This window comes from Heloderma suspectum, chromosome 3, assembly GCF_057233095.1.
Source record: "Heloderma suspectum isolate Gila_16-S chromosome 3, 16-S_ref, whole genome shotgun sequence".
NCBI classification, from domain to species: domain Eukaryota; kingdom Metazoa; phylum Chordata; class Lepidosauria; order Squamata; family Helodermatidae; genus Heloderma; species Heloderma suspectum.
Window position 1 is genome coordinate 96868617 of NC_139460.1, and position 72089 is coordinate 96940705.

General features: G+C 44.3%; 1 protein-coding gene and 1 long non-coding RNA gene across 5 annotated transcripts; one reads left to right on the plus strand and one right to left on the minus strand.

The window, feature by feature from the left end:
- The first annotated feature begins 3554 nt into the window (after window positions 1-3554).
- On the plus strand, window positions 3555-30527 carry LOC146349983 (uncharacterized). Its single transcript, XR_014789145.1, has 3 exons — window positions 3555-6127; window positions 10543-10638; window positions 20045-30527. It is a non-coding gene; the product is annotated as an uncharacterized LOC146349983 (long non-coding RNA).
- MID1IP1 (MID1 interacting protein 1) lies at window positions 28247-33203 on the minus strand. 4 transcript variants are annotated; one of them, XM_084843942.1, is made up of 2 exons: window positions 32550-32583; window positions 28247-32062 (listed from the first exon to the last, which is right to left on the minus strand). In XM_084843942.1, exon 2 carries the CDS (start codon window positions 31750-31752, stop codon window positions 31237-31239), a length of 516 nt encoding a protein of 171 aa, XP_084700068.1. In that variant the 5' UTR covers window positions 31753-32062; window positions 32550-32583; the 3' UTR covers window positions 28247-31236. The 4 variants fall into 4 exon arrangements, with proteins under 4 accessions (XP_084700068.1, XP_084700065.1, XP_084700067.1 ...); XM_084843939.1 differs by lacking the exon at window positions 32550-32583 and adding an exon at window positions 32971-33203 and having other exon boundaries at window positions 30259-32062; XM_084843941.1 differs by lacking the exon at window positions 32550-32583 and adding an exon at window positions 32591-33203 and having other exon boundaries at window positions 30259-32062.
- Between the last annotated feature and the right edge of the window lie 38886 nt (window positions 33204-72089).

Here is a 72089-nt window from a genome sequence, read left to right on the forward strand (position 1 = left end):
ACAAGAAGGGAAAAGAGGCAATGGAAGGACAAGACTCTCCAGTGGTGGTGACCTGCAAGGTGTGTGCAATGTTTGTTTTCTTGCCTGAGAACAACATGGCCTACACCTGCAACAAGTGCAAGTTGATCACACTGCTGGAAGAAAAAGTAAGAGGACTGGAGTGGCGACTGTCGACCCTCTGGGGAATAGGAGAACATGAAGAGTTCTTGGACAGAATGTGGGAACTACAGCAACAAAGGGAAGACCAGAAGCTTGAAGAGCAACAGCAAGATGAGGCAGTGGGAAATACTGAGGTGAAGACAAATGGAGTAGAGGATACTCCTTGGAAAAGGGTGACAGGAGATGAAGAACTAGACGCCACTCTGCACCAGTGGAAGCAGTGGAGCTGTGGAACCGATTCCAGGTACTTGCGGATGAGACTGGAGGACAGCCTGCAGAGGAAGAATCACAGGGGAACCTACATGAGAGTGAGCAAGAGGCTGAAGGTCAGTCAAACAGAGGCAATGAAACCCAGGCCTACAACAATAAGAAGAGAAGAGTGGTAGTAGTGGGAGACTCCTTGCTGCGTGGGATCGAGACCCAAGTATGTCGCGAAGACCTGTGGACTCGCCAAGTATGTTGTTTCCCAGGAGGACGGATTAGAGACGTGACTGAAAGGTTGCCTGCACTGATAAAGCCCACTGACAGGTATCCCTTTCTTCTCATCCATGTGGGAACAAATGATACCGCCAAGCGGAACTACGAAGAGATCACATCAGACTTTGAAGCTTTGGGAAGGAAACTCAAGAACTTTGGGGCCCAGATAGTTTTCTCATCCATCCTTCCAGTAGTTAGAAGAGGGCTAGAAAGGGAAAGAAAAATACTCCGGGTGAATGACTGGCTACAAAGGTGGTGCCGACGAGAGAGATTTGGATTCTGGGACCACGGGCTATACTTCCTGGAAGATGGACTGTTGGCAAGGGACGGGTTGCACATCACAAAGGATGGGAAGAATGTGTTTGGCCACAGCATGAAGAACTTCATCAGGAGGGCTTTAAACTGAATCCTACAGGGAAGGGAGATGTAAAGTTGGGGGTGACAATGGACGTAGGCACATGCACTGCAACGGAGAGAACAGCTCTGATAGCACCCAATAATAGTCTTCAGACACATGTAGGAAGAAAGCCAGACTATGAAGCACATGGTCTTTGATGTCTATATACTAATGCCCAGAGTATGGGAAACAAACAGAACAAACTTGAACTCTTAATACAGGAGGGAAATTATGACTTGATAGGTATAACTGAGACTTGGTGGGATGACTCTCATGACTGGAATACAGCAATTGAAGGATATAACTTGTTCAAAAAGAACAGGAGGAACAGAAAGGGAGGTGGGGTTGCACTGTATGTGAAAAATACATATCTCTGCACAGAAATACAGGAGGATGAGCTTGGTAGCCCCATCGAGAGCATCTGGATCAAAATAAATGGAGCAAAGAATAAAAGGAACCTGGTGGTCGGAGTCTACTACTGGCCACCCAATCAAGGAGAAGATGAGGATGAAACTTTTGAAAAGCAAATAGCCAATGTTTTAAGGAAGCATGATGTAGTAGTAATGGGGGACTTTAATTTCCCCGATATTTGTTGGGAGACAAATTCTGCAAAACATGGCCCCTCCAGGAATTTCCTGACTTGTGTGTTGGATAACTTCCTCATACAGAAAGCAGAGGAAGGAACTAGAGCATCGGCTGTCCTTGACTTGATCCTAACCAACAGAGATGACTTAGTGGATAAAGTAGCAGTTACAGGAACTCTGGGGGAAAGCAACAATGTTGTACTTGAGTTCTTGGTTCTAAGGGAAGCAAAAGCCGAGTGTAGTCAAATGCCTACCCTGGATTTTAGGAAAGCTGATTTTAATAAACTCAGAACAATGATAAGTGAGGTCCCATGGCAAGCGACGCTAACGAGAAAAGGAGTCCAAGATGGGTGGGAGCTTTTAAAAAAGGCAGTTCTCAAGGCACAATTACAAACAATTCCAGCAAGAAGAAAAGGTGGAAGACAACAGAAGAAGCCCATGTGCTTAGGGGTGACCTGAAAACAAAAAAGGACACATATAGGAAGTGGAAAGAAGGCCAAGTAACAAAGGAAGAGTACAGGCAGGTAGCACAGAATTGCAGGGATGGCGTCAGGAAGGCTAAAGCTGAGGACGAGCTGAGGTTAGGGAGGGATGCTAAAAGCAACAAAAAGGCTTTCTTCAGCTACGTGCATAGTAAAAGGCAGAGGAAAGAAATGGTTGTTCAGCTGTTAAATAAGGATGGCAAAACGATAACAGATGACAAAGAAAAGGCAGAGGTGCTCAGTTCCTACTTCGGCTCAGTCTTCTCCCAAAAGAGGGTCTATGACCCCTCTGGCAAAGGCGAAGTACAGGCTGAAGGGGCAGGATTGCAGCTTGAGATCGATAGGCATATGATCAAGGAACACCTAATTACTTTGAATGAGTTCAAATCTTCAGGGCCAGATGAACTTCATCCTAGAGTAATAAAGGAACTGGCAGAAGAACTCTCAGAACCGCTGTCTATTCTCTTTGAGAAATCATGGAGGACGGGGGAAGTGCCAGATGCCTGGAGGAGGGCTAATGTTGTCCCTGTCTTCAAAAAGGGCAAAAAGGAGGAACCTGGGAACTACAGACCAGTCAGTCTGACATCAATCCCTGGGAAAATTCTGGAGCAGATTATAAAGCAATCCATCTGGAAGCACCTTGAAAACAATGCAGTGATTGCTCGAAGCCAACATGGATTTGTCAAGAACAAGTCCTGCCAGACGAATCTGATCTCATGTTTTGATCAAGTAACCTCCCTTGTGGACCGTGGGAATGCTGTAGACATCATATACCTCGACTTCAGCAAAGCTTTCGACAAAGTGCCCCATGATATCTTGATGAACAAACTAGCTCAAAGTGGGCTAGATGAAACAATGATCCGGTGGATTCACAGTTGGGTACAGAATCGGACTCAAAGAGTGCTTCTTGATGGGATCTTCTCAAACTGGGGAGAGGTAACGAGCGGGGTACCGCAGGGCTCAGTCCTGGGCCCAGTGCTCTTCAACATTTTTATTAATGCCTTGGAGGAGGAGGTGCAGGGAATGCTGATCAAATTTGCAGATGACACCAAATTGGGAGGGATAGCTAATACTTTGGAAGACAGAAACAAAATTCAAAGTGATCTGGATAGACTGGAGCGCTGGGCAGAAAACAACAGAATGACATTTAACAGGGATAAATGCCAAGTTCTGCACCTAGGAAAAAGAAACCAAATGCACAGTTAGAAGATGGGGGATACGTGGCTCAACAATACTACAAGCAAGAAGGATTTTGGAATTGTTGTCGATCACAAGCTGAATATGAGCCAACAATGTGATATGGCTGCAAAAAAGGCAAATGCTCTTTTGGGCTGCATTAATAGAAGCATAGCTTCCAAATCCTGGGAAGTACTAGTTCCCCTCTACTCAGCACTGGTTAGGCCTCATCTGGAGTACTGTGTCCAGTTCTGGGCACCACACTTTAAGAAGGATGCAGACAAACTGGAGAGGGTTCAGAGGAGGGCAACAAAGATCATCAGGGGACTGGAAACAAAGCCCTCTGAAGAGAGACTGAAAGAACTGGGCATGTTTAGCCTTGAGAAGAGAAGACTGAGGGGAGATATGATAGCGCTCTTCAAGGACTTGAAAGGTTGTCACAGACAGGAAGGCCAGGATCTCTTCTTGATCATCCCAGAGTGCAGGACACGGAATAATGGGCTCAAGTTACAGGAAGCCAGATTCCGGCTGAACATCAGGAAAAACTTCCTGTTAGAACAATACGACAATGGAACCAATTACCTAGGGAAGTGGTGGGCTCTCCCACGCTGGAGGCGTTCAAGACGAGGCTGGACAGCCATGTGTCAGGGATGCTCTGACTTGGATTCCTGCATTGAGCAGGTGTTTGGACTCAGTGGCCTTGTAGGCCCCTTCCAATCCTACTATTCTATGATTCTATGAACATATGTGGAGGGCACCAGGTTGGGGGAGGCTGCATAAGTATTTAAGAACTCTGACTACTTTGAAGTTAAACAATTGGTGGGGCTGGGGGTGGGAGCAGCCAAAAAGCGGGCCTGTGATCCTAATTAAGCACTGCTCCAAGAATACTTTACACCATGAAACAGACAGAGCCCCAAACAGCTTAAGGCATCCTGGAAGAAGATGTGAGATTAGCCTTGCATAAGTATTCGCCCCACCCCCCTTACTTTTCCACATTTTGTTGTGTTACAACCTGGAATTAAAATGGATTTAACTGGCATTTTTATCATTTGATTTACACAACATACTTAACACTTTGAAGGTGCAAAATATTTTTACCGTGGCACAAAAGTTCAACAACAAAACTGGCATTTGTTGGTTGCATAAGTATTCACCCCTCTGAGTCAGTACTTTGTAGAAGCACCTTTGGCAACAATTACAGCTGTGAATCTTTGGGAGTAAGTCTCTGCCAGCTTTGTGCATCTGGATTCTGCAATTTTTGCCCATTCTTCTTGGCAAAATTGCTCAAGCTCTGTCAGGTTGGATGGAGACCATTAGTAAACAATTAGTAAACAACAATTTTAAGTCCAGCCACAGATTCTCAATCAGATTGAGGTATGGGCTTTGACTGGGCCATTCTAAGACATTCAAGTTCTTGTTTTTAAACCACTCCAGTGTAACTTTGGCTGTGTGTTTAGGGCCATTATCCTGCTGGAAGGTGAACCTCCACCCCAGGGCCAGGCCCCTTGCGGACTGAAACAGATTTTCCCCTAGAATTGCCCTGTATTTGGCTCCATCCATCCTTCCCTCAATCCTGACAAGTTTCCCAGTCCCTGCCGATGAAAAGCATCCCCACAACATGATGCCACCATCACCATGCTTCACCGTGGGGATGGTGTTCCCAGGGTGATGAGCACTGTCGGCTTTGCACCACACATCGTGTTTTGCGGTAAGGCCAAAAAGATCAACTTTGGTCACATCAGACCAGAGAACCTTTTCCCATATGTTTGCTGTGTCTCCTATATGCCTTTTGGCAAAATCCAAACGGGATTTGATATGGGTTTTTCCCCCCAGCAATGGCTTTCTCTTTGCCACTCTTCCATAAAGCCCAGCTTTGTGGAGCATCCGGGTGATAGTTGTCCCATGGACGGTTTCTCCCATCTCAGCTGTCGACCCCTCCAGCTCCTTCAGAGTTGCCATTGGCCTCTTGGTTGCTTCTCTGACTAATGCCCTCCTTACCCGGTCACTGAGTTTTGGTGGATGGCCTTCTCTAGGCAGAGTCGCAGTTGTGCCATATTCTTTCTATTTTGTAATAATGGATTTACCGGTCCTCTAGGTAATGTTCATGGTTTGGGATTTTTTTTTTAACCCCCCACCCAGAATAGTGCTTCTCCAAAACTTTATCCTGGACTTGTTTTGATAGCTTCTTGGTCTTCATGATGCTGTTTGTATAGATATGCTCTCCAACAAACTCTGGGGCTTTCCAGAAACAGGTGTATTCAATCTGAGATCATGTGACATGTGAGTTGCACACAGGTGGACTCCATTCAACTAATGTGACTTCTGAAGGCAGTTGGTTGCACCAGAGCTTATTTAGGGGTGGCACAGCAAAGGGGGTGAATACTTATGCAATCCAGACTTTTCAGTTTTTTATTTGTAAATCATTTTGTACAATATGTAGGTTCCCCCTGCCCCACTTAGACATTATGGACTATTTTATGTATATCAATATCAGTGACAAGAAATCCTAATTAAATCCATTTTAATTCCAGGTTGTAACACAACAAAATGTAGAAAAGTCAAAGGGGGGGTGAATGCTTATGCAAGACACTGTAATTAGCCCTGAGCTCAGCAGTCTCTGGGCTCCATCACACAGGCAGAGAATTCCGCATCAGTGCTGGTTCTTTCTTTCCCCATCCGGTATCTTTGCAGAACTGGGTCATTCTCTTTAGATGGCTGTCCCCGTGGTGTTATTATTTTTCGTTTGTTTCCTTCTCACAGGTGATGACGCTCGGGGTGTAGTGATAATTCCTCCCTGGTTCCTGCCCGTTTCCCTCCCCTTGCACTTTACTGGTGGATGGGGCTGACACGCTGTAAGTCTGCAACCCTCAGCACACTTATTTGGGAGGAAGCCCCATTGAACTTAATGGGGTGCTCTGAATCAACGGAGGACGATGATTCTGAGCTTCCGGGGACGGGATCACATCTGTCTCCCTTCGTTGCAGGGAGGCATTTTACCCTCTTCTCCCTCCAATCAAGAAATGTGCTCAAGCATTTACATGTCAGACACGTGGTTTGAGAGCAATGCACTTCTTTGGTGCATTCTGGTGCTGCTGTTGCCTAGCGGGCTGCACTGCAGCCAGGATTTCGGCAGTTTGCCAGGGGGGTCGCCTTGAAGCAAAGGGGAAAATCACTGGCGGGGGGGAGGGTTGGGTTCCTTCCTCAGCAAGACTTGAGCGGAGGCAGGAGTCGCCCTCAAACTGTGCACCCTCTTGCAATGAAGGGAGAGAGCACAAGCCCTTGCGCCTGTCAAATCTGCTTGGTCTCCTTCTGTGCAACCCCGCTCAGGATCTCCTGAGTGCAACACGCCCCACAGCCCCATCTCAATGCCTTCATCATCCTGACGGCGCCCCTAACAACTGAAAATAAACACCCACAGCCGGTTTCTTCCGCTACTGGAGAATTTCCTGGTGAGGTCATGGCGCTCCTCTTCCATGGGCTGGAAAAAATACCACATTTTTTCCATTTGGGAAAAACACGGGATAGGCTGGAGGAAATGGCAGGAGACACCCTGGAGGGTAATGACATCATCTAAAGAGCCCACTAACTTCTGTGATAGAGCCATCTCAAAAGCAGGATAAAACTCCATGTGAAGAAGCAAAGCCTTCTGCACTACACTATAGAGGGAATTTCTTCAACATTTATTCCTCTCCTCCCACAGTACCCCTTCTCCTCCCATAGGCACAGAAATTGAAATCCTAATACTACAGTAATTTATTTTAAATGTTGTGAGCTGCTTCCCCTTAGCACTGTAATACTAAATTCAGGGATAATCTTGTTGTTCAGTCGTTCAGTCGTGTCCGACTCTTTGTTACCCCATGGACCATAGCACGCCAGGCCTTCCTGTCCTGCGCTCTCTCCCGGAGTGTGCTCAAGTTCATATTCATTGCATCCGTGATGCTATCTAGCCATCTCATCCTCTGCCGTCCCCTTCTCCTTTTGCCTTCAGTCTTTCCCAGCATCAGGGTCTTTTCCAGGGAGTTTTCTCTTCGCATTAGGTGGCCAAAATATTGGAGCTTCAGCTTCATTATCTGTCCTTCCAATGAGCACTCAGGGTTGATTTCCTTTAGGATGGACTGATTGGACCTCCTTGCAGTCCAGGGGACTCGTAAGAGTCTTCTCCAGCACCACAGTTCGAAAGCATCAATTCTTCGGCGCTCAGCCTTCCTTATAGTCCAGCTCTCACAGCCATACATTACTACTGGGAAAACCATAGCTTTGATTAGATGGACCTTTGTCGGCAAGGTGATGTCTCTGCTTCTTACTATGCTGTCTAGGTTGGCCATAGCTTTCCTCCCAAGGAGCAAGCGTCTTTTAATTTCATGGCTACAGTCACCGTCTGCGGTGATCTTGGAGCCCAAGAAAGTAAAATCTGTCACTGCTTCCATTTCTTCCCCTTCTATATGCCAGGAAGTGATGGGGCCAGATGCCATGATCTTAGTTTTTTTAATGTTGAGTTTCAAACCAGCTTTTGCACTCTCCTCTTTCACCCTCAACAAGAGGCTCTTGAGATCCTCTTCGCTTTCTGCCATTAGGGTGGTATCGTCTGCATATCGGAGGTTGTTGATAATTCTCCCGGCAATCTTAATTCCGACCTCTGATTCATCCAACCCAGCATTTCTCATGATGTACTCTGCATATAAGTTAAATAAGCAGGGTGACAATATGCAGCCTTGTCGTACTCCTTTCCCAATTTTGAACCAATCGGTTGTTCCATGTCTGGTTCTTACTGTTGCTTCTTGACCCTCGTACAGGTTTCTCAGGAGACAGGTAAGGTGGTCTGGTATTCCCATCACTTTCAGAATTTGCCACAGTTTGTTGTGATCCACACAATCAAAGGCTTTAGCGTAGTCAATGAAGCAGAAATAGACGTTTTTCTGGAATTCTCTTGCTTTCTCCATGATGCAGCGAATGTTGGCGATTTGATCTCTAGTTCCTCTGCCTCTTCGAAACCCAGCTTGTACTTCCGGTAGTTCTCGGTTCGCATACTGCTGAAGCCTAGCTTGTAGGATTTTGAGCATCACCTTGCTGGCATGTGAAATGAGCGCAATGGTGCGGTAGTTTGAACACTCTTTGGCGTTGCCCTTCTTTGGAATTGGAATGTAAACTGACCTTTTCCAGTCTTGCGGCCATTGTTGAGTGTTCCAGATTTGTTGGCATATTGAATGCAGCACTTTAACAGCATCATCTTTTAGGATTTTAAATAGCTCGGCTGGAATACTGTCATCTCCGCTAGCTTTGTTGTTAGTAATGCTTCCTAAGGCCCACTTGACTTCACTCTCGAGGATGTCCGGCTCAAGTTCAGTGAGCGCACTATCATGGCTATCAGGGACATTCAGATCTTTCCTGTATAGTTCTTCTGTGTATTCTTGCCACCTCTTCTTAATCTCATCTGCTTCTGTTAGGTCCCTGCCTTCTTTGTCCTTTATCATGCCCATCTTTGCACAAAACGTTCCCTTGAGATCTCCAATTTTCTTGAAGAGATCTCTAGTCTTTCCCATTCTGTTGTTTTCCTCGATTTCTTTGCATTGTTCATTTAAGAAGGCCTTCTTGTCTCTCCTTGCTATTCTCTGGAACTCTGCATTCAGTTGGGTATATCTTCCCCTTTCTCCCTTGCTTTTCGCTTCCCTTCTTTCCTCAGCTACTTGTAAAGCCTCATCAGACAGCCACTTTGCTTTCTTGCATTTCTTTTTCTTTGGGATGGATTTCGTTGCTGCCTCCTGAACAATGTTACGGACCTCCGTCCATAGTTCCTCAGGCACTCTGTCTATCAGGTCTAATCCCTGAAATCTATTCCTCACCTCCACTGTATATTCATCAGGGATATGATTTAGGTCATACCTGAAAGGTTTAGTGGTTTTCCCGACGTTCTTCAATTTAAAGGGATAATCTAGATGTATATTTATAGAATCTGGTTCTATAAGTAACAGTTTCTCTGTGTTTGTATAAAGTTAGCTATCTGAGCAGATTTTCCCAAAGCTTTCTTGTCTTCAGACTGCAAAAGAGATGTGAAAGGAAGTAAAACGCACTTCTTACTAAAATCAACAGGAAACCCTCATGCATCTGGTAACAGAGGATGTGGTAGTAAATTATTCAAACTCAAGTATAACACTGCATGCTACCTGATAGCCTCTCCCCTCTGAAATATTGGCCAAAGAGGAACTGCAATGAGCAATGCATTTTTTTCCCCTAAAAGAATGTTCCCATGTGGTGCTGGAGAAAGAAAAGAGAGGAAGGAACTTACCCTAACCCTACCCTCTGCTCTGGAATGTTGATAGTCCTGCGAAGGATCCAGAAACTGTAGGAAGCCATGATTATCGATCAAGAGAGGCCACACGTGTAACAATTCCGTGTTTAAAAGAACACCTCTCTCAAGTTTAAATCAGCATTGTAGGCAAAAAGGTAATTGTGTGTATGGTCAGATTTCACTCAGTGCAGGCCAATCTGCTACTAAATATACATGGGAAAACTGACAGGGCACAGCCAAAGATGATCTGAGACATTTTTGTGCCTGTGCAGATGATTCAAATGGTGTCCCTATGGTGGTAAACATAAAAAATAAATTAAAAGAATCAACTAAATTAAATATTTTTTGCTGCCTTTTACCTCAAAATCTGCATCTGAACAGGGCCACTTGGCTGTTTGAAGGAGTGCTGTGGGTGTGGGTGTGACCTGGTTTGCATGACACAACAGCCCATCTAGGGTTTATTTGCCCTCAAGGAGCCGCAGTGGATGCCGGCCACCATTATATGAATATTCAACCCCTGACCAGGGGTTTGGGGGGGTTATTCGAGGGTTTAACAACCCTTGCATAACCCATGGTCTGCTGTAGGGTTATGTGATAGTTGTTTAACCCTCAAATAACCCCCGTCGGCCAGGTTCACACAACGCAACAACCCCTGGTTGAGTGTTGCATATTCGTAATGGCAGCCAGCACACACTGCAGCTCCTTGAAGGTAAGTTAATCTTCGATGGGCTGTTGTGTTGTGCGAATGGGCAGTGTGTGTGTGTGTGTGTGAGAGAGAGAGAGAGAGAGAGAGGCCCTCTTCAGACATTACAAATCATAGGGCTGAGAAATAGCACTGCCACTAGGCTCAGGAGCTACAGAGTTCAGTACAAGGATGAGCCATATTGCGCAGTATTTGCCCTAGCATTATCTAAAGATTTAACTTCACCCCTGCCTGACAGATCTGAAGGACTTCTCTCATTCCTACTGCTTCACCTACAGATTTCGGGGTACTCCACAAATGGAATCCGATTATGGAGTGGAATTTCTTTGACAGGCTAGGATGAATACTGCAGCCTTTCTTGCCATCTTTCACAAGTAAGAGCAAACTGATGGGGCTTCTGCTTTCATGCTCTGTGCAGTTGCATAGGATATTTTGTTTGATGTCTGAAAGTGATTTTTGTATTTGAATTAACCATGCAGGCTCTAAAATATTAACAAATAATCTCTCTGCTTCTTTCAGGATTTAGTTTACAGAATTTTGCAAGGTGTAATGGAAAGGATATATTGTTTTTGTCCCTTTATTACTAATATTTTTCTCTGATTTCTCCTTTTATCTTGCCCTTAAGATCTTGTGAAAAGCATAATAGAACATTTAGGAGAACTGTGCCAGCATGAGGATCAGAGGGGAATGGAATGGGTACATTTTACTGGGCTACAAGATGATTATCTCCAGGGAGAAAATGAAGCTAAATTGTAGAGCATCCTTGATGATGTTTATACAAACTGATTTCACTATATCTATGCATCTATATGAGATAACCAGAGATTGTGTGAGATCTGCTGGAACCAATCAGAAGCAATATTAGAAAAGAACAAAACCAGCAGCATCCTGAACAGTGAGCTGCAGGCACAGGCTCTCCTAGAGAAATGTGTGTGTCTGGGGGGGGGGGGGGGGAGAGAGAGAGAGAGGTTATACAGCATGTTGTATTCAAGCACAATTAATTAACTGTGCGTTCTTCACTTATGAACAATCCAGGCTCCACCTTCTACCCGCTGCAGGCCTGTGTTAGGAACCTTACTTCCAGGGAGCTCTGTGTGTGTGTGTGTGTGTGTGTGTGTGTGTGTATACACACACACACACCCTTGTAAATAAATCAGTTAAGTTACAAATATCTGTGTGGAACCTGAATGCAATAGACAAAGTTCGACAACCCATACAGGAAACTCTAGGATAGTCTTCCCCACCCTGGTGTCCTCCAGGTATTTTGGACTACAGCTCCTAGCATTTTTGGCCACTGGCCATGCTGGCTAGGACTGATGGGTCTTCTGGTCCAAAATCTGGAGGGCACCAGGCAGGGGAAGGCTGCTGTAGGACTTGCCCTCTGAAAGACCGAGATGAGTGTGTGCCCCTTTGTAATATGAGGGGGGATACACATGACCCACCTCTTGCATTCATTGAATGTATGAAGGGGCAGGGGCAACCATGCTCCCCCACCATGGAAATAGTATGCACATGGTGCCACTTCACATATGCCCTGACTAGTTCAGTGGACAATAAGATGCTGCTGTGCTGATCTGAAGGTACACACCTGCCCCTTAAGTCATATCCCTGGCGTAGAGTCTTCCTACATTTTAGCTCTAGATCCAGGAGTTGGCCTACAACTCCCATCAGCCCTAGCCAGGATAGCCAATGGTGAGGGTTCATGGGAGTTGTAGGCCAAAATTATCCAAAAGGGCCACAAGTTGCCCACTCCTGCTCTAGAAGTTTCCAAGATGTCACATTGCACAAGGACAGATCCTGTATGCGTACCTGTAAAGTAGAAATAAGAGTTCTATCATCATATGCGCACCACAATTTTTATTTGGATAAAAAAAAAACACTGTGGCTGACCCTGAAGGCAGTTCCTCAAAAGAGTTGCCAGTTACATTAATATCTGTCAGCCAATCCTGGCCCATCTCTAGGAGACATCCACAGAAGAAGGAGGTAAAAGGAAAACACAGAATAATTTCTATGCTGTTTTTCCTTTCTGGTCTCTGGAGGAAAAGGGGGTGGTGGTGAGAAATGTGACCTATAGGAACTCCAGTTCAGATTCCAAGAAGAGCATGGTGACTTGTAGAAAGAACTGTACTGTATAGATAAGATCAGAATTAAAGAGTTTTGATATACAACTGCACTTGACTCATGCAAGGACACATGGCTTAAACATGAATAATATTTTAAATAACCTTTCTTGGTGGTATTTGTGAATTTCTTATTTATCCACATTAATTTTTACATTTAAATTCTCAGTCTCTGGGTGTGGGTGAATTCAGTATTTGGTTCTTTCCCTGTAACAATCAGCACTAACTCCCAGGAGAGTACACTTGAAATCCCCTCATAGATAGTTGAAATACCATTTCTGTGAGACAATAGTCAGTTTCCATCATGGAAACTGACCTGCTTGTATCAGAGTATACAACTAAAACAGGTTCTCTCCTTGTGGAAAACAAAGAATCCCAGCATTTCATTTTAGCTACTAATTCTAAGGTGTGTTGAAACAGAACAATGGTGGGTGTAGAATAAATTTGGCTAGGCAAGGCTTATAGATTCAAAAGTCAGTTTATTTAACCATAGACACTGAGGTAATGGAGCAGAAAAAGGACCAAGAGGCAGAAGCAGGACATGCTGAGAATGGCTGAGAAAGGACACAGGAATTACATAAAGTGTGAGTCAGCAAGAAGTTATTCTCAAGGAACAGAGGCTAAATGAAAGCTTGGGAAGTGAGTGGAAATTCAGTCAGCTCCATGAATCAGCAGAAAAATACTGAAATAGTATCCATGCTCTCATCTGTTCTGCTGGAGGAATAACCTCATTCCATCAAAATCCAAGAGCTAATTCTTACAAAACCTTTTATATTCAGGTACAAATTCACAGGTGCAACATTTGCACAAATAGTATGCTGGATAGTAAAGCCATAGACATGTGGAAATATACAGGAACAACAAGCAGAAAAGATCTTGCATGTATGTATTTCAGAGTGAAATGTGATCTCTAAACATGCATACTATCATGTTTGACAAGCTACGTGTGCAGTTTGTATTTGGGATCTGTACCAAAGTAGGAAAGATGACAAGAAGCAGACATAATTGATATGTCCAAATGAGATCAGGAGACTTTTATGATGCTGTGTGCCTGTACAAATGACCATCTTGGCATGTGGCTTAAGGGGAAAGGCCTAACACATGCAATTCCGGCCATGTCATCCTACAGAAAGGTGGTCAGATACATCTGGTGCGTAGGATTGTTTCAATGCACAAGTATAATTACTCATAGTGGCACACCAAAAGCCAACTCAAACTAAATTCTGCATGTGGCTTCAGCCCTCTTGACACAAAATCATGCAGCTAAAACTCCACTGGCTGGGGAGACACCATGCAACATGGTGGCCCCATATCCACCATGCACGTAACAGTAGTCATGAGAACAGGGCAAACGATTCATGTCTGTATTCTCTACTCTTACACCATCAAAAATATGCCTGATATTATAGGAAGCACTTGAATACATGCATACATACACAGCTTTCCTTCTCCCTCCACTCCCACCCAGAGGTACACATATACACACACACGTTTGCCCTCCCCAATCTCAGCATGTGGAGATGGGGAGATTTAAATCTCCCCACCCTGTGCACTGAAATCATATTGTGCCTCTCCCCTGCCTCATCAGCTGGACCTGGCAGAAGTGCACAAATTAAGTGGGGAGAGTAGCCCATAGGTCAAACTCTCTCTGCCTGGTGGTTTCTCCATTAAATTGTGCTCCCACCAGCTCACCAAACAGCATGATTTAAATGGTGAAGATGGTGTGTGGGGATGACTCTCCTCATGCGCCATCCTTTCCAGCAACATAGCAGCAAAATTGGGGGGGGGGGCGGGATTTGGTGACAGGGGTGACTTGTGCTCCCAGAAAATGTTGCTCTGAAGTCCTCTGAGGGGCACATATGGCCCCTAGGCCATGGGTTGCCCATATGTTCTCTAACACATGTGCTCTAGATGCATGTATGCATACATGTAAACGTACTCCACAATTTATGTGTCTGCTGAAGAAACACCAGTGTAACATTAGTGTATAAAAAACAATCGTATCTGAAGGATGAAATGTGGAACTGCCTTAAAGATAGTTCTTGTGTAGGAAATACCTTTTTTTTACTGTGCCTGAGGGCTGATTCAGAAGATGAGTATTTTTCTAAATTCCAGGTTTGATACCACTCTTTTGTTGTTTTCATTTAACCGAATAGTTCTGATTTGGGCGATTATCCTTGTAAATCAATCTTCCCCAACCTGGTGCCCTCCAAATGTGTTGAACTACAACTCCCATAATCCCACAACCAGTCATTGGCTGTGCTTGCTGGGAATGATGGGAGCTGTAGTCCAACATACCTGGAGGGTACAAAAGTTGGGGAAGTCTGCCTTAACCACAGGGTTGCATTTTATTTATCTGAAATTTTAGTTTAGTTTACTTCTTACTTATGTAAGAACTTTGTCTAGTTGAGGTATGCCAGGCCCTGTCATTGCTGGCCTTCAAGAGCGCCCTAAAGACCCATTTGTTCATTACTCCTTTTCCTTAAATAACAATTTTTACTGGAGTGCTGTATGTGTGGTGGTGTTTTAATGTTAAGTATTTCCCTGGGCTGTGTTTCCATGACAACGGAAGGAGAAGCTAATGGAGGGGTACTGGATTTTTTTTTAAAGCAATCGGCTTTGCTGTGAGCGGGGCTCCACAAGCAGATTCTCCAGACCAGTAAAAATCGCTTCACAGAACATAATTCCTGGCTGGGGTGAATGTCATCTAACTGGCAGGCGCTGCTCAACCAATAAGAGAGGTTTCCCTGCTCCCCGCCCTTTGCCCTGAAAGTCCAGATGAACCTGCATTTCAGGAGCAAGCCTCATTGAGCACAATGGGAGTTACTTCTGAGGAGACACTAATGGGTTTGGAGAGAACCTGACTTAAGGAAAAGAATCAGACTATAAGTGGTCTCGGGAAATGCGGTTTTCCGGGGTGGCTACTGGGTGGCCACGACGTCATATATCCCTAATGACTTCCAAGCACAGCTGGCACAGAGTAAATCGCTGGTGGAAACACACACACACACACACACACACACCGGTGTCAGTGTTCTTACTGGGTTGATACCATTTGGTAGTGTTATTGCTGGTCCTTATTATCTATTAATGTAATTGTGTTTTATGGTTTTAAATATATTGTTGAATATACATTCTAATTTAAATGTGGCAGACCCCATTGGGAATGTTGTAGCCTTAGAGATGGCCTACAAATATCTTGAATAAATTTTAGACAAAGAATAAATGAATATCTCAGTCTTTCATAGGCTGTGAATAATCAGGCCATATCTTTCTGTGACAGAATATTGTAGCACAGGACACAGAATGTTCTGCAGATGTAGTCATTTAGGTATTGCATCAATTTCAGTGCAAAACTGGAACATTCAAAATACCTCCTTGTTCTAGAAAGGCATTTATGCTGGCTTGCTGTCTAATCTTTCCTCCTGAGCATTCAGTTCAAAAAAAGATTTCCGTTAGGCCAAGAGAGAACATGCTTTGTTTTACTGTGTGTCTAATTTGAAACTTGTAACTAATGCAATTAAGGTCTTGTATGGACAGAACCATTTTTTAAGGGATGTACGAAATGTACTTACCTTTCTGCGGATTATGTTTATGGTGTGAGGGGAGGCGTTCCGTCCCTCCCCTCGGAATCCTCGATGGGGGGGGAGGCGCTCCGTTCCTCCCCCCCGGAATCCTCGATGGCCGGCTGTGCTCCGCGGTGGCTCCATGGAGCAGCCGGCCAGGCCCAGGCCAGAGCCACCCACAGCCGGATTTCTGGCCGCAGAGGGCTCTGGGTAAAAAACAAAACAAAACCGTGTACGCAAATGGTGGCAGCTACGGCCGCCGCCATTTGCATTCCTTATTTTTGGCTGTCTTAGTCTGCGTAAATATTTACATAGACTATTACGGCGAAAATAAAGGGGAATGCAAATAGCGCCCACTACGCTATTTGCATCCCCCTTTATTTTCACCGTAATAGTCTATGAAAATATTTACGTAGACTTAAGACGGCCAAAAATAAGGAATGCAAATGGCGGCGGCCGTAGCTGCCACCATTTGCGTACACGGTTTGTTTGTTTTTAACCCAGCCATGATAGGCTACGTAAATCTTTATGTAGCCTATCACGACTCTGTAAAAAAAAAAAAAACACCTCCAGACTGCAAATGGCGGCGGCAGCCGGTCGGAAGACCAGCCGCCGCAGCTGCCGCCGCCCGGAACATCTGCCCCAGGTAAGTCTCGTCCCCGGGGGGGATCCGCGGGGGCGGGTGGTGGCAGGCCGTTCCGCCACAGATTTCGGGGGGCCGAATGCACTGGCATTCGGCCTCACTGAGATCCGTGGCAGAATTCTCTGACATCCCTACATTTTTTTAGGCAACAGGACTGGCTTGCCGTTAATGCCATGCTGCAATAGTTTATAGCAATATAAACTCAGTGCAGGAGGGGAGGTAGTCTTACTGTGTGTGTGAGGGTGGGGGTAGTGTAGTCTGTTCCTTCCTTGTTGGTGGTTAACCCTGGGACACGCATCATAGTGCAGGAAGCTAGCTGTGCACCTCCTTCATAGAATAACAGATCTTAAAATGGATCTTGACATACAGGGATTTTTAGATAGACAGACAGACAGACAGACAGACAGATAGATGATAGAAAAGATAGAAAGACTAACAACAGAATATTAAAATATATACGTAAGCAAAACATTTCAGCTTCCACCCACATCAGTAGCTGTGCTGTTAAATGGATATCAGGAGATGATAGATAGATAGATAGATAGATAGATAGATAGATAGATAGATAGATAGATAGATAGATAGATAGATAGGATATGTTTAAACTAATTAAAATATTTTAAAATCAGATTTTCCAAGAGTTTTTCAGAGAACTGGGTTATTACCCCTGTAATAGAGTCATTAATGCACACTGCAATGCACTTTGGCCATCAGGACAGAGTAAACGTGTTTAAAGTGCAAATATGATTACTTAAAATATAATTTGGGAATCATACTGCTTGGGAATATGAGACTATAAAAGACATAAGTCCTATTCTGTTTGGCCACTTAGTAGAACCTAAGGGCCTGTCTTTATGATAGGCTATCTCACTGAATCTCCTTCATTATGGTCTTGCTTTCCTCTCTTCCTCTCCTGACTTTCTCACACTTGCAGTTCCGCTTACTCGGTTTATCTCACTTATCCTAATCCATCATGGTTCCACAAGACTCCATTCAGAAAAGTCAATCAGGAAAACACAAGAGGCAGTGGGAGCAGCAACAACAAACTGGATGAATTAGAATGAATATGTGCATAAATGGATAATGTGCAAGATTTAAAGGGGGGGATTAAGAGATTTTGTGTTGATGCTGCAGGGTGCTTGTTGTTGTTGTTCAGTCGTTCAGTAGTGTCCGACTCTTCGTGACCCCATGGACCATAGCACGCCAGGCCTTCCTGTCCTGCGCCCTCTCCCAGAGCGTGCTCAAGTTCATATTCATTGCATCCGTGATGCTATCTAGCCATCTCATCCTCTGCCGTCCCCTTCTCCTTTTGCCTTCAGTCTTTCCCAGCATCAGGGTCTTTTCCAGGGAGTTTTCTCTTCGCATTAGGTGGCCAAAATATTGGAGCTTCAGCTTCATTATCTGTCCTTCCAATGAGCAGTCAGGGTTGATTTCCTTTAGGATGGACTGATTTAACCTCCTTGCAGTCCAGGGGACTCGTAAGAGTCTTCTCCAGCACCACAGTTCGAAAGCATCAATTCTTCAGCGCTCAGCCTTCCTTATAGTCCAGCTCTCACAGCCATACATTACTACTGGGAAAACCATAGCTTTGATTAGACGGACCTTTGTCGGCAAGGTGATGTCTCTGCTTCTTACTATGCTGTCTAGGTTGGCCATAGCTTTCCTCCCAAGGAGCAAGCGTCTTTTAATTTCATGGCTACAGTCACCGTCTGCGGTGATCTTGGAGCCCAAGAAAGTAAAACCTGTCACTGCTTCCATTTCTTCCCCTTCTATATGTCAGGAAGTGATAGGGCCAGATGACATGATCTTAGTTTTTTTAATGTTGAGTTTCAAACCAGCTTTTGCACTCTCCTCTTTCACCCTCAACAAGAGGCTCTTGAGATCCTCTTCGCTTTCTGCCATTAGGGTGGTATCGTCTGCATATCGGAGGTTGTTGATAATTCTCCCGGCAATCTTAATTCCGACCTCTGATTCATCCAACCCGGCATTTCTCATGATGTACTCTGCATATAAGTTAAATAAGCAGGGTGACAATATGCAGCCTTGTCGTACTCCTTTCCCAATTTTGAACCAATCGGTTGTTCCATGTCTGGTTCTTACTGTTGCATCTTGACCCTCGTACAGGTTTCTCAGGAGACAGGTAAGGTGGTCTGGTACTCCCATCACTTTAAGAATTTGCCAGAGTTTGTTGTGATCCACACAATCAAAGGCTTTAGTGTAGTCAATGAAGCAGAAATAGACGTTTTTCTGGAATTCTCTTGCTTTCTCCATGATGCAGCGAATGTTGGCGATTTGATCTCTAGTTCCTCTGCCTCTTCGAAACCCAGCTTGTACTTCCGGTAGTTCTCAGTTCGCATACTGCTGAAGCCTAGCTTGTAGGATTTTGAGCATCACCTTGCTGGCATGTGAAATGAGCGCAATGATGCGGTAGTTTGAACACTCTTTGGCGTTGCCCTTCTTTGGAATTGGAATGTAAACTGACCTTTTCCAGTCTTGTGGCCACTGGTGAGTGTTCCAGATTTGTTGGCATATTGAATGCAGCACTTTAACAGCATCATCTTTTAGGATTTTAAATAGCTCGGCTGGAATACTGTCATCTGCAGGGTGCTAAACAGTGGCAAAAATACTGTGACAAGTGTTGGAATGGTGCCAGTTCAAGAAAGGCAGTGAAAGTGTGATTTATGGAAGGTGGAGCAGGAAGAATTGTGGAATTTGACTAGGGCATGTTCCCTGGGGCGCCGGGGGTGGGGGGGGGGAAGCATAGCTGCAAAGATGGAAACAGAGGTGGGGCTTGAAGGTTAGAGGCACTCCCTTGTTGCATAAGGAATGCCCACCATGGGTGGAACTGCAATTGACACACTTTCAATTCAACTTCAAGTGAAATATTGTTGTCTAAGGAATATTCTAAGGAAGGTTGTGTGCTATGGAGAAAGGTGAGTCTGTAGTCTGGGTCTCTCTGTTTTAAAATACTTGTGTTCTGGGAAGGTTAATCTTGAGGTTTTGTGAGTTTCGCTTTGTTGTTCTATTTTAGGTTGCTTTTGCATTTATCGCTTGATGTTTTATTTTGTGTTTAAATTGTTGTAATTGTTTATTGTCAGCCACCCAGAGTACTTAATGTTATATGGTGCAAAATAAATATGAGGAACTCAGGAGTACATTCAGTCTGCACCAACTGCATGTATCTATGTGTCTGGACAGCCTTCTCCTGGGCCCCATCTGCATGGCACCGCTTTCACCCCCCCATCTTGTTGCAGCTGCGCAGCATTGCAGCTTCGAATTAGCCTCTGGTGGTATGCACTCACGATTTACTGCATGCTTCCCTAACAGACTCCGCTGTGCCCTTTTTTTGCCATTGTACTTTCATGAGCAGCTGTGCAGTCCCGTGAGCATGGGGGTGCAGTGTCTGTTTTGTATTTTATGGGTTCTGTTGTGTCTTTCTGTCCCTTCTTAGGTAAAAGTGGGTGTGCTGTGTCCCTTCATTTCCACGCCATCTGTTTGTCAGTTCCCCAGCCTGAGACTCTCACAATGGTTCACGTGAGTGGTACATGCCTACCCATCGCTCCGAAATGGTGGCCGGAGTGAAGTTGTGCCTCCCCCAAGACCCCCCTGGCCCTTGGGCACTGAGTCTAAAACAACCATTGCAAAGATACGAAGCTGCAAAAATATGCGAAAGTGTGATTAACTAAATGAAAACACCTCTCTGTGCCTCTGTAATTGCGCAGCTGCAAAGGGACGGGAGAGTAAAGGGATGTCACAGCGTGACGCAAGCACTATGCACGCCTACAACACACCCACTGCAAAATGCGAAGTTGGTTTGGGGAAGGGACAGACAGCTCACAACCACGGGAAACCATCAGCAAATGAAAAACAGTGCAGCAAAACGCCTCCTTGGAAATCCGTATTTTCCGGGAAGAAAACCATGGATGACTGCGAAGTGGCGATTGTGTCATCTATCCCAAGGGACCTCAACTCGCAGCCACCCCAGAGGAAGAGGCTCATGTAGATGGGGCCCTGGCTTCTCCACTCCTCCCTCATGACTTGTGCTTTTCCCTGTTCTGCCTTTGTTGTCTTTGTCCCCATCTCCCTTGGTACATGATTGATTGATCTGCCATTGTGTGTTTGCAGGAGGAGTTGTGGTCCCTCTGTCTATCCTACCTTAGGCATTTGGTTGTCGGCCTAGGCAGTGGTCACATTTGGGGCTCATTTTAGGCTTTATAAATATTCCTAAGTCCATGAGTTTCTTATGTATAATCAAACCCCTCATATATAGCTATTGACTATGAGCTTTTGAATGACGCCTTACAGGTGCCAACTGCTTGAGACGTCTCAGAGCAGGGATAGGAAAGACTTGCCTCTTCTAGGACATGAAGAGTGGCCTAACTTGCCCTTTTCTGAAAGTAATCCAGCTATCAGTTTCACGGTCCTGTACACTGGATTGTTATCATCAAAGATCAATAGTGTTCAAGTTTAACTGCGCCAAACTGATTTTTAAATGAATTAAAATTGGGTGCAAGAATATCTTTTAAATTCAGGAATTTTTTTTAAATGACAACTCCCAGATTATATGGCTGGCAGGGGAGAAATAAATAATTCAGACACTGCCCCTGGTGGTTTGAGTTATACATCAAACCAAATATTTGCAGTGCTTTTGAAGCTATTTATTTAAAATGAAGGGCATCTCTACGCCAGCCTAAAATCCTGCATTTAAAGCAGGGCTTTTTTCTGCTTCCGTTTTAAATGCAGGATCACAACAGCTCCCTTTTTCACATGCTTCCTTTCCCGTCTCCCCTTTCCCCCTCCTTCTCCCTGTATCTGAGTCTTCCATTATCTTGCATTGCTCTTGCTCTTCTTCTTGCGGCTTTTCCTCTTTTCACGGAGGGAACTCAAGCAGGGTAATTTGATAGCTCATTATCTGCGATCTATTTAAAAACAGAACAAAGGGCATTTAGTGCAGGAGACGCCCTGGAGGGTCACAGCATCATGTGAAGAGCCTGCCAACTTCCGTGAAGGAGCAGGAGACACCCTGGAGGGTCACAGCATCATGTGAACAGCCTGCCAACTTCCGTGAAGGAGCAATCTCAATAGCAGGATAGAAGCTCCTTGTGAAGAAAGCCTCGATCAGTTAGTCAGTCACAAAACAAAACGGGGGTGTGCCATGTGGCAGCAATTCTTTAGGTCCTTCTATCCAGCTGGGCTTAGCTAGACATTACATGTAAAGGTGTGTTTAAACCCTGTTAGCGTTTTTGACCTGCTTCAGGAGGTGAGGGGGATTTGGAGAAGTAGTGGGGAATGCTTTTTCTCACCTGTTGCTTCTCTGCTCCTAGTCTCTCTCTCTCTCTCTCTCTCTCTCTCTCACACACACACACACACACACACACACACACCAAGTAGCTTTTTACCCTGCGAGATTCAAAAGGTATGTCCGCAATCTGGACTCAGAGAAACTCCCCCCCCCCCATTATGATGAGCAGCATTCTCAGAATCAGAAGAATTATGGTGAAGTTGACTCAAAAGTCTTCCTAGGAACTTGGCCAGCAGTCCTACTGTAGCAAGACCATAGAAAGACATTGTTACACCTCCATGCAAGGATTACAAATATCAGGCTTTAATTTTGAAGGTCGCTGAGTTACTATTTCATGTCATTTCTTCCTTTTAAACTTGTTAAACGGGATTGACTACCTCACTGAGACCAGCATTATTGGAAGCAGTTATTCTGGCCAAAAGCCAAAGGCTGAATAAGAGATTTTAAAGGCTCAGGGGTTTGGCAACTCTGCAGGGATTGCATCAGCTGATATATACATAGACCAGAGGGAGAGGTAGGGTGTGTGTGTGTGTGTGTGTGTGTGTGTATGAGACTGTTCCAAGCATATCTTTGGCTAGCAGAGTATTATGTCACAGTTTTCAGCAGGATGACTTAGGCAAATTCTAAAGCAAAAATGGGCACCCTGTTGTACAGTAATCTAGAAGCATATGCCTAAACAAGAATATGATGAGGGCTGTCTGTCTTGCTGCCCAGAATTCAAACAGCTATATCAAATCTTCAAAATCTTGTGTTGAGCCACCTTTCAAGGTCATTTTTTATGTTAAAGGGAACATTCGTAGATCTAAAAGTTCTGCATTTTCATTTTAACTCGTATCCAGCCCATTTCCTGAAACTGTACAATCAGATACTTTGCTGCTTTGGATGATTGTTGTCCAGATTTTCTAAATGTGGTTCTTAGCATGGTTTTCAGGAAAGCAAATCCACAGAAGTGTGAAAAGGTTGCCTGCACATAGCTCAACATAATGTCTGCTTCATTCTCCAGAAAGAAATGTGTTTGCCGAAGCACTTTTGGAAAGGTTACTAATACATGTCTGGGGAGCTCAGTAAACATGCACCAACCATTTTGCATAACTTTCCCCACATCTTCAAGACTCTTCCTGATTTGCATCTTGAGATATTTTATTTATCTTTGGCTGGCTCAAAATGTTGAAAGGATGTAATTAAAAGTCAGCTCACACGGTATCACTGAGGGCTCTGCAACCTAGTGTCTGTCTAACCTGTCTAATATTATCATTTTAGTCATAAGAGTGACTTTCAGTTATCCTCCCAGGCCTGCATGATCTACGTAGAAACTGGTTTCATTTTCTAGCTGAAAAACCTGTTTTCTTTTTCTTAAACCATTTTGCATTACTGAACCTAATTAAATTGAAGGGGTGGTGTATTTGAGGGTTCCTGGAGAGGTGAACTAAGAAAACCTAATATTAAGATGCTTGAAGACAAATCTATATCAAATCTGTATCTATACCTCTGTGCTAGTCAGTGTAGTAACTAGCAGCCTTCCGCAACCTGGTGCCCTCCAGATGTTTTGGACTACAACTCCTAACAGCCCCAGCCAGCATGCCCAATAGTCAGGGGTGTTGGGAGTTGTAGTCCAAAACACTTTGAGGGTACCAGGTTGGAGAAGGCTTGATTAGAATATCAGACTAGGATCATGGAGACCAAGCTTCAAATCCCCACACAGCCACACTGGGTTGTCTCCAGTGGTATCACTCTTTGAGCACAAAGCTTTTTCCACTTGGGGAAGCCCCATTTGCATCCTGACACAACTGCCACCTCTAACACTTTGACTCCAATTGTGTGTCCACCAGTAGAACAATGCCAGCTCTTGTACTTTTTCTGCTAGTGTTACATATTGGATACAACCCCAAGCTCACTGACTGAACTTGACCAGTCACTGTATCTCAGCCTAACCTACTTCAAGGTTATTGTGAGGATAAGATAATGGGTGGGTGGGGAGGACCATTTATGTCGAGCTCCATGGAGGAAGGGTGTTAATGCAATAAAGAAATACATATCTATATACTTATTCTCTCAGTTCCAATTTCTGAATGATCAGTGCAGGCTGGAAATTCTTCTCCTTTTCCTGCAGCAGCACATTTTGCACTCAAAGCGATAATCCTCTCCTTGTGATATGATAATCTTTTCAATGACTCTGTTGTATTCCCACAACTAAGGATAAGGATTTGCAGAACAGACAAACCTATTGCTAGGGTTTGATTTCATACCTGCCAACACTTCAAAAGCCACTAGACTGCACTTTTGCAGGAATGTTCATAACTGCCTTCCATGCACTGAGAAGTTGTTGGTATTATGCACCTCCATCATATATACTCATAATGAATTCAATTATCCAAGTGCCAGGACTTGTGTGGCCAAAACAGCACCACCCCATGCTCAAGGAGGAGGGACCAGCAGGCTTGGAGAACCTCGAGGTTTGCAGAAGTACAAAAAAAGATTTAGAAAAAGTCCCAAATGGCAACCCCCACCCCAAAAACCCAGCCCGACTGACTATGGACAATGGCAACAGAATGCTGTCTGACTGTTGGAGGGGGCATGGAAAAATAGGGTAGAGGAGGCATGGCTTGCTGGAACCCTGAACAGAAGCACTCCACACGGCAACATTTTGTTGCTGTTGTTACAGGCTCAGCTTGTACATTTTCGATAGCAAAATAAAGATATGGTTATAAGATACAGTGGTCTTTCATATCCAGACAGCTTTAATCTGGAGCCAGTCTTATGCTCCATCTGTTTGGGGTATTTTTTGTTTTTCTTCTATTACTAATTTTCAATGGGTTCCCCCCCACCACCACCACACATACCATTACATAAATCTCTCTGTTAGAGCCATAATTTGTGTCTGTGAATGAATTCATGTTTGGGGATTCAAGAAAAATCACCTACAATAGTTACTATAATATTTCATGAAATAGGACTTGTGCTCTAAGAATGCGCATCACCAGATCCTCAAACCACTCGGTAATACCATCACATTTGAACTGATTTCCAAATCAACATCTATCTTGGCTAACCTAATGTCTATCATTATTGTGCCGGTACTTATTTTCTTTTTTGCATGGGTCCTATGATGCCCAAATGGAACCAGAGCCAGAGAAATGCCTTACAACCTTTTTTTTTTTTCCACTTGACCTGCAGCATAGTTTTTTTCATCACTGAAGGGCTTAAAAGAAACTTGAGCTTCCAGCAATTTCTCTGGAATGGCCTTAACAATCTGTAATCAACATACATTTTCCATCCGTAGCAGCAGCAGCCCTACCTAGCTAGCCACCAGTCTAAGCATGTATCAAAACCCCTTTTAATGTAGCTGTATGTGACACAGAACATGGGAGATCAAAACCTGCAAGAAGTTAAACTCCTCCCTCATATCATACCACCTACATCTTGTATCTCATGCAATGAACAAAGCAAATCAGCAGTGAGTTACACTTGTGTTGTACAAGTAGTTGATGCCATATCCATTGTTTTTATCACCATTTTCAGAAATCCAATCTACATAAAGCTATTTCTCTCATGAGTGATACCTTTTGAAGAGCACACAACTTGCTATGGGAGAACTATTTAGTTAGTTACATATATGGTACTATCTAAGTACATGGTGGTTTACAAAGAACAATAATGTCAGGTCCCTGCCCCAAGGGACTTAATAGACATAAGGAAAGAACAGATCTTTCCTTACAGTCCCCACAGTAGCTGGGAGTGGGGGAAATGGACTTTCCCAGCAACACATAGATACGTGTCCATGTTTGTGAATCCATTTTTCCAATTGCTTGACAAAACAGATATACATCCCACCCCCACCCCCCAACCCATGCAAGTGTATGCAGTGGGGAGGGAGATGCGGGCACATGTATGCCCCAGCCTCAGCAACCCTGTGCACCTAGCTGTCAGTTAGATGCTTGTTGTTGTTGTTGTTCAGTCGTTCAGTCGTGTCCGACTCTTCGTGACCCCATCGACCATAGCACGCCAGGCCTTCCTGTCCTCCGCTCTCTCCCAGAGTGTGCTCAAGTTCATATTCATTGCATTGGTGATGCTATCTAGCCATCTCATCCTCTGCCGTCCCCGTCTCCTTTTGCCTTCAATCTTTCCCAGCATCAGGGTCTTTTCCAGTGTTGGTAAATCTTCCTTAATCTGAAATCCATATAACCTGCTCAGCTGAAGTGATGGCTCACTTATCCACTGAGTCCAGAAGTAGGAAGCCTAACCCACTGGGAATGTGAGAAACTTAGGATGAAGCATAATATAAAATTGTAACAAGATGGCTTCCACCTACAGTACCTCTAAAATGCCAGAAACCCGTCAGGAATATACAGAGTCAATTAGCAGGCAAAACATAGCTTTGCATGGTGCTAAATATGTGACCAATCTCAGCCAGGCTAACTTGGCCATGCCAGCTCCCGTTTACAGGAACTACAAGTCCATCTTAAAAAGTCAGTTTATAAATTGGATAGCCCTAGTTGAGAGGTTTGTATGTTTAATTTCTTGTCACACACTGGAAGGATTGATATGGAATGTCTATTTGTCTGCCTTCAGGTTTCCGCCCCATGTATACAAAACATTTGTAGCCAAGCAGATCAAAGTTGTCCTGTCCTTACTGGCTCAAAAAGAAGACAGTCCCTTCTTTTTGCAGTTTCTTTGAAACCTTGCCGGCATTCATTGGTCTAAGTTGCCTGGTGTGTAGATGCCCTTAGACAATCATGACCAATTTCCCCTGTAAACATTGGAGGTGGGTGGGCGCGTTTCCCAGCAGGTTCAGTTCTGTCATTCTCTAGTCAAGTCCCTTCCTGAAGCATGTGCTTTGCCTGGAGCTGCCCAAAGCCCAGACCAGTTTCATTTTTAAACTGCAAAGGCTTGGAACAGAAAGATGCTTGAAACAACGCACATTTGTGTGGTTCCTGCCTGGTATCCCATGTTCTCCAGGAAATGTAGATTTATCCCAGGGATGAATTTGTTCTCTCTTAAGCTATTCCTCATTGTGTCTTTAATAAACTTTAATAAATGCATCTTATGGTAAGCCTCTCTTGTTTGATCAGACATTTGCCTGAATGGATTATCTGTTTGCACCCATATTCTCACAAATAGAGCCTGCCCAGATCATATGGTTATACTTCCTTTAAAAAGTGCTGCATAGCCAGATAAGCCAAGTATTTCTTCCTCATAGTTTATGCATCTAATTCGGTTGTCTCTAGTGCGCAATACAAGACTCCAACAGCTGTAGCTGTTGAGAAATTATTCTTGCCAGGAGGCTAAACCAGTGGACAGGATTAGACAGGGTTTTACTCGCAGGCAAAGGTAAGTGTGGGATTCAAAAGCAAGTAACGAGGTTAGGAAAGCATCAGAGGACAGAAAAGCATTGTTGGTTTGAGCAGGACGGAGTAGCAGATCTCTCATCTTTGAGCATCAGACATGGAAGAAAGCTGACGGGAAGGATGTTACCATTGAAGGTACCTCAGCATCAAAACAGAAACATGGAGACCTCTGATCAAGTCCCAATATCCATTTTTGTTTCAGGGAAAGATCTAACTCTAATATGAAACATTCACTATACTATTATGTCTAGTGGTGGACTTAATGATTAAATCCATTAATAAAAATGCTAGCATGTTGTGTGGGATGGCATTTTAATTAACTTTTCACTGCTTTTTGAATATACATGTATAGAATAGTCCATATAATCACAGCTCACATTGTGAAGGTGCCTCAACCTACATACTTGGACACCATCTAAGAAGGCTACTTTAGGGAGAGGGGCCATAGTTCAGTGGCAGAGCATATGGTTTACACACAGGAAGTCTCTCAGGTTCTGTCCCTGGCATAACCATGTTTTTAGGTTTTTTTGTTATTTTAAAGGAAGTGCAAGTGATGTGAAAGACTGCCTGGGGCCTTGGAGAGCCATACTCGGTCAGAGCAGACAACACTGGACTAGACGGACTAATAGTATGACCTGTTATAAGGCAGCTTCCTGAGATAATCTCACAATAACAGGAACTGCTCCACCTCCAGGTTTCAGGAGACCCTCTACAAAGTTTCCTCGTAAGGTGTCCTCCTACACTGGTACTCTTCTCTGCCCCTGCCATAGCCTTACCTGACAGCAGTGGTAGTTGACTACAAGCTGCCTTTTAAATTTCCCACAATGCCTTGATATGCACAACACAGCATTACTCCAGGGGATTGTGGGAAATTTTAATTGGCTTGTAGTTGCCTGCTGCCCAAGGGTGCTGGGTGTTGAAGCTGAGCCTGTCCAGAAATCTGAGAAAATGTTAGTCACAGGCCGCAAGAGTATATTTTTAAAAACAGACTTGTTTGCCAAGTGGATTGTTAGCTTGAAAGTATATTTTTAACTTGAACAAAACAAAACTGAAGACAAAGTAGAATTCCATCACAACTATTAAAATCTTGGTTTGAATTTAAAGTGGAGTAAGGTCAGCCATCTCAACCCTGATGTCTGACATCAAATATAAAAAAATGACTTCCTGTGACAATGATATTGTCTTGTTTTAATTTTAATGTTGCCTTGTGGTTCTTTTGTACCAAAAGGTCACTAATAAATAATTTAATAAATAAGGAAATAACTCCACACAGACATCTAGCACTTAGAAGAAAAAAAACTTCTGGCAAAAGTCATTGGAACTGGAGGATTTTACTCTTGAAAATGCCAAATTGTATTATTTAAAAGTACACAGTCTGGGTTAGGAATATGGGACTGCCTGCACCCACATTGTCTCACCACCCATTGTGAAGGCATAAAACAAGAGTACCAAGGTCCTAGTGACATACAGGATAAAATCTCCCAGATCCTAGTGCCTCTGATGAGTTGCTTGCTCCTGGATGCAGTAAATGCCAACAACAATAACTAAAACACATGACTTGCTGGGTAAGGTACATAGCCCTTAATATGTTTGATAGATTATCAGTTTTAAGAGATTGTAAGTGTAGGCTTTAACATAATGACTTGCATTAAATGCAGATTTCATTTTAAGCCACTTTATTTTTTTAGAGATACAAGCCATCAGTTTATATCCTGTTTTTAATTCATAATTAATTATTCATTCACACTTAAGAGTGCTTAGCGCTTCCCCACTTCCTTCAGCTAAGATGTAGCCCACAACAGCTAGAATTTTGTAATGATTTGCATGGTATTATTTCTCTATTTGTATTATTTATTATATTTTAATCTGCCCAAGAACCAATATTCTCTGGACAGATTGTTTGATACTGTCAAACGAAGAGCTCAGGGGGCTTTTCAAATCTGAACCTGTATGATACATTTGCACCTTCAAAGGGTTTTCACTGATAGGGTATTTCTGGTTTTAAAAGTACAAGATTTGAAGCTTTAAGTGATATCCTTGAAGTGCTCCAGTCAACAACTCTGTTATGAAAAGAAGATTTAAGAGGATTGTGGATTAGCCTGTATGCATATTAATGTAACCACACTGGACTGAATGTACATTTGTGTTCTGAGATAACAGGAGAAGCAAAGATAGTATACCTTTCATATAATTATGCATTTGAACAATATTTCAAGTACAATACTCAAGACAACATATTCTGATTTAAATTATGAATGCTGACACAGAATGAAGGAGCTGATTCCAAGATCAATTATGTTGGTATGAAAACATTCACCCCTACAAAGCATATAGTGTGCAGAGTTTTGGTAACTCAGATCTGATTAGTTGTTAATAAGCATTACGGCATCTTCTTAAATAACTTGGTTTAGAAGAGATTGACCTGTGTCAGGTAACCTGCACTGTAAATAAGTGTAATTTACCTCTCACTTTAATCCATGGAAAAGCTGCCATTGATTTTAAAACATTGATGTAAAGCTGTATATACCCAATAGTCTCAAGCCACTCCACTATGGGTGCAGCACCCTTACATGGAGATATTCCCACAGGGCATAACTGAGCTCTGAACACACACCTGCTGGCACAGCAGAGGGGTCTGCTGAAAGCACATGATGCAGCCGCCTTGCTGAAGCAACACAGGTCTGGATGTGGTCGATGCCTGGATAGAAGATGTCCTGGGAACCCTATGTACACTGCCTTGAATTCCATGAGGGAAGAGAGGCAGGTAGAAATGTACTAATTTAACAGATTAAATAGTGATATAGTGTGGTACCTGCAAATGCCACAGAGGGAAAGGAGTGGGGGGAGGGGGGAACCACGTAAATTGTCATGCCTCCACATGCAGGCACTATTCCTGTGGTAGACTGAACCAAACCCATTAAAAAGCAATTTGGAGAAACACTTTGTATATAGTTTGTGAGTTGTAAATGTTAGCATTTAATTCAAGTAGAGAGGCACAGTATAAAAAAGTTAAGTCAATTTTAGTCAATATATTTGCTTATTTATTTTAGAATATACTCTACATCTGAATAAAAAAAAGTTTTAAATAGTCTTCAATGCACGTACAACAATGGGACCCTTTCTCTTTCCACTGAAAAATGGGTGCATGTTAGTTAACTGGTCGATCTTCTGCAGTGGAATATAAATAGTTCTTAAGTGGCATATTTGCAGTGTCATATCAACCAGCTGTACATAATTATGGAAAGGTAAGTGTCTTTATTTAAGGGGAACAATAACTGTTCACCCAGCCTGTACCAAAAAAAAAATTAACTATTACAGATGAATGTACATGTTTGTGCGTTGGTAAAAAATAGATGCCTGCTGTTCTAAGAGCATGCAAGGAAGATAATGCTTAGGCTTTATATACATATATATTAACATTACAAAAGTAGTGCAAAAACAGGAAAGAAGTGATGCAATCGCCACTACTATTGCTGCCACCACACGCACTCGTGCACACATCGTTTTCCAGTGATTACAAACACTCTTTCAGTAACTGGCCTGGGCCACTGTACATCATTTTGAGTCCTCAGAATCTGGAAACTATACTTGACAGCCTACCTATGCCTGCTACTCAGACAGGGATTTATCACCCTGCCTCCCTGAACGTTGAGTTGCCAACAACGAACCCCCACTCGGATTTGCCTAGCATGAAAGTCAGCCTCTCCCACCCCACCATCTTCATCTTCTGTGCCAGGTACACTATTTTTGCACTCATTCCTGTCCCTGATAAACTCCTTCTCTGCCGTTTCTTCCAGAAAACCGCACAGTACTCTCTCTCTCTCTCTCTCACACACACACACACACACACACACAAACACACACGGGCACACACCCCCTTCACTCTTGCTATCATTCTTCCCTAGCCCTTTCCAAACCCCTGCTTCCCCATCCCTTGACTCTCACCCCTGCAGGCAGGCAGGCAGGCAGGCAGGCCATGATTTCCCCCTCCCTGGTTCAGTGCCCCCAGTTGTTAACGCCGATCTCCTGCTTGTATCGGTTGGTGAGCACGTTTGCCTTGCGGGTAAGTTTGGAGAGCACGGTGTGCAGTCCGCTTAAGTGATAATGAAACTGCTTCTCCAGATCCTCCTCCACCTCTTCATCCTCAGGGATCCCCCGGCTAATGTCCACAGCGCCGGGGGGGCCGTTCAGCTTGTCCTTCTTCCGGCTGGCCGCGTCCTCGCTCGCCTGCTGCAGGACCCCCCATTCGATGTCGTTGCGAATGGACTTGAGCAGCATGTAGTGACTGTACATATCTCGGCAGGAGCAGTAGGCATCGCCGTTGGAGGTCAACTGGGCCTCTCTTTCGCCGCAGCCGCCCCCCGAGTCCAGCTCATCCAGCATGAGAGGCACGTCCCGAAGCAGACTGGGCACCATCACCGTCTGGTCCATGTTGTTGACAGCCCCAATGAAGCGGTTCATGGCATTGAAGAGGGAGTGCTTCTGGCTATACGAGTCGCAGATCTGCATCATCCTGGCGGCGGGCGGGGTGCGACGCGAGCGAGGCTTCCAAGCGAGCTGCTCGGCTGCTGCGGCAAGAGGGCGCGCCGAGCAAGTGCCGGCGGCTCAGACCGGATCAATGCGCGGCCCGGGAAAAGCAGGCGCCGAGCCGAGGAGGACTATCCCGTTGGCTTAGTTTTCCAGAAAGGAAGCGCGCCGGTTCTTTCCTCCCCGTCACACAAGGAATCTCTTCGCCAAGGGTTAAGCCGTGTTCCTCGGCAGCTTTCCTCTCCTCACCTCAGCTGCACTCACGTAGCGAGAAAGCCCCTGCTGCAAGGAGTGGCTGCAAAAGAGAACAAAAGATGGCGATGAACACCAGCCCCGCGCCTTGCCCCAAAGCCCCCGGTGCTTCAGCCCCCTCCTTCCTCGTGCCTGGCTCTTTTTGAATCCTAAGCTTTCTTTGAGCGCCCCCCCCCCCTAATATGCAAAATTGTATTTAAAACCACCTCCTGTTGCATCCATGACAGAAACTGGAAAGGAAGAAAAATCGGCAGTAAGTGCCGCCACCCCCCCCACCCCCCCACATACGCGCACACACCCCTTTCAGAGTCCGTCGCTTAAGCCGAGCGACGACTCCGCTCTGGAAATATAGGAGCTGCCGCCGTAGTACTTTTGAACCTAAGCTGAGCGCCCAAGGAACCGCGGTCTGTCTCTGTGCAGGCGGGAAGAGGCAGCAGGACTCCCAAACAGTCCGTCTTCTCAGCCTTTACGCCGCAGGTCCCCCGCTCTCCATCTTGCTTCAACTCTAGACCCTTTCCCGCCAGCCCTACCCGAGTTCCTCGCTCGACTGCCTTCAGAATGACTGACATACCTACACATGCGCGGCCGCTTGAGCTGCGCCTTTGACTGCCGGCTCCACCCAAAGCGAGAGGAAGCCGGCCGTGGCTCGCTTTGAGTTTTCCTCTCCGTAAAGGCGGAATTTCCTCCCGTTTTCCCTAGAGGGACTCAATGCAAGCCTGGGGGATGGGAGCTGGGCTGAGCAGGTCCGACTCGGAGGCAGCATCCCCACCGCCCACCCCAAGACACGCACACAATGAACTGCTCGTGAGGAGTAAGCCAGCCCAGCCGAGCCAGCCATACAAGCGGCGCATCCACGGGCGCATCGCTGTTTCCATTCGAAGCAGCAAGTGGAAGGAAGCCGAGAGACTTGGGCAGAGGAGCGCGGGCGCGCGCTCGGTCAGCAGCACTCACCGGGAGCTTCCAGCGCGGAGTGGCTGACTGGTCGCGGTTAGCCGGCTCTGTGAGCGTCCCCGTGTCCTCCTGCAGCCTCTAGCCCTGCTCCCATGCCAAGAGCCGTATTTATAGCGTGTATGTTAAAACAAGGTGTTTCCAAGGGCCACCCCCTTGCAGTGAAGCAAGGAAGAGAAGAAGACAAAAAGGCGCCGCTCCCCGAGCGTCCACATGTAACGCCGGCTTCTGCTACCAGGAACAAGGCGGCAGCTCCGCCTCTCTCCCGACACCCACCGAGGGCTGGAAGGAGGGAGGGCCCTGCGCGCACCCGGCCACGACTGGTGCCAGCTGGGGGAGGGGAACGTGGCAGACACAATCGCGCACCCCACGAGGGCAGCGAAGGGAAGTCTTCGCATCCCTCGAAGAGGCAGGAGAGAGCGTTGCCTCGCCTCAGATTGCAACACAGCCCCGGGATTTCAAATGAACCTGCATCTCAGGCTGCGGTGGAAGAAGAGTTGGCTGGCAAAACAAGCGCAATAGGCTTTTATGGGTTTCCATCTCTCCTCTTAGCTCCCTGTTTACTCTTAAGGCAGGAACCCGGCTTGTGCTATCATCAAAGCTAAGGAAACTTGTGGTAAGCGGGATCAATACACACTCCCTGCCTCCCACTGCGAGGCAGCCCAGCGTGGCTCCGAGAGGGATATTAAACAGCGCATTGAAACCGGCGTCCAAAATTCGGTGTGACCGCTGCCAATGCACACAAAGAGACAGAAATCTCTGGCATCTGTCGGAGGCAGTTATCTTAAAATACAGCGAACAACAGTAGACTGCAGAGGAAGTCTCACAGAAATCGAGGGCGGGGAGTTTTATTTCCCATCCCAGGAGATCTGCATGTACTTTGCCGTTTTCTTGCCCAAAAAAGGGTGGTGGAGTGGCAAGACACTTTGCACGGGCATCTCACCAGATCTCAGCCCTGGAACCTGTTTTTAGTGTCAGGGAGCTCTTTAAGCGATAATGAAGAGTGTCTCTGAGCCCGTACAGAATGGCTGATGAACCACAACCTGTTCCTAAAACCTTGGAGTAGTCAGAGGACCACCAGACAGGCTTGAGCTCCAAACACTTCTCATTTTAGAAATCTAGTTCTCATTCAACCCCAAGGAAAGGAGATCAGCTTTCCGTTCCATCCTCAATTTCCAGTCACGAAAAACAATAGCCTCTAAACATTGTATCTACAGTTCATTCCCCTTTCCTCAGGGTCAAGCTAGAACAGAAACGGGAGATGCTGAGCAGTCCGCGGACTGACGGGGGGTGGGGGTGGGAATGTAGTTTTTAAATACAATTCAAGAAGTAGGTCTGAAGAGGGAGTGGTTCACTTATTCCCCTGGGCTGTTTCCCTGATCAAGTGTCCCCCCTACCTGTTTTTGTCCCAAAGGGAAAAGATTTAGGGCCGGACTTGACTTTTGTCCTCACATTGTCCCAGACAAGGAAATGTGAAAGGACTGTCAACTCAGGTCCCAAATTCTACTACAATCCTATAATTTCTTCCATTCCAACTCTTCAAATCCCATTCTCAACCCTGGGATTGTTTTACGCAATTGTAGGGTGCCGAGAATGTATGAAATGTGATTAGGTAGATTTTCCATGGCCAAAAATATTGACTGCAGCCAGACGGGGTGTAAAGACATTGGCATGCGTTGTTGACCTGGCAGCAAGGGGATCAAATTCAGGTCTGAGTCCATTCCGCCTCGGGGATCATATACGGGGATGGAAGCTGAGGGGTGTGCGTTTTAAATGTTTACTTGGGAAGTAAGCCAATGAGGTTTCTTCCTTCCTGGTCCTTATGCGTTAGAGTGCAGCGTTGTTTCTCAAGCCCACAAGTAACATTATAAAACACGCACCTCCAAGTTGTGTGCCCCTTCCCAGTCTAATACAAGAAAGGCCACTTGTAATACTCCTTTTTACCCCATCTGAGAAAAACGGCGAAACGTGTTTTTGTGTGTTTTGTTGCTTATCAATATAACCGAATCAATAAGCCCGTCTTCTAGGTCGCGCCTGGAGCCTTTTTGGTCGGCTTTAAATTCTCCCCGTCCGCGTTTTCCTCGGGCACACTATTTCGGAGGAGGACGGCAGTGCCTTCTTCGGCACAAGGTCAAGCCTATCTGCTCGGTTTCCCACGGAAAGGAGAAGCAGCAAGCGGGTCTCATGTACGTCGGGGCGGGCGCTCGGTGTTTTTTCACGCCTCGGCCGCGTGAACACCACCCTTGCCAAGGTGGGCAGGCCTCTCCGGCATGCTCCTCCAAGGCTCCAAAGCGCAGCAGTGAAGGCAAGCCAGGGGCGTTATGTCTGGACCTCCGTCGGAAGGGCAAAAAAAGAGACGAGAATACGAAGCCGCCTGAAGACAAGCATGGGCGGGCGGGCGCGCGCGCGCACGACCCTCCCCGGGGCAGAGGAGGACACGCGCGCGCGCACCCAACGCTCTCTCGCGCCGCCTCCCGGAGCTAACTCCAGTTCATGTCCGAGACTTAGCGGCCTGTCGGGATCACCCCACAGCCTCACCTCCAGCTTCAGCCAATCGGCTCGCGCCCTGCCCGTCAGACTCCGTCCTCATATGCTAATAAGCCAGTCTCGGCAAGGCCCAATCAGAAACAACACTTCCATTCTCTTTCTGCTCCAGCGCCCGTGGCAACAAAGGAGTGGCAGCTGAAAGAGCAGCGTGAGCGTCTCGTGGCGGGGAGGGGAAGAGAATGGTAGCGGAGTGCGTTGCCCTGACAACCGATAAACCACAATAAGCCAAGGCACTGGGACATAATGGACCCTTATCTTCCGCACACTCCACAGCGCTTTCTCTATATGGAAGAAAGGGGAATAGAGCTCTTATATTACTTGCAGGCTGCTAGTCTCATTTCATCATTATACGCCGTCACACCAATCAATAACAAAAATGCACCAGCTTGTGATTCTATGCAATGCATTTCTTTAAAAGCTCCATCTCACATTACCTAAAACAGAGTTAATGCATCTGAAAATGTAAACCATCAGGGAGGAATAGTTGCTTCAGATGCAAATTATCCATTGGGAAGTTCTCCTGCACAAGTCCCACTGAAATGAAGGGGAAATGCGCAAGCAGATTGTAGTTCATTATTTTAATTGCATTCTTTTTTGGTTTCTAAGGCTAATTTGGTTAAAAGATTCCACGTTGTTGTTGTCATTTCAATGGGATTTACGCAAAGGAACTTCCCAATCAAGCTTGTTTTGTTTTTGTTTCCCCTGGGGAGGTTGTGTGTGTAATTGGTTTAATTTAAGTTCAAAAGTTAATCTTTGTTAGAGAAATCTGTTGGTAGTTTGAAAACTCCTTAAGTTGTGCAATAACAAAAACGTGAGGGTAAATAGTACAGTTTTAGCAGCAAATTGCTAGGAATTGTAGGAAATCTTCCAAATCATGAAAAGACATTAGGTCATACTACTGGCAGAGAAGAGGAAATGTCATCTCCTGGCAATGTTTTCTTCTGTGTTATGACTTTTTAAGAATTACTGAGGTAGTATAAATAATTTTTGTTTCTTTCTCCTAGCCGTTACACACACACACACACACACCCTTCTTAACCACAGTATGTATTCCTCCTTATTTATACTTTGGAAAAATAGGTTAAACTAGATGTGATATCATATCAGTATGTGTGTATATAAACTCAAGAGTATTGTGAAAATCAGTATAGTTTTTGTGTTTTACAGAGGAAAACAATGAGGACTTTATTTTGTCTAACATAATTCCTTATATCCTGTTTCTTTTTCTATGCAGTAGAAAGCTGAAATCTGCACATCATTAAGAAGGGTTTTCTTGGATTTGATTAGTTCCTTAATTCTAAATAAGAATAAAATTTGTAGGCAGATGTTTCTGATCTGAAAAGCAGCAACTATTAAGTTTATGTGGAGAGTAGATGATGCCCATTTGCTCCCTCCCTTCTAAAGTTGGCCAAAGGATGATTAATTAATTCAAATTTGTGTCACAAAGTCAACATTCTTCACCATTTATTTATTTTTGCACAATGCAGTGGGGAAAGAACAGTGCTGTGGTGATCCTTAATGCTTCAAAATGTGAAGCAGTGAGGAAGTTCATATATTCATGGATGAGGCATGACATTCCCCAGGGATTGTTTTTTGAGGGAAGACTTTGAAGCTGCATGGAGTTTTGTTAATGATTAAACTGCAGGTACTGAAGGATAAACTGGGGGCAAGTCTGTGTAGGAGCTTCCCACACTCCCAGTGGGATGTATGGGATGCAAGGGGTAAGAAACAAGGGGGTAGTGTGGTGCAAGTGTAACACTTATGTCAGAAACAAGAGCGCCCTTTAGGGCTCAGAGTGGCTCCAGTCAATTTTTTAAAGCATCCGCTGCCTGGGCAGTCTTCTCTCTAGCTGTCTGTCGATGCTTGTTCATAATATCCTAAAGGGAATTTGATGTGACTACAGCCTGTACAACTTTCTTGTAGAGGTTCTTCCTCTTTGGACATACTAATAAGTGCAGCCAGCCAGCCAGTGGTGGGAAAGACTGTCCAAACGGGATGCAGGTGCTTCTGTGTAATGATCTCTCTCAGAGAAGGGAGGGAGAGTGCATTGTGGCAGCATATGCCCCCCAGAGCATCCCATTGGAGGGAATACCAAAGGGGGCCTTCCCGAGGTAATTACCGACAGGGACACCGTATTTTCTGTTGTTTTAGGCCCTAATCCAGCTTTCCCCAAAGGCCGTACTGACTTGGGATGATGGGAGTTATACTCAACACATCTTCCCGCAGATTGGGGAAAGTTTCCTTAAACTGCTGATCTTCAGCTGTTGAGTTGGGACCCACTACTGGGTCGCAACCTGACTGAAGGTGGGCCGCAGCAACAGCACTACTACCATACAAGTAAATGGTAAAATATTAAATGGGCCCACAAATATATGTTTGTCCTAAAGATGGGTCTCTGGTCCAAAGCATTTAGAAGACAGGAACTGTGATCTGTAGGGTCCATAACGCCTCTGGTCCTCAGTTTCATACCTGCTAGCCGTTCCTGTACACCACTGAACACAAGTATTATATGACTGTTGGAACAGATGAAAGCATGGATTATTTATTAATAAATAGTTCATAATAAAGAGCAGACGTATTAAGAAAAATGTATAAGCACCTTATTAACCAGCTATTAGGTATCATCAACCTATTGACCTTTGGCAGTAGTTAGCCATTTCTACAATGCAGATTAAATTAAAATTTGTCTCTGGGCAGTTCAAATCTGTTTCTCTTCTTACTGTAGTTATAATTTGCAAGTTAAAAGTTGCCTATTTCATCAGGTTTTGGTTTGCACTCCCTTTCCAGGGGAGGTGTGTATGTGTGTGAACATTGTTTTATTGTCAAAGATTTAAATAGCAAAGCCACTTAGGACCTGAGGGTAGAAACAGAGAATTTTCTCTTCACTTTTTAAAAGACTTGCAGTATGTATTATTCCTCTGAGGACTATAAGGAGAAATTGGGCCCTCAAAGAAAGAAAACACAATTTTCTCTGGAGGTATGACACAAAGCTCAAGGAAACCTGAAATGTAGACCAAGAAACCACGTTGATTTATCCAAAAGAGGACAGATTTATCCAAAAGAGGACACTCTTGCCTATTGAGAAACAACAGTCATTAACAAGAGAGTATCACTTTCGTCTCTTATCTATATTTTATAAACTTGTAAATCTGCAGAGTGTGAGAAGAGAGGTCCAGATGTGAACCTCCCTTTTTTCTCCCAGGCTCCTCTTTTTGTTATCTATGTAGCATCCTCCAAAGTGTGGCCCTTTGTTCAATTCACTCCCATCTTACATTTTTAGAAGCTTGCAATGTACTCTTACAACTATCCCCTCCTCTTTGTGCAAATTACATATCCCTATGAACATTATTCCCCATTTGTCTTTATCCTATTTCTTTAAATATATATGTTACAAAAGAAACATCTGAGTCTTTTTATGCTTCCATCCTTGGAAGATTTCCTAGGTGCATTTGCACCATGGACACAAAAGAGATGCTGGCAAAAATATATATGCTATTTGCTTTCAATATTTTATCCTAAATAAACTTAATTAGTTTGCTTAATTAATAAAATCTTTATTATCATGGGATTTGTTTAATTCTCATCTAATGAACAGCAGTTAAGATGTTAGGAGAATGGGAAGCTTACAATCATGTTTTAAAGAACAACAAAAAAAACCCAATACAGCTGTTTTCAAATAATCCAAAGCTAGGAAATGTTGAATTGGAGTTAATCCAGATAGTATTTCTGGAGATTTCATCTAGATTTTCATTGTTGCTTTTGATTAAATCCTGTCCAATTTCCCTGTAAACTTGTATCCTAATAACCTTGGGAGCAGCTGCATCCTTGGGACTAAGAGAGATGCGTTTACTTACTGTAATTGTGGGCTCATTGGACTCATGTTCAGGTAGTGATGCATTATACCATTTTCTCTTCCATGGTCACTAGTCAATAATAATTGCAATTCTAAACACGCTTATTAGGAAGTAAGTTCCAGTGGATAGCACTGCATGGGCAAATTTAGACTTCACCACCTCATTTTCATGAAGTGAGGCTTTTGTCTACTGAGAATAAAGAAACTGTCTGAAGTTGCCATGTCATATGAATGGTGTCAGAAATTCTGTTTAGGGCAGCTATTTTATACAACTGGTTTGCTACATGAAAATGAAAGGGATGAAGCTGACCTGCTGGATTTGCCACCTCCAAAGAAAATATAAGAATAGGCCTAAGTGCTTGTCTGCATTATTTTTGGCAACTATCAGTGCCAATCAGAAGTATATGTAGGGTACATCTGACCTGTGGTATCTCTACAATAAAACAGAAATGGGGATTTTCTGGAAAATTCATAACCTCACAAAGATGCCATACAACCTAAGCCAATAGGGGCGATACACAGCTTCAATACACAGAAGTCATATTCCATAATTCCGATGGCCTTGTAGGCCCCTTTTAACCCTACTATTCTATGATTCCACACACAGATCACCTTTCTGGATGCATTGTATGCACAGAGAATAGTTGAAGTATTGGGTAAACGTGCATCCAGCAGCTGGGACTGTGCACACAATGATCCCTGTTGGTCTGCACATATCTTCAGAACAATGTCAGTCAGCTATTGGGGAGAGAGATGGATTTGATCCAATCTCTCTTACTGCCCCCAACAACTGCCATCTGTCAGTGCCAGCTGGTGTCCATTGGGGCTGGTGGGGTGTAAGGCAAGGCAGGTAACTGTGGTTGAAGCCATGTGTATGTGGAGCCAAGGATCAGGATGATCACAATAAGCAGGGACAATGGTAGGCAGAGCCAGGAGTCACAGTAGGCAGAGCTAATGGTAGGTGGAGCCAGGGGTCACAATAGGCAAAGCGATGTCAAGTAACTTCAAATTCATGAGAGCAAACCAGAGGGTTGCGCAGGGTGGTCTGACCTATACAACAACACAAAAGACCTCCTTTGAACCCACATTTTTCTGCTCCAGCAGCAGACCATTGTACAGAAAAGGAAAATGGAGGCAAGTAACTTCAAAATAATGAGTGCAAAAGAGAGGGCTACTGTGGGTCTGATCCATACAAAAATACAAATAGTCCTTAGCCAATGTGTTTGGTGGTACATACTCAAAGATCCTCAAGTTATTGCTATGTGTGAGCATATGTGGATTGAGACAATGGAGGTTTAAAACTATAAGCAGGAAAAATGGTTACAATCTTTTTGCTTAACCAATGCACTATACTAATAATAAGTAGGAAATAGACTCTTAGGCTGCAATCCTATATCCACTTACTTGGGAGTAAGCCTCATTGAATTTAATGGGACTTACTTCTGAGTAGACATTTATAGAATTGCATTATTAATTGGAAAAAAAAAGATATTGAACTCCTGAGCAACCATGCATGCTTGCATTGTAACAAGTAGTTAGGGGCATTGCCCTTAAAATATTGGCCTTGTGTAACAAACAGGAAAGTTTTCATGTACTTTCTTTCCCCTTTTTTCATTCAAGGGAGCGAGGTGATGCCACATGATGGGATTTGGTTTGGGGATTTTGATTTCTGGTGTGGTGTCATTATGAATTGCTAAAATAAAAGGTGTCAAATCTTTCCTATGTAGTGGTGGGGGAGGGGATTTGCATGAGGCTTTTAAAGTAAGAGTGGTTTCCTCCACCTTATTGGACAACATGTGCATTCATAAAGGATCAGGTTGTGGAGCACTAGTAGATCCTCCGGAATTCTTCTAGGAAGCAGCCATTCAATGCCCATCGGGCCATTTTTGTTGTTGTTCTGAATACAAGCAGATCTTTCTATCTCTCTCCTACTTCCTGATCATGGCCGAGCTCCTTAGCCCAGACTAGGAGTAAGAGCGTGTAGTGAGAGAGACACCTGCTGGGAAAACATGGTGAAACAGCTCGCTCTGTGGTTTTACTGTATCATTTTAACTTGGTTTCGTTTCCACTCTTTCACAATCGTTTTTGAAACTGGAAAACTGACCAGCTCACACCACTGTTTTAAACATCTGCAAATCTTTGTAGATGCAGAATTACCAAACTGGAAACTCCATTGATTTGAACAGGGGAAATTCCTCACCACATTATACCGTATCATAGACAAATATTGCCACTACGTTTCTTTGCCATTCTCTTTGATTTAGAAGGCTTGGAGTATTATTATTCACTTATACTTTCCAGGATTGCATAATCCTGTAAAATTTAGTACATGAGCCTCAATAATCTCTAATATGATGGTGAATAATGTAGAAAATGCTTATTTCAGTAAGATGCCACTGCAATATCCAATTCTGCAATGTTCAGACAATTAGTAGAAAACAAAACAGGCCCCCGTAGCCCTAGGTAAAGGACTGCTGTTCCTGAACAATTTGACACATGTGGAAACAAGATGTACTTTTAGAGGACCATCTGCACATGTCCAATACAAAGTAATACAGTGCAGAATTGGTTGCGCATGTAAATAAGGTCCTGGTTTCCAGATCATTAGAAGCGAATGCCCATTGGTAGCATCAGACTTGACTTTTCCATCCTGTTTTATGGCAGTGGACCAGTCGCACATCAGCTGCAGAGTGCAGCTTGTCCAGGATGCCTATGCGTCCTACTTGACAGAGGACAGTCCTCTGAAAGCATCCTCTGTTTGAAGAGGTGTTCAGTCCAAACCTGGTTTAAAGAGAGAGAACCATAAGGGCCTTGAAATTGTCCATCAACAGGTAGCATATGTGCAGCAGACTGAGCAAGCACACAGGTCACCCGGCCACAGCCTGCCCCACTGAGGTGAGATGTACTTCTCTTAAATTATAATAATGGGACTGGATCTAGATTTATGCTGATTTATGTGGAAGTGAACTTCCCCACCCCCTCCTTCCCAGAGCACACCCTCTAGCCCAGGAAATAGAGAGTCAGAAGGCCCTACTGAAGGAGGTGAGTTGTGGTGTGGGGAAAAGGGGGAGACCTCACACGAGTGGAGGGACTTTACAGGAGCGGAGCCCTTCCTCCCAGAGAAGGCAGATTCTGCATCCCATCCTGGGCTTCTAAATTTGCATGGATACAAATGTATGCATCTTTTGTCCTCCCTTTTGATGATGTCTTTCCTCTTCCTTGGTGATGTGTAAGTGGGTTCTAAGTGGTAATCTAAGTTTGTCCCAAGGTGGCTACACAAGACAGTCTGTTTTGGGGGTCTGACCTTTATATTTTCCTTAGAGACGGACTACTGCTACACTGGGTCTGAAACCTTCTTCTGGCCAGTACCTGCGTTGATTTCTTTCAAAGCAACTATCAGCATCTAAACATTTGCAAATGTACATTCTCAGGAACATTTCCCACAATGTCCTTACAATATTTGCTTGTGTTAAATGGGACCCCATGCAAATCGGAAGGCTCATGGAATGGAATGTCCAGTTAATCTTGGCATCACAATGTATGCTTGTTTGGATTTGTGACAGAACACACTGTAACACAAATTTAAAAAATGTACATTTAAGGTGATAAGGGCCTTTATTGGCATAACAAAATAAGCTTTAATAAAACTGGGTATTTTCATATCTCTTTTTAATATGCAGAGAGTCATACTCTCGGTGTGATGATGATGTAAATTCTGGGGAGATAATATATTAAATTCTGATGTGTACATTAAAATGCAATACCTGTAGCTCCTGGAGAGCCTTTAAGGTCTTTCCAGCCACCAGCGTGCATTCTAAAATACTTTATAAATCCACATTAAACTGACAAGTCAAAGAGGTTTTACATTAATGTGGGGCTTTTTTCTTATGCGAATCATTCAAAATACTGTATTTGGAAAATCAGAATTGCCTCATATATGTCAATAAACAGGAAATTCAGAGTTGATGACAGGAGTCTACATACTGCTGTGCTTCCCCCATCCTTGCTGCCCCCATGAGAAAGAGTGGGATCCCACTGAAGGATCGACATGCATCACTTTACCTGTACTTACACACCATTTCACCGCTGTGGGGTTGTGGCCTGCATGCTTCCCTGTGTCAGATGACGTAAAAACTTGAGCATTGTCTAAATCAGCCTGCTCCAGCCTGGTGCTCTCCAGATGTGTTGAACTATGACTCCCATAATCTCTGGCTGGGATGATGGGAGTTGTTGTCCAATATATCTGGAGGGTGCCAGGTTAGAGAAGCCTGGTCTAAATATATGGGTCTGTCTGTAATCATCTCACCAGCTCAACTGTTTATCTGAATCTCCCTCCTGAGCAGATAAATCTAAATTGCACATTTTCTGAACCACTTAGCTTAAGGGCAAATCTTGCAGGTATCCTCAAATGACTGTCTTGAATCTTTTGCACCTGTCTAGCACCATCTACTGTCTTCCATTTTTGTGGCAGCCGGTTTATGATTCTCTTAAGATCCTGCACAGCGTTGCCAACACTTCATAACAAGTGTGAAGTTTGCATGCACTCACAGAAGATGGGCAAAACTAAGGAAGGCCAATGGCATGTGTGCTCATCGTACTTTTGGAAGATAATCTGTATTCGGTGTGTAACTGTCAATCATCGCTGATTTGAGACACCAGAGTGTGAATCTGAATTATTTGCTTTGCCTGCGCTGTAGACATCTGGAAATCTGCCTAGGCTGTGTATCGTTGCATGGGGGGCAGGGGAAGGGAACCATTTCCCTCTGCCGCTTCAAACCAATTCATATGTTATTTTCTGGAGTAGCTAAATCCTCTTCTAAATTATGGGGACTTTATTATCTCAGATTCTCTGAAATGTGGCATCAGGAATTACCTGACAGGAAAATTGCAGAAGATATCCTAGGCAGCACATTAAGCAGACAGACTTTCATGGCGGGGGTGGGAGTGTAGTATCAGACAAATGGTTGTCCACACAAATGGTGTCGACATCACCAAAAGTGACATTTGCACCATATAAATGAACCAAGGTGTTTGAAAGGTGTGTATATGGTCAGGAATTCTGCAAATGGGACATTGGGACTGTTACCCAGGGGCAGAGTTTGTCATGTCCTTGTTACCTGCCTTGTATCCTTGTCTACTCCCATTCTGATTCAAAAGGTTTATGGATTCCCCCCTCCCCTGCCTTCATTATGTACACACTGCATGATTGCACAACTCGGCAGATTCACTAGATTATTCTTGATAGTATCCATGAAATTCTCCAGGGTGTGCTGACAAAGGATATTAGAATGTGGGGAGGAGGTGATGCCAAGCTGCAGATAGAAAAATAGATTCATTTCACCATAGATATTAAGAAAATATAAAAACAACACATAAACAACACAATGAAATAAACAGTCAAATATGACTGTAAAAAACCCAAGCCCCAGTTTTCATAAAAACAGTCAAGAATAGGTGCATTAACACATTTGTGTGGCTCTCTTGCATAGGCAGCCTAGTGACAAATACCATACAAGACAAAAGCCGGTTCCCCTGCAGCTTCAGGCAAGGTCCTACAGACTGAGGCTGCAGTTGCATACAGGGCTGAATTTTGGAGACGCTCTCAGGGGCTGCATTCCAGTGGTGGACGGGGCTGAAGGCAAAAGGGGTGGAGCCAAAAATACCAACTATACCAGCATATTTGAGCTTAAAGTAGTGCTGTACCAAAAATTTCTCCCTCTTTTTTTTTTTTTTTTTTTACCATTCTCATTCAATTTGATAGAAAAGAAATTGCTTTTGAAAAGAAATTCGAAGGAGGAGAAATTTCAGAGAAATTCTCATGGGTTGGGTATGGGGTGCTTGGGCTTGCCGTACTTGTGAGGTGGTTGAGGAGTGTGCATGAGTGTCCTGTCTGTCATTGTACAGTCATCTCTGAGGCAGTCTGTAGCTCCTCAGCTTCCCACACTTCAGTTAAAGCCATCATGAGGAAGACATCATGAGGCAATTCCTCCCATGGGGCTTTTCAGTTCAGAAAGTGCAGGTGGCCTGGGAGGCTGCAGAGCAATGGAGAGAAGTGCAATAAAGAAAGAAAACACACACAGCACCCTCGGCCACCTCGCAGTGATTAGACTCAAAAATACCACCAAAATAAATTCTAAATTCTGCCTCAGAAAAGTGGAAGCCTCAACACAGTTGATGCTGTTGCCACCTACAGAAGCAGTGCAAGAAACCAAAAACCCTTAGGAAAAAAGGAAGAAGCTGTGCTACAACCCCTGCCAACAGTGAGCCCTACCTGTGAGAAACTGTTGGAGAATTTCTCCTCCCCTAAGAGAAATTTGGTGAAATTGCCTGCCCCGCCCCATATCTCTGCCCACAAATAGGTTGGAGAATTCTGAGGGCATCTCTATGCCAGCCTAAAATCCTGCATTTATAAAGGGGCTTTTTTCTGCTTCCATTTTACATGCAGGATCACAACAGCTCCCTCTTTCACATGCTTCCCCCACCCCCTCCTTCTCCCCATATCCGAGTCTTCCGTTATCTTTCATTGATCTCACACCTCTTCTTGCCGCTTTTACTCCTTTCATGGAGGAAACTGAAGTAGAACACAATGGGGTAATTTGATAGCTCATTATCTGCCATCTATTTAAAAACTGAATGAAGGGCATTTAGTGCAGGAGACGCCTTGAATGATCTTGGGGTCATGTAAATTGCCCACAAACTTCCATGAAGGAGCAATCTCAATCACAGGATAAAAGCACCATGTGAAGAAGCCCTGAGAGGCCATTTGTGCACAGCTCTAGCTTAAAGCTCTTGCTGCCATTAAGCGTTGGAGAGGCATTTCAACCACTTAGAATGGTGGGGAGGCAGGGGGGGGGATCACGCAAAAGCTGGGAAACCATCCAACCATCGGCCTTGGGGGAAAGGAGGTGAGGCCAAGGGAAGAGGGAGTGGCTATCTAGGGAACCATTGAAGGCTGGATTTGGCCTGCAGGCGTGAGTTTCAGCACCCTTGGCTTAGGTTATATCAAGACAAGCTGCTACTTCTAATCAGTTTCTTTAATCCATGCAATAGTGCAGCTAGGACTGGACTATAGAGCCAAAGTCCAGGGCCCTGCAGTCCAGAGTGGCCCATAATGACCACCCAGAGAGTGGCAGGTGATGCAGGCAGCAGAAGCGAACTCCATTTTATTCCTGTAGTCATAATGGTGCTATGCTTTAAGTGAGTTTAAAATGCAAAACTGCACATGCTCAGCGGTTTTTACATTTTTTAAATCAGGGTGTGTGTGTTTTAAATCACGGTGTGTGTCTTTAAATTAGTGGTTTTTTAAATCTTTTTTTAAAATCAGGGTTTTGTTTTTTTTAAATGAGGGTTGTTTTTCAAATCAGGATTTTGTTTATTTTATTCAGGGTTTTTTAAATCAGGATTTTAGTTTTAAAATCAAGGTTGGGTTTCTTCTTTAAAATCAGGGGTTTATTTTTTAAATCACTGTTGGCAAGGAGTTTTGCTGGTTATTCTAGCATGTTAGGAATGTGGAAGCAGTTGTAAAGTGTGAAATGGTGGTTGGAGGGTGAAGAGGAATGTTTGTGTGCTTCACAACTGAAGTAATACACATGGCCATCTAAAGGGGGGGGGCATATGACTATTACATCCAGGGTCTAAAATTTTCTAGCTGCACCACTGAATCCATAGTCAGGATTCCAAAAAGATAGAGAGGGAAAAATAAGCCTTTGCTCTTCCTTCTATCCCTCATATCTTTGGTACCATAGAGATAGATGCTCCTTTGATAGTCCTGTCTACAGAAGCTCTAGGAAGTAAACAAAATAGCCAGTTTGTCTTTTCTTCTGTGTAGATGAGTAAGGATGGATGCAAGGAAGAACATTTCTACATGAGGCTTTTACTGTGCGCTTGTGATTCCTCACTCACAGCAGTTTCAGGTCCTTTACCTGATGTCATCCTCCTCCTGGGCCTCTCTTGTGCTTTGCAACCATTATCACATGTTTTTTTTCCTAACAAGCAAAGTTCAATATTTTTTCTGAATGGTGTTATAGGAACCTGGTGTAATAATTGTGCAATTCCGCTATACCACAGCACCGCCTAGTGGTTGTGTAATAGAACATATAGAAAGGAAGAGGGGAAACACCCCCACCCCCCAGAAAAAAAATACCTGCAAAGAAGCTGATTTTAATCCCGCAAATAATCTGGAAGCAGAAGCCTCAGTCAAGGTGCTGGTTAAAAGCCTCATGTTGAAAAGCCCAAAGTGATAAACTTTTGTTGTCTACACGCACTAGCCATAATAACTGCACTATGTAGAAGGATGCCCTGTAGGAAGGTTCCCATTAGAGAGATGGAGGCGAATACTCAGAGCCTGCTCCAGCTGGACTGCCCCCATGCCAACAGGGCCACCTCGCTCCATCTGCCTTTATTTTTAAAAATAGTATTTCTTGTGATTTTTTAAAATGATTGTTACTTAAGCCATCTTGGACGGATTCATATCCTGAAAAGCAGGATATAAATAATTACATAAAAATAATAAGGATGTATTCGTTGTTGTTGTTGTTATTATTATTAATTTATTTTATCTTCACTACCCCTTGTAGGCATTGCTCAGAATCAGAACCCCCTTGAACAAGGTGCTGTACAGAATACAGCGTACTTTAGTAAACTCTGATATTACCTAAATAGCAACACATCTTTTAGTGGCAGATTAGCATTACTAAGACTTCTCAGCCAGTCTTACATAATAGGCTCACCTGTCTTTGCCCAGATTTGTATAACAGGTTGGAAAATAGCCCCTTTTTTTCTAGGCTGCAGTCTAAGCATTTTTCATTATGATCCCACAAGTAAGCCTTAGGAAACTCCACTTGCCTATTCAGCCATGTTAATTAATTTGTCTCAGTGTATGGAGTATTATTAGCTCTTGTTATCACATCTTTGGTGGGCAAGTAGATTCATCCAGTAAATACGTGATTATGAAAGACAGCCAAGGAAGCATCTTATTATGGTGCGGGGAGTGCTTCTGGGTGTCCCCAAAAGAGCTAAACTATGCGCATGATGCTACATCCAAAAATATGCATGTGTTCTGCTGATATGCTTTATTGCTGTCACTGGATTTATCCTACAGTCACAGCATTCAGTAAGAAATATCTGGAGGAGATTGAAGACCACTTTCTCCAGGTTTACCTTGCATTTGCTAGTTTAAAAATTATTACAGCAGCATTTTTCATTTGTATGCATGGAGAGAACCTAGATTTGCTATAAATTTGTATTTCAAAGCTGATTTCTTTGGCCAACATCATTAGCAGTTTACAGTGTGCCCCTCACCCACCCTGGATATGGAGAAGCAGAGGAAATTGAAATAAACCTGTAATAAAAATAATTTTGTTCAGGTGGAGAAATATATCAGATGGAGAAATAGCTTTGCATGGCAAATAGACAACATATGTTGTACTATTTAAGCTTCAACCTTTCTTGTTTACCATCACAACAAAAGCTCCAGAACCTGATGAAGGTAAACAAGGGTATATCATGAAAAAAGAGCAGATCCAAGAGCATTGCTGCTCCTACCATAAATCTTTCAAATGGGCAAGGAAGTGATGTGTGTGGGTGTGACAAATATTGAAATATACATGCACTGTATAAAACCTTTTTAGCCATCTTGACTGTAAAAATAGCCATCCTAAAATGACAACTGCCTAGGGCCAAATGTTCAACCTCCCAGCTGTTGCTGCCTTTTCTTCCTCAAATATTTGTGGAAACAGTTGCTAGCTACTCTCTGCTTTTCTTTGAACATAAATCCACCTATCCTACCAAATGTTCAAACCAATGTCACAGCAAGAAAAGCTACCTTTATCCAAGTGACTCAGCCAGTCACCGTTTCCCTTTGCATACCCCACACATACATACTCCAGCCTTTAAGGGTCAAATAAGATGCAGGGGAGTTCATTGTCTCTTTTCCCCCAGTGTTTTTTTTTAAATGAAAAGCAGCCCTGGAAGGCCGATTGGGAGTAAAAAGAGCAGTAGTAGGTGGGGTTATTTAAGCCTTCCCCCATCTGCATTTGTCTGCTAAATGGCCGCCTCCCCAAACTGCTTTTCTCCTCTGCTGGGAGATCCAATTCATATGCCTCCCCATAGTTACAGAGAAAATAGTTACTCTTAGCAAAACGTGTCCACAAGGCCAGTGTCAAGGGTAAGCATGGCTGGGCGCCTGCTGAGGACCCACACCCCAGCAGAGGTCCACTGACAAGAGCCTCCTGGAATTGCTCCTCCTCTTCACCACTGCAACCTGCTTGCTCACCTGCTTTTCTCTCTGGTCCAGACAACAGCAGAGGTGAAAAGGAGGAGCGGCAGATGCCACTGCCTACTTGCTCCCTGCCTGTCAAGGAAACAAGTGGTAGCAATGATGAGAAGAAGGACAAGACGCAATAGCAGCTGGTGACAATGGCAATGAGAAGAAGGATTTGCTGAGGAGGGAGGCCATTGATGGTGTCTTGTCCAAGCGCCCTCAAAAACCTAGACACAGTACTGGGTGTCCACTTTCCTGATGACATGGACCAGTGAATGAATGCTGACAGACCCTCAACACGGCTGTAAAAGGAAGGGCTTGTGAAAAAAGCCAGTCAGAAATGAGTAAAGTAGGAAGGATGGCATGTCTACATTAAGGGAATGTCTGCCCGGCAAAATGTTTAACATTTCAAATGTGAGGAGGAGGGATTCCAAGAGGGAACCCAGGCAGTCAAAAGCCACAACAGTTTTGGACAAAGCCAGATCAATGAAAGAGATGTGGCAAGCCTCCTGGCTGATTGGAGCACACAAGGAAATTATCTGTGCAAAAATACCAGCAGACACGTTGCTTAGAAGAACCTGTGGGGCCTTAGAAAGGGTAGAGTTTGTCAGGATAAGTTGACCAAACTCCAAAGTCTTCCCAGTGTAAGGTGCATTGCCTAGAAGCATCCCTTGCCAAGCCATTTTGGATTATTTGGGCTGCAATCCTGTACCTACTTACTTGGGAGTAAGCCTGGTTGGGCTCAATGAGACAACTTTTGAGTAAACATGTACAGGATTGTGTTATTAGAATGCTCTTTTCTGCTTCTTTCTGTGTTCTTAAATTAATCTTACATTGGTTTAAAACTTTTTCATTGTTTGCCCTTCAGCCGTTTAAAAGCTCTTGCCAGCCAGATGCCTGTAACATATCAACTCAAAGCACATTACTTCTGATAAATTACAGAAGGAGGTTAAACAGTGTGTTTGAAAAGAATTTGAATTAAGGAAGGAAGGAGTGCATAGACCTATGCCAGGATTTACTTCTGATTATTTTTGATCACCAGGAACCCCAACCTGCCAAGATCCAAAGAACCAGGGAAGGTGATGGCAGCCGACCCAAGGTAAGCACCAGCATGAGCACTGGATTGTTTCCATATAAAGACTAAATGTTCACTGTGGCAACGTAGCTGTCTTTCCCTGCTTTATTAGCACTGGCCAGATGCAGGAATTTTCCCATGTCCTCAGAATATGGAAAATGGCTCAGTTAGCCTTGCTGCCACATAACAGTCTTGCTACCAGGGCTACAATCTTTAGTTGATTAATTGATTTTATTATAGCATAATTCTGTGCATGTTTACTCAGACATAAACCCCACGATGTGTTCACAGTGCAGCCTTATAAGGCTGCAAGTCTGTACGCACTTACCTGGGAATAAATCCCATTGAACTTAGTGATGTTTATTTCTGAGTAGATATGTCTGGGATCACTCTGTAAGGGCGCAGTCCTGTTGGGATGCCCATCAATGGCTGAACTTGGAGGCTGATGGGCATCCTATGCAAAGCGAGAGGAGCACAGAGGTGATCTTCACCCCAGCACTCCTCCTGCTCTGCATTTTTGCTAGATAGACTGTTTTGCCTGCAGAGCTGGGGCTCTGTGGAGTGGAAGGGAAGGAGGCTGGGGAGGCCAGAGGATTCTTCATAAACTGGCCTCCCCAGTCTCTCCCCTCCCACCCACCAGCACACTCCTTTTACCTTCCCTCCAAGGTTGCTTTTGAAACCTTGGAGAGGCAGTCAGCACGGTTTTCTCCAGGCCAGCTGCAAGGGGCAGGGGCAGGGAGCTCAGGCACTGTCTCTGGCCTCGGATCCAGGAATCCGAACTGTCCTATGGCTCCCCAGACTCTGTCTAGGGGCCTCAGGATTGCTGTCCCCATCAATTAATAACTATTACTTTAAGTCCTATGCAAATGTATCTCTGTTTAATTGATTAGTCCATTTAAATTCATTTGATTAATCAATATTTTTTAACTGAGTGATGGCCCTAATTGTTATAGTATGAAGTGGTTTTGTTTTTAAATCGTAGAAGAATATGCCTACAATGTACTTGACTTGGATTCCTGCAGTCAATTCCTGACTTGGAATCGACTTGGATTCCTGCACTGAGCAGGGGGTTGGACTTGGTGGTCTTATAGGCCCCTTCCAACCCTAATATTCTATGATTCTATGCACATGTGCACACAAAGTCTACACACACACAATTCCCCATGGGTGTAGCTGTAGTTCCCACTAAGGGGTAGGCTCAGAAACAGGGTGTTGTGGGGGTGGAGCAAGGATGGAGCACAGGCAGCCTTGGACTTGCCAGATCCAAAGCCCCTTTGTTCACTGGAGAGGCCCCAAGATTCACACACACACGCCAGCCTGGAACTGGCGTAGTTAATTCCATCCCTGCCCCACCCCCCTGGGTCCTATGTGGAGTGAAATAATAAAAAAATAAAGAACCACATGGGACAAAAAAAAAAGGGGTAAATCTGCTCCCCACTGCTCTTGCTCTGGCCAGCGTGGCTTTGGAAGTGGCAGGCACACCAGCACTTTCCACGTGCACGCACACACTTATTGCACTGTGTAACCAGAAGATATTCTGGGCAGGCTGTTTCAAGTGAATCCTTCTGATCGTTGGTCCAAAAAATATAACACTTTGGAGTACATTTTTCTTCCTGTTCAAGTAGATTCAGCTGCAGCGGTGAATACCAGACTATAACGTCTAGTCTCCTAAGCCAATAATTTAAATAGTCGAGTTTCATTCTTCCATCCCGAGCACTGAGAAATTCAGCGCAACTGTTCCAGGAGATGTTTTCTAGAGAAGAGTGCGTGCGGCTAGAACCTTCTGGTATCATGGGTGAAATTCCCTTTTATTGAACTATTCTCCTTAGGCTGTGTACGAATGGTCAGGAAGCAGTGCAGCCAAGGCGTGGCCTCCTTATGCATCTGCTGAGGACCACTGCCAACCCCTGGAGTCAATTGGCCCTGTTGCTCTCCCTCCCTGCTCCAAACATGACCAGAGTGAGGGAAAGAAGTATGTGAAGGGGGGCTCACTCAGGGGAGGGGCTATGGTGGCCACTTATGAATCACCAAAAAAGAGGAAATACATCACCGAAAAAGAGGGCAGTGATTTGCATAATGCTTGCATATGCTACAGTATATGCAGATTTAGAAATAATGATTATAATTTAAATAGAAATATAGTACATCTCACCATAATGTGGAAGACTGTGGCCAGGTGACCTGCGTGCCTGCATGATCCATCTGCTGTCCAGGTGCTAAGTATTAAGACTGTGCTTGATCTCCTCCACTGAAGTCAATGGGAATTAAAAGTACTCAACATTGGTTAGATTGTGCCAGAATTGATAAAGGGCTTTTTTACAGGAGGCTTTTAACCTGCACCTTTACTGAGGCTTCTGCTTCCAGATTCTTTGCGGGATTAAGATAGGCTCCTTTCCATGTGTTTTTTCCAGGGTTTTTCTTTCTCTGCCTTTCTATATGTTTCATTACATAACCACTAGATGGCGCTGTGGTATAGTGGAATTGCACAATTACACAAGAGTCTCATCCTGCCATTTCTAAATAATACCAGACTTTCCTTGGTCTAAAAAAAGCCAAGGAAATGGTTGCAAAGCACAGGAGAGGTGCTGGAGGATGACAACATCATGTAAAGGTCCCACAAACTACCATGAATGAGCAATCATGAGCAGACAATAAAAGTCTTGTGTAGAAAGGCTCAAATAGTACACTGGATGTTATTTGCTACAGCTTCCCTATCATGATCTGTATTCTTGCACGGTTTATAGCTGCCTTGGCCTAGGTTGTGAAGGCCATGGCCCATGTCCATTTTCCTAATGGAAAGACTCACTGTACTTAAGGTTTAAGTCCATTAGACAAACTCATGGAGGACAATGCTATCAATGCCTACTAGTTGTAACAGCTATATACATATATAATGTCCAATACTGGAGGCAGTATGGCGTTGTATACCAGTTGCTGGGGAACACTAGTAAGAGGGGGCTATTGCACTTTCATAGCCACTTATGAATTGTGAAAAAAGAGAAAATGCATAACAAAAAAAGAGGAGAAAAGTGGATGCTGATTTGCATATGCTAAATGTACATATGCTGATTTATATATATAGATGCAACTTTAGAAATTATTATTATTAAAATAGAAATACTTTAAATAGAAATAGAAATTAATATTATTTAAATAGAAATTCCACACTATGGTGGAATCTCACCATAGTGTGGAAAACTGTGACCAGGTGACCTGTGTGCCTACCTGTTCCCCTGGCTGTTCAGGTGCTACCTGTTGATGGGCAACAGTTCTTACGCTTCTGTATCTTTAAATTAGAATTGGACAGGACAGCCCTTCAAATAGGGAATGGTCTTCTGGCAAATAAAGAACTATCCTCTCTAAAAGAGGACACATGGCCACCCTATGTCCTGTTTTTGGGCTTCCCATAGGTATCTGGATGGCCACTGTGTGATTAGAATGTTGGACTAGATAGGTCTTTGGTCTTTGGCCAATAATAATTTACCATTGAATACTGAAGGCACAACATATGCTTAAGACTCTCCTATGACTCACCGGCCAAACTGGTTTGGAGGGTTACTCACCTCAATGAGCATTCCTCCAACAAATTGAGAAGATTTTCCCATGCAACTGAATAAATTTAATTGGCTAGTGTACCTGTGTAGGATACATTCTGTTCCTATTTCCTGATGTGCTGCTCTCTGGTGCGTGGGATGGGACTTACTGTTAAGGCCTTTAAAACATACACGCACGACAGTAATACAGGCTACAGAGGCTCTGAGTGAAGGAAAGCCCATAATCCTCTCTGGGAGGAAGATTTGTGCATTTAGTTGGAAAAAAGAATGGGAATGGTTTAATATTGAAAAATGTGAAATTGTAAAGTATGGTGGTCCAGGAAGCTGCACTCTTTTTCTGTGTAGTTTTAAATAAAAAATGAGTGTTCGTGCTAGCAACTACAGAAGCCCTATGGTTCAGTGCCTCCATGATGCTGAGCAGCATTAACCTAGGACCATAAAATCACTCAGAAAGGCACTGAATAAAAATAAATGTCTAGCAGAAAAGAACCAAGATAAGATTCATGGGGACTACCCAGCAGCCACTGTGTTTGCACTCAGCCCTACTGGAGTTTGCAAGAGGCGCACCTGCTGTATGGAATAGCGCTATCAAGTAGGGATGGTGGAGACTGGTGGCTCTGTCAGTGGGGCAATGAATCTGCACCAGGTTTCAGTCAGAACCAGTCAGAACTCTAAAGGAGATATCCAAGGTGCGGAAGCACCTTGGATAGCTCCTTTAAAGTTCTTACTGAAACCCAGAGCGGATGTACTGCCCCACTGACACTGGAGCCACCAGCCTCCACTGACTGGGGTTAGTAACCTGCAGCATCAAAGATGTGAGACCGATTTCTGTTCTCGACTGTGCTGCTGACTTCCCTTGTGGGTTTAGCCAAATCGCTTTAAATTAATTTTCCAGAACCATCCAGCCACAGAGCCATGGTTTTCCAGTGAACTGTGTTTTTGTTTTAGAGTTCCTTTTGGATTACACTGCAGCTCACACTGTCACAGCCCTTCCTTGGAGAGTGCAAGAAATAATTGTGGAAGGGCTTAGGCCCCTCTGCTGGAACAATATGGGAAGTGGAGTGGGGAGGCCAGAAGAATTAAGGCTGCCATCCTAAGCACACTTACTAGGGTCACATAGAGAAAGCACCATTGAATACAGTGGGACTTCCTTCTTAGTGAATATGTAGGGGGTTGCTTGTTATACATATGTGTTTGTTTTGAGGAGGAGCAGTGCTGCTCCTAAAGTAAGGCTGGGGGAGACATGGGAAAAATACTGCAACATGGGGGTGAGGAAGAGCTAAACAGAAGAGGAAAAAATGTACTGGGTAGTATAAACCCAGTATCAGGGAAGAAAGGAGAGAGGCTGTGTGGAGAAGGGGACCTAGTCATGTCCTGCAATGTATGTGGAAAGAAGCTTTTGAGAGGGAAAAACGATTATGCTAACTGCCAGAACCCTCTATGAATTGTTTAGATCTTTCTGCCATGTGTTGAAGTGTTAATATAGCAGCACCAAACCATCTCTCAGTCACTGTGATAAAGTGATCAAGGAAACAAGCAGAGACTAAGAGAATATGATGTGTTGACACAGGTCAGTTTGTTAAACTTCTTTAATTTTGCTTTGGAAATCAGTAAATGTAGGTTAAGATCTAGCAAAAGCATGAGGCCCTGGTTTAACTTTGGGCCACTTAGAGGACACGCTTGCAGTGTGATCTAACTTTGCTCTCCTTTTCCTATTAGTCTGGGCTGATATGTAACAGCTGAAGAGGGATTAAACACCTGCACACACATCCATCCATTCCTAGCAGAGAAAGACTATAATAACTCACCCAAAGCTACTGGTCCTACTCATAATATCAGCGATAAAAATTGATTATCCATTCTCACTTGTTTCATGGCCCATGGCTGTTTTTTCATTGGGATCATAAGTTGGTTTATACAGAGTGTGCTCAAATTATTTAAGCAGCAAAGTTGAAGCATAGTACAGTCGCGAGAAAAAGTTTGTGAACCCCTTAGGTTTGTCACATATTTCCAACCTACAGCGTTATTAGATCTTAATCTAACCCTATAATCCTAGATAAAGAACAATAGATAACCTGAGTAAACAAATGACATGCAAACATGATGCTTTTCAACATTTATTTATCCACAACTGATTTAACATTCAATATCCATGTGAGAAAAAGTATGTGAACCTTTAGATTCAGTACCTGGTGGCACCCCCTTGAGCAGCAATGACTTCAAGTAAGTGTTTCCTGTAACTGTTGGTCAGTCTCTCACATTGGTTTTGAGGAAACTTGGCCCATTCCTCCTTACAGAACTGCTTCAACTCAGTGACATTTGAGGGCTTCCTTGCATGAACAGCTCACTTCAGGTCCTGCCACAACAGTTTGATGGGGTTTAGGGTCTGGATTTTTGACTAGGCCATTCTAAAACAAAGAATTTCTTCTTCCGCAGCCATTCTTTTGTAAATCTGCTTGTTTGTTTAGGATCATTGTCATGTTGCTTGACCCAGTTTTGGTTCAGCCTCTATGAAAGCAACAGCTTCTGTTGCTTCTATGAAAGCAACAAGAACTTCTTGGGCTTTACTCCTGATCAAGGGTCTTTTGAAGGAACTTCCACAGTATTGCAGGTTTCTGTGTTGACTGGATATCACTTGATCAGGTTGTCTATCACCTTTGAATTATGATTTAAAGTTTGCCCATGCTTGCTTCCTATACAACCCTAGTTGGGAAGGAGAAGGAACCACCAAATCCCAGGCCCTGTTTGGCTCACAGAAAGGGTGGCGATGGAGTTCTTGTTTCTGTCGTTTAGGGCTCTTTTCCAGCCATAGAAACACCCCAAAACATTTCCCTCTTATTGCTGTCATTGGGAGAGAAATATACCAGAGCTGGTGCAGTTTCCCCCTAGGTGAGTGTTGTAGGGAAGGACAGTGTCATTCTGAGGAAGAAGGAATGATCCTTTAGAGGAGATCTATTCCTTGGGCAATGAACTTACTTCTGTTAGGAGTATTGCAACCTTGTCTGTAAGTTACAGGAAGGGGACAGTTAATGCATGGGCATGGCTAGCCTTAGGATCTCTATAGCCTATAGTGTAGTTCTTCCTTCCTGCTCCTCTCCTTCCCACTCTCTCTCTCTGAGACCTCCTTCATTGCTGGGAGCACATGGCTTGCTCTCTCTCACTCCTGCTTGTGTTATAGAACACAAAGAAATAGACTGAACGAACTCCTTTTGAAGCCCTACGCTGTACCTGCATTTGTATATGCAAGAAACTGTGAGTAAACCATTTGACCTTTTTGTCACCAAAAGAACAGTGTGGTCTGGTTTTTTTTTAGCCTTCTGTGTGCATGTGGGACTGATAAATGCTCATTCTGTTCTGCCATTTGCTTTTCTCTGCTAACTGCCTTTTTTTAACAGGAGGAAGCAATATCAAATCCCTTCAGTCTTCTCTTATGCTAAGGATATGCCTCTGGCAGGCTCATGGCAGTGCGTGATTTTATCATTATAAACATAGGGAGTGGAGTTTGTGATGGGCGTGTAGACCACATGATAATTTGCCTGCTGGTCTGAGAGGAGCAGATGTCACACTTTGCCTAAGCTGGCAGGTAGCCCTGGGGAGGAATCAGTGGCTACGATGCACGTCGGCACCAATGATATGGGGAAATGTAGTGTGTATGGTCCTGGAAGCTCCCTTTAGGTTGCTACGTGGGAAGTTTAAATCCAGGATCTCCAAGGTGACTTTCTGTGAAATGCTACCCATTCCACTCACAGGGCTAGCTCAATATGTAGAGCTGAGGGGTCTCAGTGCTGGATGAGATGGTGGTGTCTGGAGGAGTGGTTTGAATTTATTAGGCATGGGGGAAGATTTGGGTATACGCCAGGGCTGTACAAAAGGGGTGGGCTCCACCTGAAGCGAAATGGGACCAGACTACTGGCAAAGTAGCTTTTAAACTGACCCCTCGGGGAAAGCTGACAGGAGCTTGGGAGTGTCTGTTTTAGGATGGATCCGCCCTACAGGATGAAAGTAAAAATGTTTCTGATCATCTAAATGTGGCCCTGGTAGTGTGAGTGTGTGAAGCGTGAATGTGTGAAGTGGGACAGGAGAGCCAGTCAAAGAGGCCAAAGGGCTGTAGAGGAAAACACACCTCCCAGAGACATTTGGAAACATACATGTTTTATAGGTGTTTCTATGCTAATTCCAGAAGCCTCCAAGCCAAGATGGAGGAGGTGAATTGTTGGTTTTCAAGGAGAACATAGATATAGTGGGCATATTTATTTATTTTTATTTCGTTTATATATTTATTACATTTATAACCCACCTTTCTTCCCTCATGGAACTTAAGGTGGCTACATGGGACTCCAAGGTGGTTTTCCAGCCAGGCCTGGCCAGGCCCAGAACTGCTTTGCTTCAGCAAAATGGCTTCCTCACATACCTTCAGACCATGCCCTGGGACCTATAACATATCTATACCTCCAAAGGCTCCTGAACTAACCTGACAGTCATGCAATAAGAGGAGAAGTCCTCTTACAGACTGGTAACTGATTAAAGAATAGGAAGCAGAGAGTAAGACTAAATGGGTAGGTCTGACAAAGGAGGGATGTAAGAATCCTCTAAAGGATCTGTAGTGGAACTTTTAAACGAGTTCATCAATGAACTGAAATTAGCAGTGGGGTTGCCAAGTTTGTTGATGATATCTAAATTCTTCAGTGTGGTAAAAACAAACAGGTATCTTGAAGCGCTCCAAAAGGATAGCTCCAAACTGTGGGAATGGGAATTAAAATGGCAAATGTCGTTCAATGAAAATGCAGGAGACATGAAAGAAGTGTATAAAACCATGCATGGTGTGGAAAAAGTGGATGGGGAGAAATTTTTCTCCCTCTCTCATAATACTAGAACTCAGAATGCTGGCTGGGAACAATGGGAGTTGCAGTCCAACACATCTGAACTGCACCAGGCTGGGGAAGGCTGATCTAGGACCAAACCAAAGTCAAGTAAGGGTCTCATCCAAACTATGGATCTGATCCATCAGTAGTGGATGCACACACAATATACATTTTGTTGTTGTTGTTGTTCAGTCGTTCAGTCGTGTCCGACTCTTCATGACCCCATGGACCATAGCACGCCAGGCCTTCCTGTCCTGCGCTCTCTCCCGGAGCGTGCTCAAGTTCATATTCATTGCATCCGTGATGCTATCTAGCCATCTCATCCTCTGCCGTCCCCTTCTCCTTTTGCCTTCAGTCTTTCCCAGCATCAGGGTCTTTTCCAGGGAGTTTTCTCTTCGCATTAGGTGGCCAAAATATTGGAGCTTCAGCTTCATTATCTGTCCTTCCAATGAGCACTCAGGGTTGATTTCCTTTAGGATGGACTGATTGGACCTCCTTGCAGTCCAGGGGACTCGTAAGAGTCTTCTCCAGCACCACAGTTCGAAAGCATCAATTCTTCAGCGCTCAGCCTTCCTTATAGTCCAGCTCTCACAGCCATACATTACTACTGGGAAAACCATAGCTTTGATTAGACGGACCTTTGTTGGCAAGGTGATATCTCTGCTTCTTACTATGCTGTCTAGGTTGGCCATAGCTTTCCTCCCAAGGAGCAAGCGTCTTTTAATTTCATGGCTACAGTCACCGTCTGCGGTGATCTTGGAGCCCAAGAAAGTAAAATCTGTCACTGCTTCCATTTCTTCCCCTTCTATATACCAGGAAGTGATGGGGCCAGATGCCATGATCTTAGTTTTTTTAATGTTGAGTTTCAAACCAGCTTTTGCACTCTCCTCTTTCACCCTCAACAAGAGGCTCTTTAGATCCTCTTCGCTTTCTGCCATTAGGGTGGTATCGTCTGCATATCGGAGGTTGTTGATAATTCTCCCAGCAATCTTAATTCCGACCTCTGATTCATCCAACCCGGCATTTCTCATGATGTACTCTGCATATAAGTTAAATAAGCAGGGTGACAATATGCAGCCTTGTCGTACTCCTTTCCCAATTTTGAACCAATCGGTTGTTCCATGTCTGGTTCTTACTGTTGCTTCTTGACCCTCGTACAGGTTTCTCAGGAGACAGGTAAGGTGGTCTGGTACTCCCATCACTTTAAGAATTTGCCACAGTTTGTTGTGATCCACACAATCAAAGGCTTTAGCCTAGTCAATGAAGCAGAAATAGACGTTTTTCTGGAATTCTCTTGCTTTCTCCATGATGCAGCGAATGTTGGTGATTTGATCTCTAGTTCCTCTGCCTCTTCTAAATCCAGCTTGTACTTCCGGTAGTTCTCGGTTCGCATACTGCTGAAGCCTAGCTTGTAGGATTTTGAGCATCACCTTGCTGGCATGTGAAATGAGCGCAATTGTGCGGTAGTTTGAACACTCTTTGGCATTGCCCTTCTTTGGAATTGGAATGTAAACTGACCTTTTCCAGTCTTGTGGCCACTGTTGAGTGTTCCAGATTTGTTGGCATATTGAATGCAGCACTTTAACCGCATCATCTTTTAGGATTTTAAATAGCTCGGCTGGAATACTGTCATCTCCGCTAGCTTTGTTGTTAGTAATGCTTCCTAAGGCCCACTTGACTTCACTCTCGAGGATGTCCGGCTCAAGTTCAGTGAGCGCACTATCATGGCTATCAGGGACATTCAGATCTTTCCTGTATAGTTCTTCTGTGTATTCTTGCCACCTCTTCTTAATCTCATCTGCTTCTGTTAGGTCCCTGCCTTCTTTGTCCTTTATCATGCCCGTCTTTGCACAAAACGTTCCCTTGAGATCTCCAATTTTCTTGAAGAGATCTCTAGTCTTTCCCATTCTGTTGTTTTCCTCGATTTCTTTGCATTGTTCATTTAAGAAGGCCTTCTTGTCTCTCCTTGCTATTCTCTGGAACTCTGCATTCAGTTGGGTATATCTTCCCCTTTCTCCCTTGCTTTTCGCTTCCCTTCTTTCGTGAGCTACTTGTAAAGCCTCATCAGACAGCCACTTGGCTTTCTTGCATTTCTTTTTCTTTGGGATGGATTTCGTTGCTGCCTCCTGAACAATGTTACGGACCTCCGTCCATAGTTCCTCAGGCACTCTGTCTATCAGGTCTAATCCCTGAAATCTATTCCTCACCTCCACTGTATATTCATCAGGGATATGATTTAGGTCATACCTGAACGGTTTAGTGGTTTTCCCGACGTTCTTCAATTTAAGCTGAAATTTTGCAAGAAGCAGCTCATGATCTGAGCCACAGTCAGCTCCAGGTCTTGTTTTTACTGACTGTATGGAGCTTCTCCATCTTTGGCTGCAAAGGACATAATCAATCTGATTTCGATATTGACCATCTGGTGACGTCCATGTGTAGAGTCGCCTCTTGTGCTGTTGGAAAAGAGTGTTTGCTATGATCAGCACGTTCTCTTGGCAAAACTCTATTAGCTTTTGTCCTGCTTCATTTTGTACACCAAGGCCATGCCTGCCTGTTATCCCGGTGATTTCTTGACTTCCTACTTTAGCATTCCAATCCCCTATGATGAAGAGGACATCTTTTTTTGGTGTTAGTTCTAGAAGGTGTTGTAGTTCTTCATAGAACCTATCAACCTCAGCTTCTTCGGCATCAGTGGTTGGGACATAGACTTGAATTACTGTGATGTTGAATGGTTTGCCTTGGATTCGTACTGAGATCATTCTATCATTTTTAAGATTGTACCCCAGTACTGCTTTTCCCACCCTTTTGTTGACTATGAGTGCTACTCCATTTCTTCTAAGGGATTCTTGCCCACAATAGTAGATATGATGGTCACCTGAATTAAATTCGCCCATGCCTGTCCATTTTAGTTCGCTGATTCCCAAGATGTCGATGTTCAATCTTGCCATCTCATGTTTGACCACCTCCAGCTTACCTTGATTCATTGATCTTACATTCCAGGTTCCTAAACAATATTGTTCTTTACAGCATCGGATTTTCTTTTCACCACCAGACACATCCACAGCTGAGTGTCCTTTCGGGTTTGGCCCAGCCGCTTCACTCTTTCTGGCGCTACTTGGAAATACCCTCTGCTCTTCCCCAGTAGCATATTGGACACCTTCCGACCTGAGGGGCTCATCTTCCGGCGTCATATCTTTGAGCCTTTTGATACGTTCCATGGGGTTTTCTTGGCAAGAATACTGGAGTGGGTTGCCATTTCCTTCTCCAGTGGACCACATTTTGTCAGAACTCTCTGCCATGACCTGTCCGTCTTGGGTGGCCCTGCACGGCATAGCTTATGGCTTCACTGAGTTATGCAAGCCCCTTCACCACAACAAGGCAGTGATCCATGAAGGGGAATATACATTTTACACGCATTTAAAACCAAGAGCAGAGGGAGGGGGTGCTGCTGGGTGATGTGTGATTTGAAACAGAAAGACAGGAAGAAGACAGGAACAGATTAAGCAGAGTAAGCCCAGTCCCTCCACATTTCCAGTCCCTAGTTTTCCTGTTTGAAAAGGACCATCGAGAATAATGTTATACTTCTCTACATGTGATTTTTAATTTGGAACTTGGGTAGTTTTTAAAACTTGGTTTTGGGTGGCTCTTTATCTCCTTTCTTCATGCACACACGTACAGAGAGAGGAGGGAGGAAAATAGTTGTGGTAAATTGGTGGAACCACTTTTTTCTGTATTTTGAAGAATATAATATGGAAAGTCTGGCCAATTAAGGTTTTACTGTTAGATTTCAGCCTAAGAGCTCGAACCATTCCCTTCTTAAAGCATTTCAAGTACTAAATGGTGTACATTAATGTTTGATGGCACAGCCGTGTTGCTGAGATAGATAGACATCAAGGTGAAGTGATAAGCATTACAGGGCTTGAAAGGAAGACACATAAGAGGAAAATTTTTTGACATAATTAAGACTTTGCAATGATGTGGTTTATGGGCCCATGAATAAGAAATCTGAATATAACAGAACACCTAAATGTCATGTGAAAAATGGCACCATTCTGCCATCTAGTGAAGAAGGTTGATATTACAAGTTAGTATTAAATGCTGCATTCAATTAACTGCCACACTGTACCTTGAAAGCTTTTCATTCCCTACTGCTACCTAGTATTTGTTTTTACTGATGCGGATTTTAATGGGAAGCCAAGAGTTTTACTGTGCAGCTAAAATTACAGGAAGTGTATTTCCCCCCTCGTACATCCATGTGCATACAAGGGTGCCTTGATAAATATTTGATGTGTTCTAATGGCTCTATAACCTCCAGCTTGAAAACACAGGCATACTTGCCAGTGATTCTACCTTTTAATTGTGAGGAAGGGAAAAAAATCATCTGTGAACACAAGCATAACTTATGGCTCATTGAAAACATTTATTTAGCTCATCAGACATTTCCTAAAAGCAGGCTGTGACTCTCACACCACATCAATGTGTCATTTTGATGTAGAGTGGACACTGGTTGAGCTCCTTAGCACAACTGCATCCTTTAAGACAGGGATGGAGTTGGTTACTGTTAGTTCCGGGTTCCTCATTTAAAGCTTCAAAACAGAGCTTCATGGGAACCTGAATAAGGAAGTGACGTTTATAGGCCCCAGTCTACCCCAAAATAAGCTTGTGGCTACCTCATATTCAGGGCCTGTCAAGCCACTTCGCCACCTGAGGTGGACCAGCAAATGCTGTCCAGCTGCCTCTGAGAGCCATCTTCAAGGTTAAGCATAGTTGGGCACCTGCCAAGTGTCTACACCCCATCAGGGGGCCACAGCTCCCTGGAGTTGCTGCAGCCTACGTGGTCACCTGCCTCTCACTCTAGCCCAGACAATGATGGTGGTGGTGAGGAGCAGTAGATGCCGCTGCTGACGTGCTCACGTGTGCTCCATTTGCCAAGCAAGCAAGTGGGAGCAATGATGAGAAAGAGGATGAGGAGCAAGAGCGACTGGTGACAATGGTGGTGAGAAGGTAGAGTTACTGATGGGGTGCCCTTGCCCAAGGGCCCTCAAAAACCTGCCTGCAACCTCTTCCCCCATAAGGTGCACTGACTTGTAGCTCCAGTATCTGCCACTTGCTCCACACTTCTCCTCCTTTCAGTAGTTATTGCCACTGCTGCCATGCATTGGCAGCATGGGTGCCCCTACAGGCTCTCCAGGGCCATCTCACCCCACAGTGCTTTGCTCTGAGGAAGGAAAGTGAGACTTTGGAGAAATGGGGTGAGATGGCCTCAGACAGCCCGATAAGAGTGCTGCTTGCTTCTTTGCTGCAACAGCAAGTATGTTTTAAAATCAAACCATAAACTGTTACAGTTGAATGCATTGTGCTGTGTTTCTGTGGCCACTTTGCCCCACAGTGCCTCACTATGAAGGATATTGTGACATAGAGTCCTTCCTCAGACAAGGCATTAGGCCCCTGGAGAGGCCTGTAGGAACACCACCAGTGACTCTGCAGCACAGGCACACCCAGGCCTAGTTTTTGTTTTGAACAAGGAGTGGGAGGGGGCAGGTGGCAAAGTGGAGTGTTATGTCTCCCTGGAGGGATCCTCATCGGAGAATGATGTGGAGCTGCCTGAGCTGAACATCCTGAATGAGCAGACTGTTTCCGAAAACCCGGAGATGATCAGGGGGACCTAAGTCCTCAGGGATGGCATCAATAGACCCGTCACCTCAGGATGCAGAGAGCCCCCCACACTTCTGATTCAGAGATGGAAGGTGACCCACCACCTGATCCTAGGTAACACAGTTGAACAAGTGTCTGCCTAAGAAGCAGAACCCCTCATGAGTAAAGGGCTACTCTGGTGTAAGGTTCTCCTCATGAGTAAGAACTTTCCAAGGCACATCTGATGATCTGCAACTGAACTCTGGGCAGGGCTGTAAGAGCTCAAGCTTAAAATCCCTCAGTTCTGGGCAGATGGTTACTGGAACATTTGTTCTCCAATACCCAGACTTCTGTCTAGTATTCCCTTAGTACATAGTTCCCCCTTGGACCTTGTGTGCTCTGACCCTTGGATCTTCTTCAGACCTTGCCTTTGAGACAGTCTTAAGCCAGGACTGACGCCTTTGGTACCTAGCCCCTAGCTCCACAACTTTGCTGGAGCTGGGTTGTGGAGCCTGGAACAGTCAGTCAGCACCAAAGACTGCATGTGGTCCTGCTTGAAGCGGGATCACAAACACAAATACACATTTGCAAACATAGGTATCAATATACTGAGTAACATACACACGCGTGCTCAAAACTGAATTCTACCGGTAGTACTCCATAGTATATGAACATAAAAGGTAATGGTGTCCCCAACCAGTCGTGTCCGACTCTAGGGTGTGGTGCTTATCGCCATTTCTAAGCCGAAGAGCCAGCGCTGTCCAAAGACGCTTCCGTGGTCATGTGGCCGGCATGACTGAACACCGAGGTGCACGGAACGCTGTTACCTTTCCCGCCGAAGCGGTACCTATTTATCTACTTGCAATTTCTTGCTTTCGAACTGCTAGCTTGGCAGAAGCTGGGACTGAAGACGGGAGCTCACTCTGTCACACAGCACTCAGGTCTCGAACTGCTGTCCTGCCGACCTTCCTGTCTGCAGTTCAGCGTCTTAACCACTAAGCCACCGCGGCCCCTAGTATATGTTTGTAATTGTTTATGTTAAGACGCTTAGAGAAAATACAACTGTGAATGTGTATTGGGTTTGGATTGTGGTGGTATTCTGCTGGAAGTGGAACAATTTGCCGTCTCTCCCAATCCACCATCTGAGCCAAGAGGTTCATTTCAGCTTGTGGAAAGGCTGGTCCTGCCTTACATCTCCATAACCAGGAAGGAGACTCTCCCCTTAAAGATGTCCAAGCACTGTCTCCAGGCAAAAGTGTTGGTTTTGTGCGAAGGACTTTAATGCATGATAACCTAAGGGCACACTTACTAAGGAACTGAGGATTCAACTGCGTCCCTTTGAGATAGGCCGACAAATCATGAGTCATCCAATCGTATGGTTGCAGTGTCATTGCAAGTGAATGATTTCCAGCGATGGCAAGCTTGCCGAATCTGTGAGCACCTGCACCAGCAGATAACTGCTTAGGATGAGGCCCCACCACAGCAGCATGGCCAAAGCATCACAGCCTGCGTGAACATTCTACAGATCTATTGAGAAGTAAGTGGGGCCCTCTGCCAGAATACATGTCTACAAAACACCAATATTCTAAGCCACAGCAACTCAGATTTTGTGCCTAAACTAAACCATGTGACAAATTATTCGTGCAAATTAGGCACAGTTGCATATGTAATTTATATGGGATCATTTATTTTGCCTCTGCTAGCCGTAGAGAGGCCAAAGAGCTATAACGTGCACTGAAACTGCACCTCCTGTCCGCCGAGAATCCTGTTCAGTGCCTCTCCTCCTTGCTGCCCGTGGATCCTGAGATTTATTACCCAGCCCACACACCTTCAAGCTTATAAGGGATAGAAACTTACTCTAAAAAACACAGCCCTGTCAGCAGGAGACTTACTAGAAATGGTCAAGGGCTGGAATGGGTCAGCTCCCTCTCTTTTCCTGCTCTCCATTTTCCTTCTCCTTCCCCCACCCCCTGCCAACACACAAACATTCAGACATGGAAACTGCTCTCAGCCATAGACTTGATTGGTAGACTTACATGAGGCTTGTTGAGGCATTCACCTGAACAAGTGAGAGCTAAAAGTGAGTAGAGGGAGAAGATGTGTGCCCTGGTCTCCCCCCGCCCCCAATGTCCCCATGCTTTTTGTGCTCTGCCCGGTTAGTTCCCAACCTCCTTGTGTTGAGGTCTGAAGAGGAGCTCTACCCATGTTTGCTTGAATGAAAGTAGAACTGACTGTGGAGAGTGGAGCAGCTGGTCTTCCCAGCACCAGACAGGGCCTTGTGCGTGGTGCTGCCTGGCGCCCATATGGAAATGGCATGCTCCGCGCACGGGCAGCCGCTCCCCCAACACCACCTGAGTCCCTTTCTCCATGCTGATAGTGGCACAGAAGAACTCCATGCCTCTCCCAGCGTGGAAGAAGCCAAAGTGAGTGAGGGTGGCGTGGTGACATCAGTGGGCATGGCCACATCCACTGACATCATCTGGCCCACAGCAGGCCTAGTGGGAGGCAGTCCCCTCCCCCTGCCACATCCACATGGCAATGCTGCATTGCAATGCTGCTTTAAGCTCACATGTTCCTGTCAGACAGATTAGGTTTTTTTTTTAATGTCATTTTCTTTTAATTCATGAACATGTGTATTTCTGCATATCTAGGGAATCCCCTGAGTATGTAGAAGCCACTATGTATTTACATTTCAAAATGATAGTCACTCAACCACCTGAGTTCATTAAAAGAGGGAATTATATATAACTATCTAGAAAATGTAAGGCCTTGGAAATGCAACATTTTCTTTTTTATACTGGACATTCAGGCTAGGAAGCTGAGGAAGGACTACAGTCTGGAACCAATTTTACTTCTACAAGGTTAGTGAAATCATCTGGATGGGGGGTACCTTCCCCTCATGTTTCCCCTTCCCAATATGGGCATGATACAGGAGCACACTGATTTCATTGAATATAGTACAGAATCTAGCACAAAATGTCTAACTCCCCAAGCCCTTGGATTATAAATGTTGTGACAGAAACTGAACAGCGCTATCAAAATGCTCTTGAAGTATAAAGCTGTACTATTAAAAGTGGCATTGCAGGACCTCTGCATGTCTTGTGTTTAGATCTTGATCAGTTTTAGTTACCTTAAAAAAAGAAGAAGAAAGAAACACATTGTTTCACACTCATTGTGTTCCAGGGCTGAATGTGAAGGGAGAACATGAAAACCTTGCCATTTTGCGGGGGGGGGGGGGTGTCATAGTTACAGATTTGGATTTTGTTGGGTCATTATCTGTTGACAGGCGGTCAAGCCTCCACTCATTACTCATCTGCCACTAGCACGCAAGTCTTGAATGTTCCCTGTGCCAGTAAACATACATAAAGCGCACTGTAGCACTTACTAATTAGTTTCCCTATACAGTATTTCAGCAGCATGCTTTTCGTGATGATTACTGTCCACACAGCGAGAATGGTTAGAGAATCACTAAATACTTTGGGTTTGCAAAATTGTGAACTGGGAAAGAAAGAGGATTCCCCCACCCCCACCCCCTACCGTTAAGCGTCTTCCATTATAGATGAATTTATTGCAGAGATACAAACGCAAGAACAATCAGGCCATAGTTTCCTGTATAAAACATGCACAGGAAATAGGCTGGGGCTAATTAATCGTCTCCTTTTCCAAACCTCAAAACAGACTGTGTTCTGGTAACCCTTCATTGACCAAAGCAGTGGAATATATGTATGTTTCCTTTTTAATAGATTATATAGCCTAGCCTAGTTCTGGACAATTGGCCCTTCGGTGCAAGCTTCAGAGACTTAAGGTGGACTGATTTTTATTTTATTTATTTATAAAATTTCTTGGCCGTCTTTCAGGGCAGAAGCCCTCCCAAGGCTCTGCACAGCAATAAAATACATAAAAACAGTTAAAATATTAAAAGCAATAAACACAATAAAATAGCAATAAAAGCAACAATAAAAGCTGACAAGGTGATGTCACATCACCTCCACTGTAGCCTGACTTTCTAGGATATGTGGTGCATATTGGTTTAATTTTATTATAACTTTTTATCCTACTTTTCATCTAAGGAGCTCAGGATATCTTAGCTGTGTACCCCCTTTTATTTATTCTCTAGTCTCAGCAACCTGGTGAGGTAGGTTAGGCTGAGAGAATGCAACTCATGCAGGTCACATAGTGACCTTCACGGCCAAGAATGGATCTAAACTTGGATCTCTCTCTTCTAGGTCTAGCCCTCTAACTGCAGTTTACCCCTCCAGATGTTCAGACTGCATTTCCCAACATTCCTGACCATTGGTCATGCTGGCTGGGAATGTGACAGTCCAACACATCTGGAGGACACCAGGTTGGGGAAGGCTGCTCTAGCCACTACGCAGCTCTGGGGCAAGGAGCCTCCCCTCCGTTGGTTCATTTTTTGAATATTTAATTTAAAAAATGGCATTGTTAGCCCCGTCATAAAAGATGATGAATTTGTACACATGGATCTGATCACAGTAATTCGCATTTGTTGAATGGGCACTGATGTTGTAAATTTTCCCACTTTTTTTTTTTTTTTTAAGTTAATGCAATGCTGCCCATGCAAGTCAGCGGTGCCAGCTTTACAAGTGAAGATGAATTGTTTGTACTCGCTCGCTCACTCACTCACTCACTTATTTATTTATTTATACGTACATACTTATATACTGCTTAATATAATAAAATCTCTAAGCAGTTAACATATAAATATTAAAAACCACTATTTACAATACACTATTAAAAACCATTTCGACTACAATCACCACAAACCTTCTCTGCCTCCCGATCGAACTGCACAGAGCAGGGTGGGTGCCACTCCCGAGATGGCCTGCCTTCAAGATACTACATGTTGATATTCTCTTAGCCGTGGACTGACCAGCAAGGCCTCCTCTAAGCTCTTAAAGGTCAGTTGGGTATATAAAGGGGAAGGCAGTCTGCCAGGTAGCCTGGTCCCAAGTTATGTAGGGCTTTGTATGTCAATAACGTAACCTTGAACATGGCTCTGTAGCTAGTTGGTAGCCAGTGCAGTTCTTTTAACACAGGTGGGATGTGAGCATGCTGTTGCACTCCTGCTTGTGGGTTTCCTGTGGGAAGCTGGTCAACCGCTGTGCGAACAGAATGCTGGACTAGATGGCTCCTGGGTCTGATCCAGCACGGCTCTTCTTATGAACTTGGCTGGGTTTCCCACTGATCACCCTAGTTTCTTTTGAGCAGATAGCTGAGTAAATAGCCTATGACAGGAGACACCCCCCCCCCCCAAGCCTGGCACCCTAGACAGCCACTCAGATAACCTGTACCTAAATGCGGCCCTGACCACTGGCATGGAGGGATTCCCTGGCACATAAGGCATTTCTACAGGAGGCTTTTATCCCGCACCTTTACCAAGGCTTCTGCTTCCGGATTCTTTGAAGGATTAAGATAGGCTCCTTTACATGGGCTTTTTCCGGGGGGTTTATTTCTCGGTCTTTCTATGCATTTCATTATACAACCACTAGATGGTGCTGTGGTATAGCGAAATTGTGCAATTATGAGACTCTAATTTTGCCATTTCTAAATAATACCAACTTTCTTCATTGGGGGGGAAAAAACGTGATAATAATGATGATGTCCTCTGAACCTTCTCCAGTTTGTCTGCATCCTTCTTAAAGTGTGCCCAGAACTGGACACGGTACTCCAGATGAGGCCTAACCAGTGCTGAGTAGAGGGGAACTAGTACTTCCCAGGATTTGGAAGCTATGCTTCTATTAATGCAGCCCAAAATAGTATTTGCCTTTTTTGCAGCCACATCACATGGTTGGCTCATATTCAGCTTGTGATCTACCACAATTCCAAGATCCTTCTCGCTTGTAGTGTTGCTGAGCCACGTATCCCCCATCTTGTAACTGTGCATTTGGTTTCTTTTTCCTAGGTGCAGAACTTGGCATTTATCTCTATTAAATTTCATTCTGCCTTGGTCTGCCAAGGACCCGTCTGGGATGAATGGCTCCGAATTAGACCAGGTCACCTGCTGGGCCATGGATCAGTCAGCGTTGCACCCAGATGGCTTGAGCTTGAGCACAAATGACTGTCAGTGAGCAATCACAAGCACACAATAAAAGCCTCGTGTAGAAAGACTCATAGACTGTGAGTTGGATCCAGGATCTGCCTTCTGTTGATAGAAGGGCTCCACTCATGGAAGGTGCCTTCGAGGATAGCCCCTCTCTACACACACCACAGCTCACCCTCTTCTTTGTTTTAATTAAGATTTTTAAAATCTGGATTATTTTGTTAGCTGCCTTGAGCACCATTGTGTAAAGGCAAGATATGAAAAAATATATTCAGCAGGGTTCCCTGACCCCCTGTGTAGCATTTTCAAGGGGCTGGAGGGCAGCCATGGAGACGAGGGAGCAGGAAAGTCCACTTCTGGTTGCACTTCTGGTTGCCCAGTGGCATGTGCCTAAACCTAGATCCAACCCTGTGTAAAGAGCCGAGGCAGCATGGAAAGTATATGCCACACACTAGAATCGAACCACTGAATATTCATAGGCTGTCAGACAACCTTTGTTCCATTGTCTAAGCATTGATAGAATCAGATTTTTTAAACCAGAATTTCATTCTACTTGTGATAATGCACATTAATGTGTATTAGCACATTTGCGCAAGTGCATGTTAGCACTAATGCGCATTTGCGCTAATGCGCATTAGTTAATGCAAATGTGAATTAGCACAGATCCCCCCACAAAGTGAAAAACCTTGTCCACAAGTCTGCAGAATCCACACGACTTGGAAAAAGCTGGTCTGCTGAGGAATCCACAGGCTGGATTCACAGAAATGCAAACACATTTGAGTCTGCTGTGAGTTCCTCCTACATTGCTACTTCCTCCACCATTTATACAATCATTGGCATGGGACTAATTCTTAGGCAAGATCAATTCTGTATATTGTCTGTTCATGTGTTTTTTATGTAAATGGTTTTTAATCTCTGTATATTGGATTTTTAATGTTTTTAATCTTTGTAAACCGCCCAGAGAGCTCCGGCTATTGGGCGGTATAGAAATGCAAATAATAATAACAACAACAACAACAACACATGTGGTAATGGGCCTTAATAATCTCATCTACTTTCTCTAGTCTTGCTTTTGTGCAAGATTAAAAGCTGGTTCTAACATGCCTTTGGAACGAATTTCATTGAGAAATGTTGTTCAGTCGTTAAGTCGTGTCCGATTTTCGTGACCCCATGGACCATAGCATGCCAGGCCTTCCTGTCCTGCGCTCTCTCCCAGAACGTGCTCAAGTTCATATTCATTGCATTGGTGATGCTATCTAGCCATCTCATCCTTTG

Coding starts and splice junctions, on each gene's coding strand:
- MID1IP1 (XM_084843942.1), bottom strand. CDS start 31,752: ATGATGCAGATCTGCGACTCGTATAGCCAGAAGCACTCCCTCTTCAAT.